This window comes from Zea mays, chromosome 1 (assembly GCF_902167145.1).
Source record: "Zea mays cultivar B73 chromosome 1, Zm-B73-REFERENCE-NAM-5.0, whole genome shotgun sequence".
In the NCBI taxonomy this organism is placed as follows: Eukaryota; Viridiplantae; Streptophyta; class Magnoliopsida; order Poales; family Poaceae; genus Zea; species Zea mays.
Window position 1 is genome coordinate 20758752 of NC_050096.1, and position 72089 is coordinate 20830840.

Sequence of the window (72089 nt, forward strand, 5' to 3'; positions counted from 1 at the left end):
ATGCCTAACTAAAAAAATCCCTCAATTTATGCCTAATTAAAAAATCCCTTATCTCGTTAATCTAAGTGGTTCAACCAGGGTACCAAGTGTCGCCTTTCTGGAAGATATTAACCTCATTTGCCTATAGACCAACAAGATCTGCATAGCCGTTTGCTCTTCCACCATCCTTGTTGTCCCTTCAACCTCAATGGCAGTAGGGAGGGATGTTGTAAACCCCTGTTAGCAGTAGAAACAAACAAGGTGGATGTTATAGTAATGAGAGGAGGTAGATGTAGTCGAGTAGTTGGATATGTTATATTTTGATACTGAAGACATGTAAATGCTGCCCACGTTTTCATGCAAAATTAACCAAAATCATATTATGTGGTTCTGTTTCTATGACAATCATCATGATAAGTACTAAAAGAATAGCTTCATTGAATATAGGAAGGACAAGGAAAACGACACCATTCTCATTCAAATATGAAAATTTGATATTGTCCTCTATCACAATTTACAACAAAATATATGTTACGAAAAATGAAGTTTTCTGGACTTGTACCTGAGCTTAGCTTTGCAGATAATCTGGCAAACTAAGGCGTGACACATACTTTTGCTTTGCTTGTACATAAATGTTAATATATTTTGTGGTTGACATATCGTAATCTTTGCTTCAGCAATCATAATCGTAGCGAAAGATACTTGCCAGTAAAACCTCATTAACATACATGTCTGTTAAATGCAATTAGAGATCACCTGTCGAGGGCAACACCTTCAACCGACGATGACGCTGCAGCAGGTCCGTGACACCATGTGGCGGGCAGTGCCGGCTGAGGCTGCAGCGGTTTTGTCGGCCCCCAGCTCACCAAGCACAAGCCAGGTCATGACTCTGCATTATGGCAGATGCTAGTATACAAAATAAAACAATAATGAGCTCACAACGACTTGAAAATCATTGCACTTGAAATAAAAAATATTGACAGGTGGTCTTACAGCACACGCAAGCACATCACATTCTGCACAGGATGCAAACTTGTCAGCATCATACGATATTTCTTAAAACTGAGTACATCTACTTAAATTCCAACTGGAGATTACCGTGGTCAAAAAGCTCGCCTAGAGGACTTGATGAGTTGGTACGCCTTGCTTGTTTTCCATCCACGGCATCGAAAGTCTGCATAAACACCATTAGATGTAAACTAAAAAATGGAAGGATTGACATGATATTTCAATAAAACAATGAAGCTATTAGATCCCAGGAAAATCGAAAACCCCAATGAGAAGTTCAGAAAGATATTCAGGGGTCCTAAGATCCACAAAATTGATTACGAAAACCTAAATACCATGGATGTGAAGATGCCTTGAATTAAAAAGAAGTGGTAGAATTGCACATAAAGACTTTCAAACCTGATAAAGAAAGAGAAGCAGTCCATGAGCAAGGTGAACCCATCTGGGGGGGTGTTGTATCTAGATGGGGTGAATATAACTGCACGTAGAATGGAAGCAATAATAATGCTCAAACTTTCTGAATTATTAGTAGTGTAGTACTATGATCATCAAGAAAGGAAAAAACTTGCACATATATTTATATATATAAGAACAATACAGGACCATTTCATATGTATTGAAAACTTTACTTACAAAGCCAAGGAATGCTGATGTCAGTAGAAACATGAAACCTGTCAGTGTAATCTGGAAAACAAATGCATCAATACTCAGGATTTCAACAAAAGAAGCACAGTTCATTGTAACAGCATGTGAATTGAACTCTTACCATGTTCGGTCTGCAGATCATCCCAGCATCAGTCAACCAAACAATGAATAAAAAGATAATGTTAGCACTCAGCGTGGATAGCTAGGAAAATGAAGCGACAGCTTGATGTGTGCAAGCATTAGGTTGAAGGAAGAACGCGAGCATAGTTTACTTAATCTAATCCAGAAGAAGTAGAACATATGCAAACCAAGCTTTTTCGGCCTTGCAAGACGGGGGCACCTAGCAAAAGCCGTTGCTTTTGTGGCTATTTGCAGCCCCTGTCCCTGTAGATTGCTCACCAAAGCTAAAGATGGTTCCTCATGCTAAGCTAAAGGTCGGGGCCCCGGGTTACAGAACATTAGCGCCATGAAAGCTCGAATTTGCCTAGATCAGGACAGTGTGACCAATAGGAACGGAATGGCAGCAAGATGGTGGAGGCAGAAGTGCTCCTTGCGCTGGAGTACCTGCACGTGATTAGGGTGGTCTACAGAGACTTGAAGACAGAGAACGTCCTCGTGAGAGAGGATGGCCACATCATGTCTCCGACTTTGATCTTTCAGGTAGGCTACGCGGTCTTGTCGATGCTGATGAGATCTTCCATGAGCTCCGACCCCAAGTACCTGCGCCCAGCCCGCCTGCATCCAACCCACATGCTTCATGCCCAAGCTCTTCGGCCAAAGGAGCCCAAAGAGCAGCAGCACCGACAAGAAACCCAAGGGCGGCGAGCCCAGGCAGCGGCCTCGTGTCCGACCTCGATCTCACGGCGTAGGCTGGGTGCCGAACTCGACGAGATCCCGGCAATAGGCCTCTGGCATCTGCCTAAGGACTCCAGCCCTACTACTCCAGGATGCCATACAATTTCTTAGCCCTAGACTCTAGTATCCTAAAATCGCCCCCAATGATCCCTAAGAACGACAAGATTCGATTTCCGAAATGCAAAATCACAAGCAAACAGGAATCAATCAAGAACGTAGGGCGTGCAGGAAGGGGGAAGGGGGCTTGCAGAGCTCGGACCTATGGTTCCCAAGGCGGAGGGAGGGCGTGGATGAAGAAGGAGCTTGCCGCTTGCGGAGCTCGAACCTTTGGTTCCATTTTTGCTTGATTGATGGCGTGGTCAGGACCTCTGGTGTCACCTGTCTTCGCTGGGGTCGTTGGAGATGGAGTCGGCGACTGCTCACCGATGGGGGCGAAGTTCCCTACGATCTGCACGACCGGGTCCGCTGACGGAGACTTGAGGCAGGGCCGCTCGAGTTTGTTGCGGATGGAGCTCGGCGGCGGTTGAATGATGCCAAGGCACCCAGGCGGTTTTGATCCACGCTGTCGACCCCATTACCGGTGAATGAGCGGAGTAAAAGGCGAGCACGAGATGGTGAGCGAAGCTCCCAACAACCGCGGACGTGAGGCGCTCGCCCGAATCATCCCGGATATTGCTCCCGTCTCTCTGCCTTGCATGAACTTGTGTATCTGGATCAGGGCGGTTGAGGGAGAGAGAAGGGGGAGATAGAGGTGTGAGCACGAGGGCGCTCGTCGGCGTTCCCGTCTCTCCACCATGCGCGCTCGGGTAACCAGATCGGGGCGGTTGAGGGAGAGGGGTGAGAGAGATGGAGGCGTGGGGAGGAGGGAGGAGAGCGCTAGGGTTTCGGGTTGAGAGAGGGTGAGAGGGAGGAAGGGTTCAGACGATGGATCGACGGGGGAGAGCCGTCGCTGGAGTATGGGCCGCCCCAAACCTAGCTGGAGTATGGGCCGCACCAAAAATTCAGCCCAGAACGCCTGTTTTATTGTCTTGCAAAAAACTTAGTACCATACTGTCTAGTAAAGGAGACATAGAGCAGCTTATAAGCGTTGGCTCGGACTCAACAATAAGAACTCTAATGTTGAACTATACTGTGTTTGATGGCTGAACTGGTCAGGTTTAACTCGTGCGGCCGTGAAATTTTTTGCTGGACAAGGACCCACATGCAGGAGGCGTGTAGATGGCAGAACCAGAGCGGGGCAGAACACATCCTTGGCAGAACATGTCAGAGGCAGACTACTATTGCTTACTTAATAAGTAGTAGAGATTTTGGTTAGCTTCATGCTTTTGATCTACTTTAATCAACGAACATGATGCGGATATTTATGATACGATGTTGTTATTATGATTATGATGATGTTCTTATGACATTCAGGGGACTCATGCTATTTTCCTGAGTACCTCTCTGTAAGGACCTGTTCGTTGAGTGACCACCCGGGATAACAGTGCAACCATGAGGGTGGAATGGGACGTCCTTAGCTGAATAATTAGATGAACCTGGGGGTGTAGTTGGCTTTACCGGAGGGCCGTCAATGGGGTCAGGGCATAGTGCTCGCTCTGCTAAGGGTGGGTGCCGAGGTTTATTCGATTTGGTTTTGTTAGTCACCCACCTTAGGGAGGAGTATTGTGTTTGTACGACTGGCGAAACCTAACGAGCAGCTATGCACCAGGGGAATCTTTGTAAAGGCTATGTAGTGAAACCTTGCCGACCCACCTTGGTAGTGTTTGAGGGTTTGATAGACCCAAGGCAAAAAGGGATCATGGCTTGTGGGTAAAGTGTGCAACCTCTGCAGAGTGTTAGAAACTGGTATATCAGTCGTGCTCACGGTTAAGAGCAACATTGGGATCCTCTTTGATTAGAAGAACTCTGGATACTTTATGATGATGATTAACGGTGATCTCTGGTATTTCTTCTTGGAGGGAGTGCATTTGGGTAATACCTTGATTTATTACTAAAACTTGGCTTACTACTAGTAATAAATACTTGACCAACTAAAAGTAACTGCTTTAACCTTAACTGCACATACAATAGTCCACTTTAGCCAAACAGGACATTTGCTGAGTACATTGATGTGTACTCACCCTTGCTTTAAAAACCACCCCACCCAGGTTGTCCCCATTGCAATCAGTGCTCGGGAGGAGATGCAGCCAACATGGAGGACTTTGAGTAGTTCTAGAATTACGATGAGTTCTAGTTGCGTTAGTGGCAAACTCCCAATCAGCTGCCTGTGAAGGCCTTATCTACTACATTTCATATTCCGCACTTTGATAACATTAATGACTATGTTATGTTAATGACTCTGTGGATGTCTTGGACATCTTGATATAATAAAGTACTTTTTCCGCTATTATTTTGAGCAATGCGTGATGATGTTCAGTTATGTAATCGTTGTGTAGTGAGTTTCTGATCTTGGCACGTACATGGTTCGTATTCGGTTTGCCTTCCAAAACCGGGTGTGACATAAGTGGTATCAAAGCCTTACTGACTGTAGGAGTGCTAACCTAGACTAGAATGGTGGCTCTGATGACTATAGACCCTTATCCTCACCTTGACCTTTGGTGTCACTTCAAAAGTTGGTCATATTGACCAATTATATGTTATACTTTTATCTATATACTCACCTTACAAAAAATTTATCTCGCTTTGCTTTTGGTTTATTTGCTGGTCATATAGTTCTATTCTCACTCTTGTGCTTACGATGTCTTTTTAGATGGTCCGTCTTAGATGCACTGCACGTAAGTCGGTGATCCCCCTTTTGTCCTCTCGCCTTGCGGAGCGCCCATTGCGTCGTACGGTGACAGGTCAGTCTAGACACTTGGAGAGACTGCATGACCGCCTACACGAGGAGCAGGAGCGCCGACGCTAGGAGCAGGAGCAGCAGGACTCTCCCCCCTCGCCTTAACAGGAGGTGGAGTCTAGGAGGCATCCCTCCCCTACGCCTTAGCCAGAGATGCCCCCTACACCACCACAGGCCATCCCGGCTGCTGGATGAGACCCTGACGGAGACGGAGACGACGACAACGGTGGCTGTTTGAGCCACAACACGGAGCTTTCGGAGGAGCAAGAGCCGGAAGGATGGATCGCCTGACCCATCGTGATGTCGCTCACAGTTGTCATTTTCATGACGCTCTCGACACCTTGCTGCATCGGGCCTTCAACCGACACACTTGGTCCATCGAGTACCGTTGTGTGGTCTACCAGCATCGTCGCAGGTTATACTCGGACCAGTGGGAGGCTACTTGCTTGGTGCGTCGTCTGGACGATGATCTCTGGGGTGTAGCGGCCTTCTCAGAGCATTATTCTATCTCTGAGAGGGACACTGTCGAGGTAGTCATGCAAGATGCTGCACGACGTGTGCTTTCGCAGTACTATTCGTTGTTCAACGAGGTAGCTAACGGCCTCGACCTGAAGTACTACCCTCACCGGAGGTGTGATTGTCTCGCCCGTTGGTGAGGGCAATCTCAGGCTGAACAACATGGTTAACGTGATCGCCGTGCTCAACACCGAGCTGGACCACACCCTTGACAAGTTGGGCAAGGCTCGACCGGAGATTGCAGAACTGCGTGCTGAGCGCGCGGCATGCCACCATCAGGAGGGTGGTTCCCCCGCTCCTGTCGGGATTCAGCACCCCTACCGCTTGTCGCCACGTGGTCGTTATGCTTATGGCACCCCTGACTGTAGGACCTAGATAGATTTGGAGCCTAGGGGTGGGCATTTTAAAACTGAAACCCGAACCCGAATAGACCGAATTATCGGTCTATTCGAGTTTTCGGGTTCGAGTTCGGTTCCTATATGTGCTATATTTCGGGGTACGGGTTCGGTTCCTAACCTTTAAAACCCAAATAGACCGAATAACCCGAAATATAAAAAAAGCTCTTAATATATGATGATATTATTATATGATTTATGAAGTTATTAGCTAAAAATTGTGATATCATCGTAAAGATAGTATATATATATATATCTCAGTATGCTATTTTTATAGTCACTTGTTGTAATAATAGTACCTCCATTTAATTATTAATTGTATATATTTTAACAAAAGATAATAATCTCTTTACTATTCGAGTCTATTTGGTGGACCGAATAGACCGAACCGAAATTGTGGGTCTATTCGAGTTCGGTTCCTAAAATTATTTTGAAAATTTTGGTTCTCATTTTTCATAACCCGAAATTTCAAAAAACCAAATAGATAGAACCGAATTACCCTAATAGTCCGAATGTCAGCCCTATTGGAGCCATAGATCGACAGAGTCGGAATCTGTAATAATGCTTAATTCATTGTCTTAGTCTTAGTCAGTCTTAGTTGGTTTTAGTTTGCTTATCATATGTATTGATGCTTGTCGTGACGAACTCGTGATGAAGTTGGATCTTTGTAATGATTGTTACCAAGGTGTGGGCATCCCCTGCAACTTGGTGTAGTTAATAATAAAGTTAGTCATTTAGTTGGTCAACGTTTTATTTCCACTTTTCTCTTTATTTGAGAAGTTGTGTTGGCTGTGTTGAGAGTCAGTGAAGATGCTCATTTATTCAGTGTTATGAAGACTTCTATATACCTTTTTCTTATGCTGAAAAACTGTAGGATCAGATCTGATGTGTGCATGCTTTCTACAGATGTCTGACAACAGGCACAGGGGTGGGAAGGCGTGCTCAGCAGGAGTAGCAGGCGCCCCAGGATGAGGCACCCCAGCAACAGTTGCCACCGCCACCCCCGATGACCATCGAGCAGAGGTTTCTGATGCAAACCCAGACAATCCAAGCAATTGGTCAGACTCTAGCATCTATGCAACTGGTGTAGCAGCAGCAACCACCACCTCAACCTCATATGCAAGTGCAAATGCCACAAATGCCCGGGGACAAGCGGGCGGAGTTCATGAGGGGTCATCCCCTATCTTTGCCCATTCTGCTGATCCCATGGACGTCGAAGACTGGTTGCGTATTGTGGAGCGTGAGTTGCACACCGCTCAGTGCAACGATCATAAGAAGGTTATGTACGGTCCCCGTATGCTAAGGGGAGCCATCATGAGAAGGTTATGTATAGTCCTGGTAGGAGTCCTACCTCGCCACCCATGCAGACCCCGAAGCCATTACCTAGGAAGAATTCAGGGATAATTTCCATCGATATCATGTTCCAGCAGGTCCGATGATAGTGAAAAAATAGGAGTTTCTGGCACTAAAGTAAGGGCCCATGTCAGTGAGTGAGTACAGAGACAGGTTCCTGCAACTCTCTCGCTATGCTCGTGAAGATGTCAACACAGATGCTAAGAGGCAGCATCGTTTCTTGAGAGGCTTAGTAGATCCCCTGCACTATAAGCTGATGAATCATACCTTCCCCACCCTCTAGCATTTGATCAAAAGAGCAATCATGACCGAGAAGAAGCGTCGAGAAATGGAGGACCCGAAGCGCAAGATCAGTGGGTCGCATGCTATGAGCAGCAGCAACCCCCATTTCTTAGGCAACCCACCCCAACAATTCGAGCAAGGTCACCCTCAAGGACACCAACATCAGCATCAACTTCAGCACTCGCAGCAGTATCAAAGGCAGTTCCCTCATCAACAGTAGCAGTACCGCCAGAACAACTAGGCACCTTGCCTTCCTACCCTAGCAACTAATCAGGGCAACCAAGCAGCTCCGGTGCAAGGAGGAGGTCGCGAATGTTTCCACTGTGGGGAACAAGGTCACTAGATGAACCATTGCTCAATTAAAGCAGCTCAACAACAGTCAGCTCCTAATACCCCTCCTAGACAGAGTGCACCTCAGCAAGGAGCCGACAATCATGGACATATCTGTGCTCAGTACGGAAAGGTGAACCACCTGGAGGCCGACACAGTCTAGGAGACCCCAGGAGTGACACTAGGTACGTTCTCAGTCGAATCCCATTCTGCAAATGTGTTATTTGATACTAGAGCAACACATTTTTTGTGATTGCATCATGGGTATAAACACACAACATATCAGTAACACCTATGTATCCACCTATGAGGGTTAGTTCAATTGGTGGTAGAACCCAAACAAATAGATTTTGTCCCAATGCAAGAGTTCAAATAACGAGGATAGAGTTCCCCGCTGATTTGATAGTAATGGGTACCCGTGATGTAACAATAGATGTCATCCTAGGGATGAATTGGCTAACTAGATATCAGCAAACCTTAGCTGTGGCAAGATGACTGTGAAGTTAGTGTCCTTATCAGGAGAGGAAGTGTTAGTGGAGTTGGTCTTGTCTGAACCAAGGAAAGGAAGCTATCACCAGATCACTGTCCATATTGAGGAAATCAATCCACAGAAGCTATCAAAGTAGTGTCAGAATTCTCGGATGTGTTTCCTAAGGATTTACCAGACATGCCACCTGAGAGAAAGGTTGAATTTGCTATAGAGCTTATCTTTGGCACCGCCCTATTTCCAAGAGAACTTATAGAGTGTCTAGACCAGAATCGGTGGAACTCAAGAAGCAGATAGATGAGTTGTTGGAGAAGGGTTACATCAGACCCAACACCTCGCCTTGGGCCACCCCAGTGTTGTTTATGGAGAAGAAAGAGATACAAAGAGGATGTGCATAGATTACCGAGCTCTGAATGAAGTCACTATCAAGAACAAGTACCTCCTGCCCAGAATTGAAGATCTATTCGATCAGTTGAGAGTAGCCAGTGTGTTCTCGAAGATAGATCTGAGGTCAGGTTACCATCAGCTCAGGATCCGGCCTTCAGACATACCAAAGACCTCATTTATCACCAAGTATGGACTTTATGAGTTCACGGTCATGTGCATTCCACTAAGTCTCAACTCTCAACTACCTACTCAAGTTCTTGGTGTCACTAAAGTTCTTGGTGTCACTAAACATGGCCGCATAACCTTCTTGGTGATTGCGTTGTTTTTGAATTTTCGATCCATCATTTTTTGCTCTTTTCTACCAAATGTAATGGCCCTTTGTTAGTTTGTATGCTTTAATAATGTGAGTTTTCCACTTATTTGAAATTCATGTTGTATCTCGGATACTTGAACCAACACCTAACTTTGACAATGGTGAGCCATTAGTCACTCCTTGCAGTGTTTCTAGATATGACCTATTGTAGCACACTCTAATGGCATATACTCTTCATGTGCAAACTCTGTGCTTGACATGATCTTAAGAATGATAAGTTAAAACCAAGGTGTAAGTAGAACTGTCACACACATAACACAATCTGATGGTTATATGTGTCGTGTTAGTTGTTTGTTAGGAATAACACTACACACAATGACACAAAACTGACTGTGTCAGCATGCCGTCATTATTGGGTTGGATGATGACATGAAATGCAGTCTAGGTATGAATCTCTCAACTAATTCTCTCTCTTGCTTTGATCATTTAAAGGATGTATTTATCCTGTTCAATCATATTAATTTGTGCTGCCTTATAGATCATGGCGAGGGGCTCCAAGTGTTGCATTATAAAGTCGGGCAGAAGTATGAGCTCACTTCGTTCAGGCATGTATCTTCAAAGAGGAAGAGACAAGGTTATTTGAGAAATTGAAAACAGAATCAAACTATACCTTCATACCCATCGCTGTGTGATATTTTACATAAGTTTATCATGGCTACATTACTCGGTGGTATATCCGTGTTTCTATAGCATATTTTCTCACCTGCTATGTTTTTCTAGGTTGTGCCATTAGATCAGGCACACAAAATATACAACGCCTTGAAAGAGAAAGTTTTGCCTATTGCTTTGGTTGAATATGAAGGAGAGCAACATGGGTTTCGCGAAGTAATTACCATACTTATGTTTTAAATTTTCAACACCCTCCACACTGTTAACCTGCATGGATTTGTGACTTCTTTCTCGATTTTGAACAGGCCGAGAACATCAAGTTCACATTGGAGCAACAGATGGTGTTCTTTGCAAGATTATTTGGGAAATTTGAGGTGTAACCCGATTGTATGTTCAATATATTAGCCGTTGCAGTGTCTTTTTGAAATATGACTTCATTTTATTTTTGGAGGATTGATCGAAAACTCATTTTGCTTTGTAACGATGTGCCATTTTGAAAACATCATGCAATAGTCCAGATTTTACATATCATAGTGATGTTTGTCGTTCTATATTTATGTTTTATACTATTTTTAACTCTCGTTGCAACGTACGAGCATATATATATATATCTACTACTTATTAAGAAGGTAAAAGTAGTCTGCCACCCGTGGTTCTGCCTCTCCCTGTTCTACCACCCCGTGGTTCTGCCATCCGCCGTACAGACTCTGACGGGTAGGACCTCCTTGTTAGTGTCTTATGTATCACGTCTTGTTCTGGCCGTCAACCATGTCCAATGGACCCATTGCATTTAACAAAAATAATAGTGCGTGTAGAACACAAAACGCTGCCTCAAGCCTCTGCCCATCAAACCCGTGCCACAGATGACTCCACAGTTTTACGGCTGGCAGAATGCTTATAAGCCACTCTCTGCATGTTTCATTGGTCGGTATGGAACTAAACTAGAGTCATAAATACTACACAGCAGCACCGTCGTCCTAGGCTCGATGTTTGTTGTGGCCCATATTTCAGCGCCGTCGTCCTGGGCTCAACGTTTGTTGTGGCCCATATATCGCACAACAGTGGTGATCCTCTTCTTCAGCAACCTCCGCCTCCACAAGACCACGACGGCTATGGTGGGGCAACAGGTGAGTGGCAGGCACATCTGCGGACCGTGTGATCGTGGTCATGGTCGTGGCCTCCACCGAGGGCCAGTTGATCGCCGACTCGTCGAAGCCCTCTGTGATGGCGACAGCGACAACCACCCCAAGCCCTCCACTGCCACCGCCACAAAGACAAAAACCCTAGCGGTTCCTAGGCCCAAGTAGACGCCGAGGCCTTAGGGGGCAAGCCGCCTTAGCTTCGCCAACGACGAGGACGAGGACGACGATGAGGAGGGCATGTTCACATAGCACCACTGTCGTACCCTGACGTCCTCAGTGCATCCGTCCCACACGGCGTCCCTAGGTGCGGGAGCGCTCCATCACATCATGCCTGACAGGGAGCGGATTAGGTGCTCTCCTACGCCCAGGGGGCAAGCCGCCCAACTTCCAGTCCCATGCTAGGAAGTACACACCAGAGCGCCGCCAGAAGTTCATCCGAGGGCAACGAAGCAACCACGAGAAGATCCACACGGCCACAATGAAGGTAGACGCAGTTTCCCGCCCTTCCTCCTCCATCCCAACGCCCTGCACGCCAGGTGTTTGTGCGAATGTCTAATCCACATTTGTGTCCGCGGATCCTGATGTACCAGCTTTGCAACAGCGTGGTCTTCGTCCACGACCCCAAGGTGCTGCACAGGGAGCTCAAGTTGCACATACTTCTCAAGGACCACAAGACCATGGTGCTCAAGTTCGCCGACCTCAGCCTTAGCCACGCCATCAGGTTCATGGAGATCTAGGCCCAAGTGCAGCGATAGTTAACTCTACTAGGGCAGCTGCATGGACTGACCAGACAAACAATGTGGCTCTTGTACGGGGCTTGGGCACCAGGAGTCTAACCTTCGCTATGCTCTCCAGGAGTTCCGTTTCTTTAGCAGGTAAGTAATAACTACCTTACCATGATTAAGCTAACTAGATAGTTCTTTTTTATTTTAGATAGATTAGCTCAATTTTCACGCCGTTGAAAGTCAGAATGTGGAGACTAGAAAATGATGCTAGAAGGAAGATGGGCCATGCTAATGTCTTGAACCGGCTAATGTGCTGCTGGTTTGTGACTACAGAAGAAAAAAGTCATAATTACTTATTTTTGTCCCATTGTAGAATATTTGTGAAATTGTTTTGTTTACTAGGGTCAGATGTGGTCTGCACGAGAAATGTCAATGCACATATTGATGTGGGATATGAAATGTAGCTGCTTCTTGTTTTAGGCGTTACATAAGGTTGTGCATAGCTTGGCGTCCAAGAAGGTCCTGATCGGATTGTATATATATGTGCCTTGGGGTATACTTCACATTATGCAATAGTTGGGAATTAGCTGATCGAGTTTAACCTTAGAAGCTATGTGATCTGTTGTGCTGACCGATCTATTTTAATTTGCTTCGTTCACTTCAGGGTTACAAAAATGATTTAGTAGCCTAAGAAATTATCCGATTTAGACATGTATTCACATGATTTCCCCATGAATGTTGAATAGGTCCTCCATGCTACCGTCAACACAGACGACAGCGAGGTCGGGCAGCAGGATCTGCACCAGCATGTGCATCACCTCGGAGTCGCAGTACGCACACTAGATCAGCGATACGTGAAGGTATGCCAATTTGTTAAGAAAATTCAACCACTTATCCTTTTGACGAGCTAACCTTTGGACCATAGATGGAATGTGTTGTTGGTGCTTCTGAGATTCTTGATTTATGTCATGCGATCTGACCCAAAATCTGTTTGGTCCAGCCTCCGCTACTTCGGTCTACAGGTCCTCAAAGGGAATTTGTCTGTAAGATTCAAGTGTGGTCGTTTTTCTCATTTCTTTGATGTTGATCTGTGTAGGCTGCGTCGAGGCCATTAGCGCGATGATCTGCTCTGCAACTGGATGCTCGCCGACCCGTTGTTCCTCTTCAAAGTTGGCACCGAGGTTGGTCTGGTTGGTCAGTTATTTTTTCAAGTGTTCATACAATAGTAGTTCTGCTATTAGTAATAACTATGTTCTAGAGTAGGCAGATGCAGTGATGCATTACCCTGAAACCAAACTTGCATTCTTATTCGGTTGTTTTAGATGAGTGCCACAACCATCTCATTAATCTTGAGAAACTTAGTTGAGCTCTTTGAATTTATGTTGTTTGTTCTTTTTTGTTAGATAAACATTAAACATTTGTAGACAATGCGAAAGTGTTAATTCTTCACTGAGTGCCCTGAGACATATACGTTGTTCTTCATTAAGTGCCCTGAAACATATATGCTATCTTCTAATGTTTACTTGGTGAGTGTGTATATATAGAAATTAAAACATGCATTGTTACTTAGGAAATTGTATATATTCATGAAAATTATTGACTGTCAAGCCCTATTAATTAAATGGTCATGGTAAACTGAACTCACCTTGTAAGTGAGTTTATTTATAAAGTCAATGCAGTTGACAAACCTCTGGATTCTAAAACCTATGTACCCATTCAGCTTTTGTGTCATGTCCTGTTTTCCCAATCGATTCACATGAGTCAAAATGTGGTAAATTTTTTTAAGAAAGTCTATGGTTCATTGGTTCCAAGAGCCAATTACATCCGATTGTGATGTTATAGATGTTATGTTATCATATTGCTTGAAAGTGACACCTCCACAAATGATTAACCTAGATAACATAATAAAACTTGATCATGACACTTCAAGTCAACTTGATAGGTTTGATCCTGTATTAAAAGCTAGGAATGACTATGCCAAGTACATAATACATTGGATCAATGCCTATCAACTTTATCTAACCATTTTGGATATGTTGGAGCCTAATAGTTTTGGCTTCGCTAAATATATTCTATCTTATCTTAGTACTTGTTGTATGGAAAAATTCCATTTTTGTGTGATGTTCTCATGGCATAACTTTGCAGATTGCATTTGCATAGGTAGTGGATAAACTTCAAAAAATTATAGTACAATCAATGTTGACCAAACCATTCTAAAAAAGTGATTTTGAATATGCTAAGTTATTCCATGTTTTTAGTATATTGTACTATTCATGAAGGTGCTAGACTGACAAGGATTGATCTTACTTTCAGGTTCCATCAAAAGTTATTGGTGTTGTTTTAGCAAGTCAACTAGGAAAAGAATAGGTAAATTAAATTACTTCCTTCCCTTCTATTGTGTGAGTGATTTCATCAATTGGATGCCTTGCCATTTAACCTTTTGCCCAAACTGTGGATTTATATAACATACAATGCTATTTTCAGTTTTAGATTGATAGAATTGACTTTCAAGAAACACCTATTTAACACATTTTACTTCCTGAAAATACCTACTGTGGATTTTAGATAAATTTCTTGATTGTTTTTGTTCTGACACATACAAATGGTAGGTTAGTATGGTATTTAGAACTATAGGCTTAAGTTTATCTGTAGGATTAAGTTGCAGTAAATAGGTGACAGATGGATATTTTTATGTTTATCTGACCTTCTGATGCTCTTTGGTATATATTCATTCATCCATTACATGTTAAGTGTGCGTCAAATATTTGGTTAGTTGGTCTCGAGAAGCATCACAACAATAGAGTTGTGGGGTATTTCCGTGCGTTGCTACGGAATCAATATGATAAAATATAGTGACATGTAAAAACACTAATTTCCATTGCCCACCTCGCTACTTCCCTCTTCTCTCCCTCGCTCCCTCCATATTCCTTGCCACTCCCTCTCCACTGGCGCTGCAGAGCTCTCTCCCACCCAGTCACCCTTTACCTATCCAGATCTCCTGACTGGTTGCCTCGACTGAACCTCCCTCAGAGCAGAGGTCGTTCACTCCCTTCTCTAGATAAAATTTTCCTTCTGTCGTGCGAACTGAGAATGCTTCTAGGATCATATATCTCATCCAACAACAAATGGTTGACAAGGTCTTAGATGTAAACTACAACCTATAGATCACATGTAAACTGCAAGCTGTCAAGTTGGGACCATATTTAACTACAAATTTTAGATATAAACTGCAACCTGTAGATTACTTGTCCAGGAAACTGAAAACTAAAAACATGTCAGGTTTTAGAAGTTTTACTGTAAACTGAAAACTTCACAGAAACTGCTTTATACAATATTGATATCAACGAGTTGCTTGATAGGCAATGTGATGTTCTAGGTAGTTCGTAGTAGTTAGTTGTTGTATGGTTCATAGCTGTATGCACTAGGTGCTAGATGTTGTAAGGTTAAATGTGTTGCCATTATCTATGTATGAACATGATTTGTTTCTATGAACATGGTCAATTTCTATGATAAACATGGCAGCATATTTAACCACGAACCACCAATATTTAAACACATTAGAGGCATGACTGTAATAATCAAGAAAAGTGATATTTCAATAAAATATAAGGAAAGTAACAAGTTCTTTATTAAACCAGAAAAGTGATAGAAACAAATGACTTGTAACTATTGTTTCATAACTTGCATAAATTAATTGTTCTATCTGGGGTTGCTGACCGCCTGACCATCACACCTTGATATTAGGATGCCATTCGTAAATGGTAATGACTGCTACCATGCTTATGAAAAAAATATGAATAACTTTATGATGGTGTACTTTAAAGAATGTGCCCTTGTTATCCCGGATTTTCTCTTGTTTAACATAGATTTGATTCTAAGTTGTAGAAAGTATGTATCACATCTAGATAGTGTTTCCTGTAGAAAATTTCCCCTGCACTGATTTTACTTTTCACTTTTTAGTCTTCTGGTTTATAACATACATTTTTCAGTAACTATCTCTTCTTGCAGCACTGGTTGCACTGTACCTTTACCCTTTCTTGAACACTGTCTACAAAACAAGAGAGTATGAGTTCTTGAGGCTTACCAGCCTGGGTGTGATCGGTGCTCTTGTGAAGGTAAGAAATTTAAGACAACTAAGAAGGGCTATGTATTTCTATTGGAGTGTCGAGAGGTGTGTAGGTTATCAATTTGGAATTTTGGTATCAGATCTTTTGCCCCCTCCAGTGTCTTCGAGAGAATACCTCTTTGTACAGTATGGAGGTGAGGGTGTCAGGTGTGATGTAGATCCCTCATCTGTTCATTATGTGTTCAGAAGGATGCAGGGTGTGTGATCTTGTGTGACCTGAAAATCAGGTAGAATCCACAGCTTTCCATCTAAATTGACAGGTTTCTCTTTCACATTTCATTACTTAAAAATTCTACTTTTTTTCAGGTTCCTGATACTGTGTATTTGTAATCTTGCTGAGTTTTTTGGTCATGCTAGCACCCTGTGTCGCACATTGAACATAATATCACCTGCTACATAGAATGGTAAACTTTTTCATACGTGTTCTCGCACTGAAAATCATCAAGGTTGGTCACATGTCTGAAGAATGATTATGACAAGTCTTTACCACTTTGATCATAATTATATTAAGGTAGAAGTAGTGTGCTTTCTTCATTCTGCATATCCACTGTTAACCTTATAGACTAGGTATATGCCCGTGCGTTGCAACAGGTGACATTTGTACACATAGGTTATTGTTTAGTGATGTTATCAGCTGATGGGTCACACTTGTGTATGTATAGGTCATTGTTTACTGATGTTATCAACCGAACTCTACGTATCGGGTCGACACGCGAGGGAGGTGGCATCGGGAGGCAGGCTCGGGGGCGGGGCATCGGGTGTGTGCGACCATGAATCGCGTTGAGAGGCAGGCTCGAGGGGCGGCATGTGGCTGGAGGCCGTGGCATGCGGAGCGCCGCGCGATTGGAGCAAGAGACGGGGAAGAGCCAGAGGAGGCCAGGCGTGGATGGTTTTGCCAAAAGTGTCGAGTCCATTTGTCGGAGATATGAAAGGCAGAACCAGAGAGGGTCAGCCTACCCCTTACCTTCTTCATAGTAGTAAGTTAGGTACCTATACGTTGTTATGAACATACATATGCCTTGTTTAAATAAGAGTTATTTAAACATGTTCCAACAGAATTTGCGAGTAAAGTTTGTTTGGTGTTTATACCTTTCCCTCGTGATCTTCTAGACTGCCTTCTTCATCGAGATAAGTAGAGATTGACATATCCTATTTGAATGTGAACCAATCCTATAATTCATTTACCAACTGTATTTTTATATGTGCCCAAAACGTTGTGGGTTCCTCAACATTGTACAAGCTTGGCTATATTGGGCACCAACTATATATAAAGCTAGTTTATCCTATTTAGAGTGTTCTTCCTCTTGGACATCTTCAGAATCGTCAACAGAGATTAGACGAAATAGGAGATGTTTTTGACACCGTGAGCTTGCCTATGATAAGATAGACCAGCAATCAAATTTGCTTTCATTGGTTAAGCAAGATCACCCCATTAGAGTTGGCAAACAACGTCCAAAATAAGTTAGCAAAGTACCTAACAAATTATACTTAAAAATGAGAGAATTACCTTTGCGCAAATTTTCGTGCATTGCCACGAAAGTTAAAAATTAGTGTAAAATATAGATAAAGGATGACAAACATCACTATGATAAATATGTAACTTAAAAACAGTAAAAGTTGGTGCTTTATTCTGAACAAATTTTGAAGAAACAAATTAAAAAAATTAAAATATAGATCCATTATTCCAAATTTTAAATGGTGGCAGTAGCACTGGAACACCTCATTGCACAAGCTCCACTATACTTCAAATGTGTCCTATTAGTATGCAGGGCATACTGCAATTCTAATAGATTGAAATAGAAAACTTTTCATTCCACGTGACATCCACTCCAACACTTTTCTTTATCGCTAATCACAAATGATTCTGTAAAGGATGGTCATAATCTACAAACTCTATCCATCCGTTTAAATCTGATTCATATAATATTTTTTTTCCAAAAAATATGAAACTTCTTATGGGCAAACAACAAATTAAATAGAACCTACTTAAACATATTAACTGAAAACTAAGGTTGCTAATAAAGAGGAGGGAAGAAACAAAATCTATGTGAAACTATACACAGGTCGTTTCCGTCCTTTACAAAGAAAACCTGAAATGTTTCAGCTCCAAAAACAACGCCACAACCCCTTTTGGAATCAGCGACCATGCACACAACCTACTCCTCCAGCTTCAACCCCTTTTGGCGAGGTCCTTGATGCTGTCGTCCATGAACAGCCACATGTGCTCCTTCTCCAGCTTCACCTTCTCTTGCGGGTTTAGTCCGATCGGGTACTTTTACTTGAGAGCCTAGTTCCCTCTCTCCTGTGCCTCGACCCTCGGCTTTAGCCGCTCCACTGGGACCTCCTGTCTCGCTAGCAGGGACGATGGTATAAAGGACCTCGTCCTATAAGAAATATTAGTGATATTTATATTTTTAAATAAATTTATTGAAAATAGATCCAAAGATATATTGAATAATACCAAATTATAATAGGTTGCCAAATTTTGAAGTGCATACCTCACAAGGCCGATAGCAACTGAAACCAACCATAGTCTCCAACCAAGCCTCACTATTTTGAAGAACTTCCCCAGGAACTGAATTATCAGTATCTGCCAAAGACGAGAGCAACTTTATAACCATGGACAGAGGTGATACCAATGGAGAGAATCTATATCGTCTGTTACCTGAAATACTGTCGTTATACCGATTATTCCCATGAACAGGTGATTCTTCGTGACCCCTTTGAAGACATTCTTTTCCTCGGGTTTTCGTGCATTGAACTCATTGAAGATCTGGCATAAAAAACACACCCAAGTTAACTCAAACCTTCGTTCCAGATCTACATGGAGTTAACACGAGCCATAAATCATCAAAATAATGTATATTTTTATAGCAAATTCACTCTGGTATGGTTCAACTTCGTACAAGCAAGACAACAGGTTAATATATGGTCAGTCAAGGGCCTAGATTCTAGGAGGTTAAAGCTGGCCACATTAAATTATTGGAACAAACCAAAATGCAAAGAAAAATAGTGAGTCACTGAAAATTGACCAAAAACAGACCAAGTGAAGCGCATATAACCAGCTTCCACATAACTTATGCCATACCTGAAATTCGACTATTGTAAAGCAATGAATAGCTTATAACGAGTCCTTACGTGAAGAAAAATATCCGTGTAGTATCAATGCTAGGGTACACATTAGTCCCTTTTGGGGGAAAACTACTATCAATTTATAGTCAACTTAATATTGATTCTTTTCTTTTGGGAACAATCCAATGTCAGTATGTATTTGTCTAAAAGGTGAAGCAAGATTCGTCCACTAATGTTCTGTTATGATTCTTAAATTATTGAAGAACAAATACTCCACTGGCAAAATACAAATGTGTTGAAGATGAAAGTATTTGTTACCTTCTCAGCATCAGATCGGCTTTCATTCTGCAGACGCAGAATCCTTACTCCATCAAAATCGAAAATCAGAAGAATTGCTACTTGGTAAAGGGCCTGTGTAAAATTCCAAACATATCAGAACAACAAAGAGTTTTTAACAGAATCCAATTGTATAATGAAGGAATACTAACCTGAACAAACAAGTTTCTCCACATGATATTTGTAACAAGAGGTTCCCTGCAGTAGAAAAGTATGGGTAAAAATGTTTCCAAATTCAAAAAGCATAGTATATAGGTATTGGACACAATGTTGTCAACAAGAAATTTTGGATCATTTGACATGCCTTCGACCAACAGGATTTCTCTTCATAAGGTTGTCTGTTGGAGGCTCGGTTGCTAATGCAAGAGCTCCAAGTGTGTCCATTATGAGGTTCACCCACAGAAGCTGAAAAGTGAAAGAAGTATATGATACTGATGAGAAACAGCCTGGAAATACATGTGTCTCAGGTAAAATGTTGTGTCCAGCTATTAAATGCACTCGGCTACTCCACTGTACTACTGGAGTAGTACGCTGGTAGGACAGGAGCAGGAGCGGGACCTCACACCGCACCTGGAGCTGGAGGCTGGAGGAGGAAGAAGGGGCACGCTCACTCATCACAAGTCACAGCCACACCACACATGAGCTGTGGCATTAATGGATCATCATCATCAGAGGAGGGGAAGTAAGCGGTCCGGATCCCAGCCCTCCTCTGGAACGAACCAAACAGCCTAGACCAGGGAGGAGGAAGATGGAGATTCATGGAAAAGGGAGAAAAGGTAGCAAAGGATCGGCTCCTCTCCTCTGACCCTGTCCAGCTGTCCCGGTCCCTGTTCATGCTACAGTGCTGGTATAAGCTCTGGCTGCGTCTGCTAGTATAGGAGAGCAAAATACAATCCAATCCAATTCTATGCAGTAAGCGCTACCTACAAGCCACTCCTACAAACGAGCTTCTGTTTCTTCGGGGGGAAAACCCCCCAGATTAATACTAATATGCAGAGAGAGAGAGGCGAAAGAAAGAAAGAAAGCAAGCAAGCTGCCGTCTTGTACTCACATCGCATTGGGCCTGGACGTCGGGCGTGTTGAACATGCAGAAGATGCCGGCGCAGCCCCGCACGGCGTCGGCGATGGCATGGTGCCAAGCGGTTAAAAGACCGCGCAGCCTCCCTCCACCTCCCACGGCTCCACCACCACCTCTTGCTGTTCTTCCTCCCCACTTTCCCCACAAAAACCATCGCCAAACCAAAACCCACACGCATCCAGAGGCAAAGCTGGACAAGAAAAGCGCTAGGCCGACAGAGAGTCCGTTCCTGTTCTGCCTGGCGCCATGATCATCAAGACCCTGAAGGCGCCCATCCTGCGCGCGCTGAAGCCGTCGTCACTCCCGGCAGCGGGCGACGGCGCGCGCTCCCCGACCAAGCCGGCGCACCAGTGCCACGACGGCGACGTGCTGTCCAACGACGCGTCCTTCTTCGACGCGCGGGAGCCGCTGGACGCGTGGGAGCTGGTGGACGACGGGGCGCGCCGTCGGCCGGCGACCCGCTACTGGGGTTCCCCGCCGTCGGGGGGAGGGCGTGGTGCTGTACACGACGACGCTGCGTTCCAGGAGCCGTGCTGGCGTGGACTGCAACGGCGTGCGCGCGTTGCTGGAGAGCCTGGGCGCGTCGTTCCAGGAGCGCGACGTGTCCATGGACCGCGGCCTGCTGCCGTTCCAGGAGCGCGACGTGTCCATGGACCGCGGCCTGCGCGACCAGCTGTGTGCCGCGGCCGAGGAGAAGGTTGTGCCGCCGCGCCTGTTCAAGCAGTAACAACACAAATACACTCTTTGCTTAATATGTAGCAAAGAGCCAGCTCCATCGGTGTGAGGCATCCTGTTTCCGTGAGAACCCTCTTTGCATTTGTGATGGAACATGGAACACTGTTTTCTTGATACAAACGTACTAAATAAGGAGAGGTTACCTTGATGCTGGAAGGAGAGAGGCGGATGGTCTGACCGACGCCGCTAAGAGCACACTGCACAAACCCGGAGCCAAGTATGGTTCGTGAGCACGAGCCCACTTTCCTCATGCCATCCTCTGAGGAGAACGTGGGACCCAGCCCGAGAAGGATCACGCGCTGGGCGACCGGAACCACCTCTCACCGGGGGGGACACATTGGGATGGGTGGGGGCCTTACCACGTGCGGCGGACGGAGGTCGCCGAGGCCTGCCAATGGGCACGACGACGGGGTGACAAGGACCGGCGGCGAGGGTTAGGGTTTGAGAGCAGTCAAGTGCGGAAGGACGGACGGGCGGTGGGGGGAGCTAGGTCTGAACCGAATAGGGCCATGAGACGGCGGAGGATCTCCTCTGCAAACACGCACAGTGCGATGGGCAGGAACTTACCTCGCGCGGCGACGGACGGTGATTTGGGCTTGGGAGTCGCTCATCTCGCCCGACAGCCGCCTCCCCTCTCCTTCCTTTCTCCTTCCTCCCACGCAACCGGTGCTGTGGGGCGGGGCGCGGTGATTTTGGCTTGGGGGGCGGAGGGAGAGCCGGAGAGGGAGGGAGCACCGGCCAGGCCAGAGGGCGAGGGGGGTGAGGCGATGCGAGGAGGACGACATCGTGGGTGGCCAAGGAGGACTGAGGCGGTGTCGGTTGCAGCTGCGAGGGAGGCGGGGAGGGGAGGGCGGTCGAGCAAACGAACGGTGCAGCGGGCGCGAGGGTGATGCTCGACGAACGGACGGCTTAGATTGGCTGAAGGCAGAACGCAAGGGGGCAGCCTACCCCTTGCAGCCTTAATAGGTAGTATAGATATCTGTACATTGCCATTGTACCATATGTTTTGGTGAATCTCGTCTAACCTCGAGTACCCTTGAAATCTTTCCAGCAAACATCGGGACTCATGATGACAATGAAGGATGTGATGGGTTTGTGTCTGTTAGCCATATAAGGTTGCACGTTAAGCATGCCCCTGACTTGCCGGACGAGCAGCAAGACTTCGGGATCTTGATTGGCTAAGGCACTAAGAATAGAATAGCTTTTCCAGAAAAGAGAGACAACAACGGACACTGTACTATGTAGTGGTGAAATAGCTAGATTAAGATAATAAAATTTATATATGACTAGGATCATAAATGGATTACGAAACATTTTTATCATAACAATATAACACACGTTTATACATAAATTATTATAGTATTATATATTCCCGTTGCAACGCACGGACACTCACCTAGTATATATATAAATGTAGCAATTAGCAATGTACGCAGCACGAGCACTATAAAGCCACCAATTCTTCGGCTTTAACGGTGAAGCTATTTTTATAGAAATCCAACTAAATTGGGCCTTATTCAGGGTCCTGACGTCCGGAGGTAGCAAATTAGTACTTGGACCTAGGCGGCGTAACTTGGTCCAACGCCCACAGCCCATGGGCTAGCTAACCCTTCGCGTGCGACGTCGGCTTGCCAGCCGCAGGCCCTCGGGCTCTCTTTACCCATCTCCAGTCCTCCAACCCCAATCCTCTCCTTTCCATCCACGCCGCTGCGCTTCCGATGCAACCCTAACCACCTCATCGCCGGCACGATCTTCCCCGCCCCCACTCCCCGGCTATTGCCTCTGATTGGCGGCTCTCCGGTGCGTGCCCCCTTGCTCTCCCTATCACCTTTACACGCCCCCTTCCACTCTTGCGCGTTAATTTCACCTACCGCTTTTTGTCTGTTCGCCTTAGGGATTCACGTTGGTCCGGGGTACGGCTCCTGCGATTTTCACGCAATGGAGCAAGATCAGAGCGTGGTTGTCGGCAGCGCGGACTCTGGTGCTGCGGCTTTTGGTTTTGCGACTGGCAACCCCCCTAGCTTGGCTGTGACCGGCGGAAGCGCCGTGGCCCCCGACGGTGGAGCTCAGGCAGCTGATGCCTCTGCGTACCAGGCCGAGCACACGGCGTTGAATGGGACTGTCGGCGATATGGGTAATTACCCATCTACAGGAGCTGCAGAGAACGGCGAAGCCGTCCCCAACGAGACGGGCGAGCCGGTTCCTGAGCTATCGTACGAAGAAGGTAATATTGGGCTTGCAGGCTCGCCTAATCTGGTACCCTACCTTCTGTTTGCTCTTAACGTCCCGCTTTCTTATGCAGCCGTGCTTTCAGCAGAAGAGGCTAGGTTATGGAGTGTTGTTACCGCGAATTCCTTAGATTTTAATGCCTGGACCGCACTTATTGAGGAAACAGAGAAAAATGCTGAGGTAATGTTTGGTTAGCTACTTGCCGATATAAACATTCTCGTAACGTTCTTTGTGCAGCTAGCTATCTGTAAATGAGCTGATTTCGATAGCAGCTTGTAATTATAAGCTATTTGTCAATCTGCAATTGTTTGCCCATGGCTTTGATTTGGGGCATATTGTAATGGTGCATTTATTTTTGTTATATGATCAGTTACTTCCTTGTTCTTCTGTCTCTATCCTGCTAGTGGACTATGGTTCCTCTTGTTGCCTACAGTCAACTTGAAGTGTTTATGCATCTAATGCTTTAATTTTCCCTTCTGTATCCTTTAGTGTCCTTCACTATTTTGTGTTTCTAATAAAGTATACTTAATTTGAATCCGATCTGATTACCAGTCATAAGAATCAGAACTCTTGATACGATGATAATATTTATCCTAAATGCTAATGCATACTTCTGTATATTCTTGTCCAGAACAATATTTTGAAGATACGGAAAGTGTATGATTCGTTTCTTGCGGAATTCCCTCTTTGCTTTGGGTATTGGAAGAAATATGCTGACCATGAAGCGAGACTTGATGGTGTGAGTAAAGTTATAGAGGTGTATGAACGAGCAGTTCTCGCAGTTACTTATTCAGTGGACATTTGGTATAACTATTGTCAGTTTGCAATTTCAACATATGATGATTCAGATATCATACGAAGGTAGCAAATTAGCAATCCATACGCAATATGCTTGTTCCAATGAAACTTCTGTACCTAGGGTCTGTCTTCTGATTATTTGAAATGACTGGGCATTTGAAATCTATATTATTATACATAAATTCTTGATTAAGCTCTTATCATAGCTCAATGCCCACTTCTGCACTTTGTGTGGCAGCATAGTCTATCTGAGATTGGATATGTAAAAATGTATCTATGTTATTGGAGTGGTTGTATGCCTCTGAGTTGCAACAGGCCAATGGTTAATCCTATACTTACCTTTAGGGGCTAAACATAATGTATTTTTTTGGCCTTTTGTGAACTCAGTCTTGATGTAGTCACTTCTTTTGAGCCTATGTCAGTTCATACTCCATACAAAAGCTTTTATATGAGTGACATTAACATGCTTATTTGATCAAAGATGCTTTAATCTCTAGTACTCTACATATATGGTCATATAAGTATTATTGAAATATGCATTTAATGAATAATGTTGTCATCCCTAGATGTAAATAGCTACTACCTTTGCATCTGCCAGGCCCAGGCATCCATTGCATGTCCCATTGATGTACTTCTGTTTTTGTCTCTTGTTTTGTTGTGAATCAATAAACTTTGCTGAACCTTTGGAGTAACTTTCTCTGCCTTCTGGTTTTTTACAGACTGTTTGAACGTGGCTTGGCATATGTTGGAACAGATTATCATTCCAATATTTTGTGGGATGAGTATATTAAGTATGAAGAGTCACTGGAGGCTTGGAGTCATCTAGCTGATATATATACAAGAGTATTGGAGCATCCCATCCAGCAGCTTGATCGGTATTTTAATTGGTAAGTTCTTTCACATATTTCTATGTGTTCTTATTCAAATCTTTGAACTTTAGCTTTCCCTTTTGCGTTAATATGAATATTATCTATCTTTTGTTTATTTGTGCTAGTTGATAGCTTTGTTGTCTGATGAGTTGTTCAATAAGCATATCACGAACAACAGTTGTGTCTGCCATGTGTGAACTAAAGTAATGTATGTGCATCACTAGACCATTTTGTCTTTTGTGTTACTAATCATTATTTTTACGCAGCCTCAAGGAATTGGCTTCGAAGCACAGTTTATCAGAAATACTTACTGCAGAAGAAGCCTCGTTGTATGTTGTCACATCTGAGACCACTGCTCAAGCGCCTGATGGTGAGGCACATCCTGATGATGTTGATAAGCTTGGTCAACCAGAAATTTCGTCTTCAACAGACGCAGAAAGCCTTGCAAAGTATGTCTCCATGAGGGAAGAGATGTACAGGAAGGCTAAAGAGTATGAATCTAAGATCATTGGTTTTGAGCTAGCTATTAGAAGGCCATATTTTCATGTCAAGCCTCTTGACAATCCAGAGCTTGAAAATTGGCATAACTACCTTGACTACATCGAGAAGGAAGAAGACATTAATAAGGTATGCTTTTACACTTCTAGAAACCCCTTGTCCTTATTTACTAGTTTTTATTATCGAACGCTTGGAATCCTATAACTTACAATCCAGTCTTATTGGTTCCACTATATCCTTTAACGGCTAGTATTTGGACGAAGCTTCCTTTGTAATGGGATATTGAACTGAGGATAGAGCGTGGACATAATGTTTGGTTTCGATGAGGCTAAGTACTCCAAACTTTCATTTGGCAGTGGTCGTTCTGGGTTCATGTATATGATACCAAATACCAGTTTTGAATTTTTAATCTCATATATGCAGGTATTTGCTTAATGCTCACCTTCTTAACCATCTATCTATCGAGCAGGATGGTCCCTCCTTTCTTATGGAGGGGCCTCCGTAATCAGCTAATGGAGTAATCTGTGTGAACTTCTCTTTTTTTGTCAATACCATATCCTTACTATCATTATTTACCCTCTTTATTTTGTCTCGTACACAAGATTTCTGATGTTATGTTAAACTGTTTTCAGGTTATAAAATTGTATGAAAGGTGTGTGATTGCATGTGCTAGTTATTCAGAATTCTGGATCCGCTATGTGCAATGTATGGAGGATAAAAGGAGTCTAGACCTAGCAAACAATGCCCTGGCTCGTGCTACTCATGTGTTTGTCAAGGTATTATTTCATAACTAGTATGACAATTTGCTTCTCTCACTAAAAGTATAGGGTGTGTTAGGATTCAGAAAAGTCAAACTGTAAACTTTGGTGATCAATTAGTAAAAATATATGTATGTTTAATGCACAAAAGATGCATCAATATGTTTAGTTCACATGTCTTTTAGTAATAAAGTATATTTTAGTAATTGATAATGCAAGAGGAATTAATGATAAAATAATACCTTAAAGGACTTCCATAAATCCTGTTACACCTAGGGAAAATAAATTTAGGGAATACATGATGACACTATGTTTTTACCTTGTAGCGATCCACTTCCCTAATCATGCATGTTCCATACTCTTGTATGCATATGTACTATCAGCTAGGTTTCACTGTGGATCCAACCAAAATACTCTCATATTTTTTGCTGTGGCATGTCATCTTAGATGAGTGTTTCTTCTATTCCAGATTCCATATTGCCACTAAGAAATGACAGCAAAAAGAACAAAATGGAAATGCAATACATAAAATTTACTTAGTTTTTAGGAATTTCTAATACACGCACGCGTGCGTATATATTCATCACCCTAAGTGATGATCACCCACCCTGAAATGACTTAAAAAGTGACTTGCAAAGATCACAAATAACTTAAATTTGTTAAGTCATTCTAGGGTGGTGTTCACCCCCCTAGTTGGGGGGGGGGATGTGACCCAACCTAGGTCACATTTAATCCCCCCCTGCTTACGCAGCTTTTTATAAACTCCTTGACAAACTACTGTTGCATCTACGGTTGGATCATGATCTGAAGGCCTAGAAAGCTCGCTTGCACCTAAGTTCTGCTTGCGGACGGTGTTCTGATTTGGGATTTGATTTCCAGAACTTTAGTCTGGGCACTGATACTTTGACAAACATTAAAACTTGAAAATATGCTTTCATGTTCAATTTTGGTTTATAAGATCTGAAATAAAGTTCCCTGAGATACGGTGACCTAAACGAGAATATATTGCTAATAGCTACATACCGGTTCTTTTTTCTGTCTTACAGAAGCAGCCGGAGATCCATCTGTTTAGTGCGCGCTTTAAGGAGCTTAATGGCGATATTTTTGGAGCACGTGCAGAATATCAGCATCTGTATTCAGATTTATGCCCTGGCTTTCTAGAGGCCATTGTGAAGCATTCTAATATGGAACACCGACTGGTATGACTTTGTACTAATGACTATCATATTCCTTTTTCCTTTTAAATGTGCAGGATTTTGTTGAAGCTGTCTATGTTTGCAGGGAGATAAAGAATTGTCCTGTTCAGTTTATGAAAAGGTCATCGCTGCTGAGAAGGGAAAGGAACAGAGCCAGCTCTTACCAACATTGCTTATTCAGTACTCCCGTTTCTTATTTTTGGTAATTTTTTATCACATCATACAGTATTAATATTATTAAATTGTGAAAACCCATCATTCACATGCATGTCTAAATTATTATACAAAAAATACACCTTTCTGTAAGTTTTTCTGACAGTTAAAACTTATGGGAAGATTTCATCTACTGTACATCTTACGATTTGTTTTCTGAAGCACTCCAGTTTTGTTTGATCTAGCCATCTTGGACATGCTCTTTGTTTTCCTTTTTTTCCCTGTTTGACCGCTAGTTGATTGAGTTAAACGACATCCACATTAGTGAACTTATTGTGTCCCTTGAAATGTATAGGCCATCAGAGACTTGGAGAAGGCAAGGGAGATATTAACTGTGCTGCATGAGCAGTTAAATTTAACAAAACCAGTGCTTGAGGTTAAAATTTTTACGACTTGTACAAGATTATTCAATTTATTTTCTTCTTTGCTCTTAATTCAAATAATGTGACATTTATTTTACAGGCTGTCATCCATCTAGAGTCGATTTTTCCATGCGAAAAGCGTATTGAATTTTTAGACTCACTTGTGGAGAAGTTTGTTACACCTGAATCATCTCAGGGAGAGTTGGCAAGTCTAGTTGACAAAGAAGAAATATCTTCCATATTTTTAGAGGTAAAATACCTAAAAGCTTCACTGAATATTATAGTTTCTTCTTGGTTTGGTTTTGGGAACATAAAGTAGATTGTAGTACCATTTGATCTCTATTAAGGATAAATGTTAATTGTAATCATTTTGGAACTTGAAGTATTAACTATTAAGTACTCCCTCTGTCCCAAAATAGGCGATACTTTAGCTATGAGTTTGGACAAACATTTGTCCAAATTCATAGCTAAAGTGTCAACTATTTTGGTATGGAGGGAGTATGATCATTTGGGAACATGAAATATGCACGTGCTTTTAATCTTGGACCATCATATATAACTGTTAAGTATGATTGCTTGTATTTGGGAACTTGAATTAGATTTAAATACTGTTTGAAAATTTTGATTTTGAACCTAGCTCTGCATTTTTTATTTTGTTTAGGTAACACAATAGAAGTTGTATATAGATGTGGAACTCTCCTTAAAGTCAAAGTTACAATTAATCCTGATGATCTATGTATGCACAACTATCAAATATGGTAATCTTCTTATGTTAGTTCTATGTAAGATAAATTTCTGTTTGGGGTTTCTGACCTAAGGTCAAAGTTTTTGCTATTTTTTTGTTGGCCTCATCCAGCTTGATAGATTATTGATTCATTTCTGATTTATCTGCAGTTTTTGGATCTCTTTGGTGATGCAAAGTCAATCAGGAAGGCTTCAACTCGGCATACAACTCTTTTTTCATGTAAGAGAAGCATTCTGCCATCAAAGAAACGGAAGGCTGATGATGCTGTTGTGTCAGACAGGGACAAGTTTGCTAAAACTGGGTCTGTTCAGTCAGCCACAGGAACTGATCCAAATGCTTCCAATCCTCCTGTTTGGCCTGCGACTTCTGAAACATCTGGACATCAATGGGGAGCTTCTTATGCTCAGCAGGTCAAACATTCATTTAAATCTGCATGTTTTAGTTACATGATTTCTTTTGCTGCACTGATCAAAGATAAGATACATTTTCGAAAAGCAAAGCGAGTAAGCGACATTACTGATTGAATCTCTAATTCCTCCCAAACAGTGGACAGAAGTTTGGTAGTATTCTCTCAATACCTCGTTATTCTAGAATTTGTAGCTGCCATGCACGTTCACTAACCTATTGCAATGTTAAAGCATGTTAATTCTGGGACCTTTTTTGCTAGTTGTTTTATTCTTATGATTCTTTCACAAGTTACGATTGAATTATTACATCCATAGAGCTTCTAATTTTTTTTATAAAAATAGTCACTCTTATTATTTGTTTAGCTATAAATTTGTGTTATAGTGTTTTGACTGTATAGTTTTATGTATCAACTTCAACTTTTTTTGCATTGTAGGCTGCATATCCTGCATATGGAACTTATGACTACAGCCATCAAATGCCACAGCCTGCTCCTCAAACAGCTGCCTATGGCGCTTATCCTCCAACATACTCTGTTCAGGTATTGTGTTTGATTTCTGCCTAAATTTAGAGAATGCTTCTCAATTATAACACATTGAGGCATCTTCCTAAAGTTTATTGCAAATGAGGACTGACAACTGTTTGGTCTTTAGTCCTTTCTTTCAAGAATTTCCTTGACTTCATAGTTTGCTCTATTCTACTGTGCATGAGTTCTGAAGCAGTTTTTTTTACCCAAACATGACATTGTTCCATAGTTGCATGTAATCTGTTTAGCTACGCAGGTGACAACATTAACTCTTCTGGCAACAACTGTTTTTTTCTAGCACAACTCCAATTGTTCAGGTGACAGAAAACGAGATTCCACTCAGTTGACTGTGTGAACATGTGGTTGGTGAGATATATATGGTTTAGAGGGGCAGTGGGGTTGCCAAGGTTCTTTGACCTCTGGTGATCAGGTTTCTGCACACGGAGTAGTTCCGGCAGGTATGGGCCTATGGGGTGGTGCTGGTGCACCAGGACGACACCAAAACTGGGATAGATGATGGATTTCCAGGGTGGGGGAGAAGAAAGTGGAACCGCTGGAGGGCGTCAGGAGAGCAACTGAAAACAATGTGCAAGGAAAACACCCTCACAGATGGCTGGGCCCACTGGTTTAGTGGTTTGGCATCAGATGTTTGATATATATCTGACTGGAAACTGCATAGTTTTTGGTCAGCTTGATATTAGCGTTGCCTATTTAGCCACATATACGAGTATACAGTTGGTGTAACAATTGGCATATATGAACGAGATGTAGCTTGTGTAGTGTTACGTATGTTACATTTGCATTGGTCTTGAGAGGAAGTATCATGCTTGCATTTAGCATTTAGCAATCAGTTCCAACTGGAGCTACTTGAATACCTAATTGTCCAGTAGTCTTCTTTTTTTTCTATCTTATTCACTATAGTAGCTTTGAAATTGTTGAAGGATTCTGTCTGATGCAAACTGTTGTGCATACTGTAGGCCTATACACAACAAAGCTACACACAACCTGCAGCAATTCCGGCAGCACCAGTGCCAGCAGTGGTACCAGCACCTACACCGGCGTCAGCTTACCCTCAGCAACCTGCGGCAGCTCCTCAACCTTATTATGGAACAACCTACTACTGACAAGTAGAGTAATCTTCGATGGCGATCTGACGAGCCTGTTAATCAGCAGGTTTGTCGATACGAGGTCAAAGGCATCACAAAACCCTCTGTACTGCCATTGTTTAGCCCCCCTTCAGACAGATGCCGTCGACGAGATGATCACTTGAGAACAAATTTGAGATTGGTATAGTCTGCATTTTTGTCGTTAGCATGTGTCGCTAGGGATTGCTATTGTTTTTCTTGTAATAGCATAATCTTTACTGTAGAAGAGGCAGCGGGTGCTAACCAATCCTATGAACATATAATTAACATTATTCACTGTTTCATGCCACCTTTCGGAGTGCTTTTTTTTTCAACCACTGATGATAGCGGGATTCCTGTCAAGCACGCTCACTGGTGAAGTCCTCGGAACAAAATTGTCAAGATCTGCGACTACACAGTTCACTGATTTCTACTGTCACTGTAGGTCAAACTATCTTGATTTGACTAATTTGGAAGGGAGATTCGGTAACTTAGTAACAATATATGGCCAAATGACTATTTTCTGAAAATGCATTTTGTTTAGAATTTATCAAATTTAAAATAATTTGACCTAGAATGACTCTAGACTCCTTCACAGCAAAAGTTTTCGTGCATGAATGAAGTACGTAGAGTGGATCACCGCCGTCTCGCCTAACAACCAAATGGATGGTAACTCAGTAAGAAAACACTCCTTAATAGTACCACCTCGTCAGCTTCAATCGAGCTATAAAAAAACATGTCTCACTTTTAACTCATACATTTTCGATATTTTGGCCAACAGACCATTTAGATACTTTCATTTTGAGGAATTAAATTTTAGTTAATAAAGTAGCTTATTTGGTTTAGAATTTTAACATTCCACAAAGTTATAAAGTTTAGATATAAGTCCATACCAAATTTATAGGATCAGAGGGTGAAAATTAATTTTATATCACTAGTCTATGTTTATACTCTATAACTTTTCGGCTCACTTTTCTACGGTAGAAATTTAGCATATAATTATCACTTCGTGTAGTACACCGAAAATTTGAATCTAGGAAATTTCTCAAACTCTCTCTAAATTCAAAATGAATTTTTAAATTTTATTTCAAAATGTTTATTTGCAAGTTGATCTCAACAAAGAAAACATAATAGTATATATTCTCTCCAAAATTCTCCTTCAAATGACCTACAAATATTTTATAAGTGATCCCTTCAAATTCTTTCTAGAAATACTACCTAAATATTCCATCGATATTTCTCCTGATAAATACATGAAAGTGCATTAATCCCTTTTGTGTGTTTTTGTGATTTGGATAACAACACATTTAAAGGTCTAACAAGTTTACTAAGTGTTGAACAGGAAATTCAGTATGATGAACATACTTGAATAGTGTATAATGATCAGTGAACAAAGGTTCAACACAAGGTTAAATAACCAGTGAGACAATGCAAATGGTTATAATATGGTCTCTATTTTGGTTTGAATATATGGACAAGACCTGAGAAATCACTATGCATAAATATGATCAGAATAGAGGTTGAAGTGATTAAAAGGATTGGTCAAGCCAAAGTGAATAAGATATGAGGAATCGTGAATTGGCTTGGCCATATTACTATTAGTCCATATATGCTTCTATGAGAATCAAACTTGAGCTTGATTGATCTTAGCATTTATATCTAGATGACATTCAAGCAAGGTTCACAATATCGAAGAAATGATTTTCTCAATGGATGCTCAATATGATGTGACTCAAGAATGGCTTGATAGGGTGAAGATAGCAAGAAAAGGGCTTCGAGGAACTAAGCGAAGGTGACGGCCAAGCGACGACTTGTGGACCGAGGTACCATGGCTAAGGTGAAGAAGAGAGTACTTGAACTAAGTCGATGAACTAATCAGCTATGAAGAGTTATAAAATGTTGATGCATCAGTAAGGTGACTTGAAGCCATGTTTTGAACTCATATATGGTGAAATGGTACAAGTCACATGCTCAATTTGTGTTTGGTTTCAAAAGGTGAGACAAAAATGTTTGTGATCCTTATGAAGCAACGCCATGGAGAAATCACTCATGAGACACTAATGACTCAAGGAGTTTACTTAATTATATTTTACTTAACTTGAGTATAGGAATCGTCGTACTATCAAGGGGGATCCAAAAAGAAGGTTGATGTTGGTACTAAAGCTCAAAATCCTTGATCCAAAACTTCTATTTTACCCTTGTTAATCTTAGTGAAAGTATGTAGTACAACCTTTTAAAGTCTATCTTGGCCAAAATTGCTCTCTGAAAAATACTGGTTCAGCTGGTTTTTAGGCTGGTTCAACTGGTTTTCAAATACTGGCTCAGCCGGTCACTCAACCGGTTTTCAGTCTGGTGGAAACCGGTTGTCGGGGACCATAATTAGGGGTACCCTCAAGACTCCTAATCTCAGCTGGTAACCCCCATCAGCACAAAGCTGCAAAGGCCTAATGGGTGCGATTAAGTCAAGGATCGGTCCGCTCAAGGGACACGATCTCGCCTCGCCCGAGCCCAGCCTCGGGCAAGGGCAGCCGACCCCGGAGGATTTACGGCTCGCCCGAGGACCCCCTCTAGCAACGGACACACCTTTGGCTCGCCCGAGGCCCAGTCTTCACCAAGAAGCAACCTTGGCCAAGTCGCCACGCCGACCGACCGTATCGGAGGAGCATTTAATGCAAAGGTGGCCTGACACCTTATCCTGACGCGCGCCCTTCAGTCGACAGAGCCGAAGTGACCGTAGTCACTTCGTCGCTCCACTGACCGGCCTGACAAGAGGACAGCGCCGCCTGCGCCGCTCCGACTGCTGTGCCACTCGATAGAGTGAGGCTGACAGCAGCCAAGTCCGGCCTCAGGCGCCATAGGAAACTCCGCTTCGCCTGACCCCAGGGCTCGGACTCGGGCTCAGCCCCGGAAGACGACAAACTCCGCTTCGCCCGACCCCAGGGCTCGGACTCGGGCTCAGCCCCGGAAGACGACAAACTCCGCTTCGCCCGACCCCAGGGCTCGGACTCGGGCTCAGCCCCAGAAGACGACAAACTCCGCATCGCCCGACCCCAGGGCTCGGACTCGGACTCGGGCTCAGCCCCGGAAGACGACGAACTCCGCTTCGCCCGACCCCAGGGCTCGGACTCGGGCTCAACCCCGGAAGACGACGAACCCCGCTTCGCCCGACCCCAGGGCTCGGACTCAGCCCTGGCCTCAGCCGACGGTCTCCGCCTCGCCCGACCCAGGGGCTCGGACCCGACCTCGGCCTTGGAAGACAGACTCGACCTCGACCTCGGAGGAGCCTCCACCTCGCCCAACCCAGGGCTCGGACCGACCACGTCACAGGAGGCGCCATCATTACCCTACCCCAAGCTAACTCAGGCTACGAGGGACAAGACCAGCGTCCCATCTAGCTCGCCCCGGTAAACAAGTAATGATGGCGCCCCGCATGCTCTATGACAACGGCGGCTCTCAGCCCCCTTACGGAAGCAAGGGGACGTCAGCAAGGACTCGACAGCCCTGACAGCTGTCCTTTCGCCAGGCTCCAGCGCTCCTCCGACGGCCACGACACCACACGAACCGGGTGCCAAAACCTCTCCGGCTGCCATGATGGCATGTACTTAGGGCACTAGCTCTCCTCCGCTAGACACGTTAGCACACTGCTACACCCCCCATTGTACACCTGGATCCTTTCCTTACGCCTATAAAAGGAAGGTCCAGGGCCCTCTTACAGAGGGTTGGCCGCGCGGGAAGGACGGGACGGCGCTCGCGTAAGGCCGCTCGCTCCCTCCCGCGTGGACGCTTGTAACCCCCTACTGCAAGCGCACCCGACCTGGGCGCGGGACAAACACAAAGGCCGCGGGTTTCCCCTTTTACGCCTGTCTCCCTCCGGCTTCTTCCCCCCCTTCGCGCTCCGTCTCGCGCCGACCCATCTGGGCTGGGGCACGCGACGACAATTTACTCGTCGGTCCAGGGACCCCCCGGGTTCGAAACGCCGACAGTTGGCGCGCTAGGTAGGGGCCTGCTGCGTGTTGACGAACAGCTTCCCGTCAAGCTCCAGATGGGCAGTCTCTAGCAACCTTTCCAGCCCGATACGGTGCTCCGTTTCGGGAGTCTTGAGTTCATGTCCCTCGACGGCAGCTACGACATGATACTCCTTCCCCCGCCACGCGACAGCGACAATAGCGGCCGACAACCTGCCCGCCGGTGGCAGAATCAACGACGTCTTCCCCACGTGGTGGAAGAACAACATTCGGGCTTGTCCCGTCCCCTCCCCCGCCGACAGAGGAGGAGGCGGGGCAACCAAGGCCAAGCAGGAGGCGGCACCTCGTCGGCTCTCGAGCGAGTCGACGGCGCCGACGCCCCAACGGGGGGCACGTCGGGCATCGACCTCGCGTCTAAGACGAATACGAGCGCCGTCTCCCCGCAACACGCCAACCCCAAGCAAACGGACGACGCCAACACGCTCGCAAAGGACTTGCTGGGCGTCACCCTCGTACCTGAGACGACGGTGCAGTCTGCCCCTGATGTGACTTCGTCACCGCCCATCGACCAAGAGGTACCGACCGATTCCCATCTCGTGCCTTTTGGATTCAGCCTCGACCCACCAAGCGACTTCGCTTTGGTGGACGCTCTCATAGAGGTGAGTCCAAACCCTCTGGGGGATCGTATGCGGTCACCCTGGGACCGGCTGACGGCCGTCTCGACCTACGGGCCCTCGAGTTCCGAGGAAGATGACGAGTTCGACTTCTGTTGGGATTTCTCCGGACTTGGTAACCCCAGTGCCATGCGGGACTTCATGACCGCATGCGACTACTGCCTTTCCGACTGTTCCGACGGTAGCCGCAGCCTCGGCGACGAGGACTGCGGCCCAAGTCGTGAATGTTTCCATGTCGATCTAGGGGGTCCCGACGAAGGCAATCATCTTGGTATACCGGAGAACGGTGATCCCCCTAGGCCTGTGCCTCACGTTGACATTATTCGGGAGCTAGCTGTGGTCCCCATCCCGGCGGGGGGTCATGACCCAGAGCTCGAGCAAATCCGCGAGATGCAGGCCAGGCTCGACGAGGGAGCAGGAACACTTGAGCCGATCCGCCGGGACATCGGGCAGGAATGGGCGGGCCAACCTCCGGCCGGAGAAGTGCGTCACCTACCCCAAGGCATCCGGCACCGCATCGCCGACGATGTCAGGGTAAGGCCGCCACCGGTTTCCAGTGGGGTTAGCCAAAACCTGGCTGCAACGGCAATACTTCTCCGCGCGATGCCGAAGCCATCTACCACCGAGGGGCGGCGTATCCAGGGAGAGCTCAAGAATCTCCTGGAGGATGCCGCGGTCCGACGGGCCGAAAGCTCTACCTCCCGAAGGCAGGGGTACCCCTCGGAACATCGCGCCGCGACTTCCCGATTCATGCGGGAAGCCTCGGTCCACACCGGGCGCACGCGCAACACAGCGTCTACGGCCCCGGGTCGCCTCGGCAACGAACACCCTCACCGCAACCGTCGAACCCACCTCGACGAGAGGGTGCGCCGAGGCTACCACCCCAGGCGGGGGGGGGGACGCTACGACAGCGGGGAGGATCGGAGTCCCTCGCCCGAACCACCCGGTCCGCAGGCTTTCAGCCGCGCCATACGACGGGCGTCGTTCCCGACCCGGTTCCGAACCCCGACTACTATCACAAAGTACTCGGGGGAGACGAGACCGGAACTGTGGCTCGCGGACTACCGGCTGGCCTGCCACCTGGGTGGAACGGACGATGACAACCTCATCATCCGCAACCTCCCCCTATTCCTCTCCGACACCGCTCGAGCCTGGCTGGAGCACCTGCCTCCGGGGCAGATCTCCAACTGGGACAACCTGGTCCAAGCCTTCGCCGACAATTTCCAGGGCACATACGTGCGCCCAGGGAACTCCTGGGATCTCCTAAGCTGCCGCCAGTAGCCAGGGGAGTCTCTCCGGGACTACATCCGGCGATTCTCGAAGCAGCGCACCGAGCTGCCCAACGTCACCGATTCGGATGTCATCGGCGTGTTCCTCGCCGGCACCACCTGCCGCGACCTGGTTAGCAAGCTGGGCGCAAGACCCCCACCAGGGCGAGCGAGCTGATGGATATCGCCACCAAGTTCGCCTCTGGCCAGGAGGCGGTTGAGGCCATCTTCCGGAAGGACAAGCAGCCCCAGGGACGCCTACCGGAAGATGTCCCCGAGGCGTCAACTCAGCGCGGCACCAAGAAGAAAGGCAAGAAGAAGTCGCAAGCGAAACGCGACGCCGCCGACGCGGACCTTGTCGCCGTCGACGAGTTCAAGAACCCTCGGAAACCTCCCGGGGGCGTCAATCTCTTCGACAAGATGCTCAAGGAGCCGTGCCCCTATCATTAGGGGCCCGTTAAGCACACCCTTGAGGAGTGCGCCATGCTTCGGCGCCACTTTCACAAGGCCGGGCCACCTGTGGAGGGTGGCAGGGCCCGCGACGACGATAAGAAGGAGGATCACAAGGCAGGAGAGTTCCCCGAGGTCCACGACTGCTTCATGATCTACGGTGGGCAAGTGGCAAACGCCTCGGCTCGGCACCGCAAGCAAGAGCGTCGGGAGGTCTGCTTGGTAAAGGTGGCGGCGCCAGTCTACCTAGACTGGTCCGACAAGCCCATCACCTTCGACCAGGGCGACCATCCCGACCGCGTGCCGAGCCCAGGGAAATACCCGCTCGTTGTCGACCCCGTCATCGGCAACGTCAGGCTCACCAAGGTCCTCATGGACGGAGGCAGCAGCCTCAACATCATCTACGCCGAGACCCTCGGGCTCCTGCGGATCGATCTGTCCTCGGTCCGGGCAGGCGCTGCGCCTTTTCACGGGATCATCCCCGGGAAGCGCGTCCAACCCCTCGGACAACTCGATCTACCCGTCTGCTTTGGGACACCCTCCAACTTTCGAAGGGAGACCCTCACATTCGAAGTGGTCGGGTTTCGAGGAACCTACCACGCAGTGCTGGGGAGGCCATGCTATGCCAAGTTCATGGCCGTCCCCAACTACACCTACCTCAAGCTTAAGATGCTGGGCCCCAACGGGGTCATCACCGTCGGCCCCACGTACCGACACACGTACGAATGCGACGTGGAGTGCGTGAAGTACGCCGAGGCCCTCGCCGAATCCGAGGCCCTCATCGCCGACCTGGAGAGCCTCTCTAAGGAGGCGCCAGACGTGAAGCGCCACGCCGGCAACTTCGAGCCAGCGAAGACGGTTAAATCCGTCCCTCTCGACCCCAGCAACGACGCCTCCAAGCAGATCCGGATCGGCTCTGAGCTCGATCCCAAATAGGAAGCAGTGCTCGTCGACTTTCTCCGCGCAAACGCCGATGGCTTCGCGTGGAGTCCCTCGGACATGCCCGGCATACCGAGGGATGTCGCCGAGCACTCGCTGGATATCCGAGCTGGAGCCCGACCCGTGAAGCAGCCTCTGCGCCGATTCGACGAAGAAAAGCGCAGAGCCATAAGCGAGGAGATCCACAAGCTAATGGCGGCAGGGTTCATCAAAGAGGTATTCCATCCCGAATGGCTTGCCAACCCTGTGCTTGTGAGAAAGAAAGGAGGGAAATGGCGGATGTGTGTAGACTACACTGGTCTAAACAAAGCATGTCTGAAAGTTCCCTACCCTCTGCCTCGCATCGATCAAATCATGGATTCCACTGCTGGGTGCGAAACCCTGTCTTTCCTCGATGCCTACTCAGGGTATCACCAAATCAGGATGAAAGAGTCCGACCAGCTCGCGACTTCTTTCATCACACCTTTCGGCATGTACTGCTATGTTACCATGCCGTTCGGTTTGAGGAATGCGGGTGCGACATACCAAAGGTGCATGAACCACGTGTTCGGCGAACACATTGGCCGAACGGTCGAGGCCTACGTCGATGACATCGTAGTCAAGACGAGGAAAGCCTCCGACCTCCTTTCCGACCTTGGAGCGACATTCCGATGTCTCAAGGCGAAAGGCGTAAAACTCAATCCTGAGAAGTGTGTCTTCGGGGTCCCCCAAGGCATGCTCTTGGGGTTCATCGTCTCCGAGCGGGGCATCGAGGCCAACCCGGAGAAGATCGCGGCCATCACCAGCATGGGGCCCATCAAGGACTTGAAAGGCGTACAGAGGGTCACGGGGTGCCTTGCGGCTCTGAGCCGTTTCATCTCGCGCCTCGGCGAAAGAGGCCTGCCTCTGTACCGCCTCTTAAGGAAGGCCGAGTGCTTCACTTGGACCCCTGAGGCCGAGGAAGCCCTCGGGAACCTGAAGGCGCTCCTCACGAATGCGCCCATCTTGGTGCCCCCCGCTGCCGGAGAAGCCCTCTTGATTTACGTCGCCGCTACCACTCAGGTGGTTAGCGCCGCGATTGTGGTTGAGAGACGAGAAGAGGGGCATGCATTGCCCGTCCAGCGGCCAGTCTACTTCATCAGTGAGGTACTGTCCGAGACCAAGATCCGCTACCCACAAATTCAGAAGCTGTTGTACGCGGTGATCCTGACGCGACGGAAGTTGCGACACTACTTCGAGTCTCATCTGGTAACTGTGGTGTCATCCTTCCCCCTGGGAGAGATCATCCAGTGCCGAGAGGCCTCGGGTAGAATTGCAAAGTGGGCGGTGGAAATCATGGGCGAAACGATCTCGTTCACCCCTCGGAAGGCCATCAAGTCCCAGGTCTTGGCGGACTTTGTGGCTGAATGGGTCGACACCTAGCTCCCAACAGCTCCGATCCAACCGGAACTCTGGACCATGTTTTTCGACAGGTCGCTGATGAAGACAGGAGCAGGCGCAGGCCTGCTCTTCATCTCGCCCCTCGGGAAGCACCTACGCTACGTGCTACGCCTCCATTTCTCGGCGTTCAACAATGTGGCCGAGTACGAGGCTCTCGTCAACGGGTTGCGCATCGCCATCGAGCTAGGGGTCCGACGCCTCGACGCTCGCAGTGACTCGCAGCTCGTCATCGACCAAGTCATGAAGAACTCCCACTACCGCGACCCGAAGATGGAAGCCTACTGCGATGAGGTTCGGCGCCTGGAAGACAAGTTCTACGGGCTCGAGCTCAACCACATCGCCCGACGCTACAACGAGACTGCGGACGAGCTGGCTAAAATAGCCTCGGGGCGAACAACGGTTCCCCTGGACGTCTTCTCCCGAGACCTGCATCAACCCTCCGTCAAGACCGACGACACACCCGAGCCCGAGAAGGCCTCGGCCCAGCCCGAGGCACCCTCGGCCCCCGAGGGTGAGGCACTGCGCGTCGAGGAGGAGCAGAGTGGGGCCACGCCTAATCGAAACTGGCAGACCCCATACCTGCAATATCTCCACCAAGGAGAGCTACCCCTCGACCGAGCCGAAGCTCGGCGGTTGGCGCGGCGCGCCAAGTCGTTCGTCTTGCTGGGAGACGGGAAGGAGCTCTACCACCGCAGCCCCTCAGGCATCCTCCAGCGATGCATTTCCATCGCCGAAGGCTAGGAGCTCTTACAAGATATACACTCGGGGGCTTGCGGCCATCACGCAGCACCTCGAGCCCTTGTTGGAAACGCCTTCCGACAAGGCTTCTACTGGCCGACCGCGGTGGCCGACACCACTAGAATTGTCCGCACCTGCCAAGGGTGTCAATTCTATGCAAGGCAGACCCACCTGCCCGCTCAGGCTCTGTAGACCATACCCATCACCTGGCCGTTTGCTGTGTGGGGTCTGGACCTCGTTGGCCCCTTGCAGAAGGCACCCGGGGGCTACACACACCTGTTGGTCGCCATCGACAAATTCTCCAAGTGGATCGAGGTTCGACCCCTAAACAGCATCAGGTCCGAACAGGCGGTGGCGTTCTTCACCAACATCATCCATCGCTTTGGGGTCCCAAACTCCATCATCACCGACAACGGCACCCAGTTCACCGGCATAAAGTTCCTGGACTTCTGCGAGGATCACCACATCCGGGTGGACTGGGCCGCCGTGGCTCACCCCATGACGAATGGGCAAGTAGAGCGTGCCAACGGCATGATCCTGCAAGGGCTCAAGCCGCGGATCTACGACGACCTCAACAAGTTCGGCAAGCGATGGATGAAGGAGCTCCCCTTGGTGGTCTGGAGTCTAAGGACAACGCCGAGCCGAGCCACGGGCTTCACACCGTTCTTTCTAGTCTATGGGGCCGAGGCCATCTTGCCCACAGACTTAGAATACGGTTCCCCGAGGACGAGGGCCTACGCCGACCAAAGCAATCGATCTAATCGAGAAGACTCACTGGACCAGCTGGAAGAGGCTCGGGACATGGCCTTACTACACTCGGCGCGGTACCAGCAGTCCCTGCGACGCTACCACGCCCGAGGGGTTCGGTCCCGAGACCTCCAGGTGGGCGACCTGGTGCTTCGGCTATGACAAGACGCCCGAGGGCGGCACAAGCTCACGCCTCCCTGGGAAGGGCCGTTCGTCGTCGCCAAGGTTCTGAAGCCCGGAACGTACAAGCTGGCCAACAGTCAAGGCGAGGTCTACAACAACGCTTGGAACATCCGATAGCTACGTCGCTTCTACCCTTAAGATGCTTTCAAGTCGTTCATACACCTCAGTCACATACAAAGTCTAGTCATCAAGGAAGGGTCAGCCTTGCCTCGGCAAAGCCCGACCCTCCCTCGGGGGCTAAAAGGGGGGAACCCCCTCTGCGTCAAAAATTTCCTCGGAAAAAGATCTTTTCAGCCAGAATGTCTTTCATGCTTTTCGTCTACTTCAAAAGTGGATCCTGAAAACGACGGAGTACACGTAAGCAGCCAAGGCTGACCGAGCCGAGGGACTCCTACGCCTCCGGGATACGGATACCTCACTCATCACCTTCTACGATAAGTAACTCACGCTCAGATAAGTGACTCCACGGACCAAACAAGTCTTCACGCTCGAAAACTCCTCTGTCGAAACGATTTTTCGGGCCTTCTCGACTACGTCGGTGATAGAACCCTATGGACGAGTAAGAGTGCACGTAAGCGGCAAGGCCGACCGAGCCGAGGGATTCCTATGCCTCCGGGATACGGATACCTCACTCATCACCTTCCGTGAAAAGTAACTCTCGCTCGGACAAGCAATTCTGTTACCGACAAATAAGTCTAGATACTCGAAACAACAGGAAAAGGAACGCAGCTTTACAACACGACGACAATATGTTTGGGCCTCGGTGGCCGTAGAAAACATACGCACACTACAAGATAACCCGATCCTGTAGGCTTAGATCTTGACAGTTGAAGGGAGCAGCAGCACCCTCGGCGTCAACTACACCTTCGGCGAGGTCCGGCTTAGCCTCGGACGGCGACGCGGTCGGGGGATCTCCACTCCAAAGACGACATCAGCACCACGCCCGGGACATCGCCGCCAGGGTCTTCTCCAGGAATCCGGCTCGAGCAGACGGCTCGGCCGGCCACCCCGAAGCCTCAGCCAGCTGTCCCCCGAGGACATTAGCCCGGCCCGTGGCCTCGACAACTCAACTCCGGCGTCGGTCCCGCCAGTGGACGACCCGGCCAGGCTCCGGCCGACCAAGTCTTCTTTTCGAGCCAACTCTGCCTCTGTCCGTGCTGACACCGCTACCTCCGGCTTCGGCTCATCGAAGAGCGGCCGAGGGTTCCTTTAACTAAGCAAGAGAAGCCTCGGACAGCAAGGCCGACCGAGCCGAGGGACTCCTACGCCTCCGGGATACGGATACCTCACTCGTCACCTTCGCACGAGGCGACTCACGCTTGGTGAGGCGGTTCAGATAGCCGACAGGCGAGTCTTAGTGCTCGAAATGAGGAAAAAACACGGCTCCGTGCCGAAAATACATACATGTTCAGGCCCCGACAGCCACAATGAACAAGACACCGGCACTCAAGGTGTCATTACAAACAGAATTCCGGTTCCACCTCTGTAGGTACGAACAACCCCACACGATTGGGGGGCCTGCGGAGCAACAGAAGGCCGACGGGTGGCTCGCCGCCGCCCGCTCCAACAACGACGACGACGACTTCTGCTCCAAGGGGCCGAACAGCAGCAGCGATGACCTCAGGGCGGATGCTGCTGCCATAGGGCCCTCGTCCACTTCCTCACTCGAGAGGCAAGGACGAGCAGAAGGCCGTAGAGTTGGAGGTTAGTCCGTGGGCGGCACCGGCTACCTCGTCGGCGGAGAAACCTCTTCCGGCTGCCGTGGCGGAAGGTGGTGCCGGAAGCGGCTCCGAAGCCGCTCGGGTCAGAGAGCCGGGCACGCGGCAGCTGCCAGCGCCACGAACGACGAACGCCCTTCCCCCCGATCACTGAGGGAAGGAGCGGGCCGTTGCCCGCGCAGAGACCGACCCCAACTCGGCGCACTCCCCTCCCCAGCACTGATGATGAACATCCTTGAAGCTGAGGGAGGGGCAGAGGCCGCAGCCCGGCTTGCTTCTCCCCACCCAGGGGCTGGTGGTCACCGTCTTGGGTGACCACCGGCGAGGGGATACGGCCGGGCTGCCTGATGAAAATCCTTGAAGCCGAACGATGGCTGAAAGGTACCAACTTCCACGAAGTTGCGTTCCTCCAACGACAAGGCGGAAGGATTGCGAGTGTTCCCCATCCAGGGGCTCGGAAGGTGGAAAGACGCGATGCATAAGGGAGCGCAAAGACATGGTCGCCTTTCAAGGGGGTCACCCTCCTTTTAAAAGGCAACTCTCCCCACCTGCGTCCTCAGCCATCGCGGGCTGAGTCTTCTCCAACACGCTCCAAGGTCCTCCCCCTACGACACGGGGGCTGGGTCCCACGCGTCATGCAAGCTGGCCTAAGGCAGAAGAAGCCAAACCGCCACGCGTGGTGCATGCAACTGCCCAGCGGTTACAAGCATTCCTCCACTTTCGCCCAGACCAGCGGGTGAAAGGGCGGACAGCCATGCAGTTGGCATGCAACCGCGCCAAGTGGGCGCACCCTTTCGGCTCCAACGCGCCCAGCATGGAGGCCCAGGCCCACACGTCATGCAACCGGCGCGCCGGTTGCTACCTGCGAGCAACTGCACCGCCCCTCGTGCCACTACCGCGCCTCCTCGACTGCGAAACCATAACCGCGACTCGAGGCAACCCTGCGTATGACCCAACAGTGCCAGCTAGGCGCATCGGTCACGGGCCAGTCAGCCGCGGGAGAAGGCGCGACGATCGATGCGGCCAAAAATGGGCCAGCAGTAATGGCGGTGGCAGGCGGGCGGAAGCAGCAGTCACGTCGTCAGCCAAGCTCACGTCCCATCCATGGACAGCAAGGGAACCCTCTCTCGCGGCGTAAAGATGGCGCGCCCGTGTTCCGTTCCTCGAACGGCTCGCGCACGCGCAACGGCTGCCCCGCGAACCACTCGCCCCGTCGCATTAACTCCGCGGCAGGACAGGCGACACCTTTGGCAGGAGAAGCGGGCGACGCTTCGCCTTCGCCATAACGACCGCGTAAAAAAAGGTGCGCCACGTCATTCGATTCCGTATCCTTTTCCTCTTCCTCTTTCTCTCTCTTACAACAGGGACCGGGAAAGGGGATACCCCGAAAGGGATCCTTCTCCGCGAAGGAAACGGGCCCCGAGCCCCCCTACTGATCAGAGGTTCGAAGGCTGGCCCCTCGGAGGGGTTCAACAGCCGCCTCAGAGCGCTCGGGCTCCGCGCCCACTACTGGTCAGAGGTTCGAGGGCCAACCCCTCGGAAGGGTTCAACGGCCGCCTCAGGCCACTCGGGCTCCGCGCCCACTACTGCTCAGGGGTTTGTAGGCTGGCCCTCGAAGGGTTCACAGCCACCTCAGACGCAGAGCGAGGGATGACCCTGGGTACGTTCGATACATAACCAAGGCTCGGGCTACGCTCCCGAGGTACCCAAGGACATTTCCGAGACCGGCGGGAACGATCTTGTAACAAAATCCCATCAGAGGGAGGCATCGAACCCTCGGACCCCGTCAAAAGGGGACCGGGTCCGGCAGATCACCCGCAGGTACTTTTGGAGCGCGCCTCCGGGCCTCTAGCCGACCCCTAACAAATGGGGCACGGGCGTCCACTCGGATTACCCGTCAGCAGCTCATTGGAGACACCATGTTCGGCGCCCTCCAAGGGCAACATGGCGCTTTCCCCCCTCCTCCTTGCTGAAAGGCGACGCAGGGGTGTATGTAAAAAAGTCGAGTCTGTCCCTGACCGTCCTCTCGCTCTGTGCGGAGGCTCGGGGGCTGCTCTCGCAAACCCGGCTCCGGCCAAACCGTTGACAGCGTCAACATACCAGCCCGAGAACCTGGGACCCGACCGTGCACCCGGGCTACGACCAGCTCGCATGAGGGAACAACCAGACCGGCCGAAGCATTGCGAAACACATTAAGCCCTCGAAGGAGTCAAACCACTCCTCCGAGGCCTCGGGGGCTACACCCGGCGGGTGCGCTCGCGCGCACCCACCGGAACAAAACGCAACCGAGAAAGGCTGGTCCCCTTGCAAAAAAGTGCGACAAAAGCCTCCAAGCGAGTATTAACACTCCCTTCGAGGCTCGGAGGCTACTGTCGGGGACCATAATTAGGGGTACCCTCAAGACTCCTAATCTCAGCTGGTAACCCCCATCAGCACAAAGGTGCAAAGGCCTGATGGGTGCGATTAAGTCAAGGATCGGTCCGCTCAAGGGACACGATCTCGCCTCACCCGAGCCCAGCCTCGGGCAAGGGCAGCCGACCCCGGAGGATTTACGTCTCGCCCGAGGACCCCCTTCAGCAACGGACACACCTTCGGCTCGCCCGAGGCCCAGTCTTCACCAAGAAGCAACCTTGGCCAAGTCGCCACGCCGACCGACCATATCGGAGGAGCATTTAATGCAAAGGTGGCCTGACACCTTATCCTGACGCGCGCCCTTCAGTCGACAGAGCCGAAGTGACCGTAGTCACTTCGCCGCTCCACTGACCGGCCTGACAAGAGGACAGCGCCGCCTGCGCCGCTCCGACTGCTGTGCCACTCGACAGAGTGAGGCTGACAGCAGCCAAGTCCGGCCTCAGGCGCCATAGGAAACTCCGCTTCGCCCGACCCCAGGGCTCAGACTCGGGCTCAGCCCCGAAAGACGATGAACTCCGCTTCGCCCGACCCCAGGGCTCGGACTCGGGCTCAGCCCCGGAAGACGACGAACTCCGCTTCGCCCGACCCCAGGGCTCGGACTCGGGCTCAGCCCCGGAAGACGACGAACTCCGCTTCGCCCGACCCCAGGGCTCGGACTCGGGCTCAGCCCCGGAAGACGACGAACTCCGCATCACCCGACCCCAGGGCTCGGACTCGGGCTCAGCCCCGGAAGACGACGAACTCCGCTTCGCCCGACCCCAGGGCTCGGACTCGGGCTCAGCCCCGGAAGACGACGAACCCCGCTTCGCCCGACCCCAGGGCTCAGACTCAGCCCTGGCCTCAGCCGACGGTCTCCGCCTCGCCCGACCCAGGGGCTCGGACTCGACCTCGGCCTTGGAAGACAGACTCGACCTCGACCTCGGAGGAGCCTCCACCTCGCCCAACCCAGGGCTCGGACCGACCACGTCACAGGAGGCGCCATCATTACCCTACCCCAAGCTAACTTAGGCTACGAGGGACAAGACCGGCGTCCCATCTAGCTCGCCCCGGTAAACAAGTAATGATGGCGCCCCGCATGCTCTATGACGACGACGGCTGTCAGCCCCCTTACGGAAGCAAGGGGACGTCAACAAGGACTCGACATCCCCGACAGCTGTCCTTCCGCCAGGCTCCAGCGCTCCTCCGACGGCCACGACACCACACGAACCGGGTGCCAAAACCTCTCCGGCTGCCACGATGGCATGTCCTTAGGGCACTAGCTCTCCTCCGCTAGACACGTTAGCACACTGCTACACCCCCCATTGTACACCTGGATCCTTTCCTTACGCCTATAAAAGGAAGGTCCAGGGCCCTCTTACAGAGGGTTGGCCGCATGGGGAAGGATGGGACGACGCTCGCGTAAGGCCGCTCGCTCCCTCCCGCGTGGACGCTTGTAACCCCCTACTGCAAGCGCACCCGACCTGGGCGCGGGACAAACACGAAGGCCGCGGGTTTCCCCTTTTACGCCTGTCTCCCTCCGGCTTCTTCCCCCCTTCGCGCTCCATCTCGCGCCGACCCATCTGGGCTGGGGCACGCGACGACAATTTACTCGTCGGTCCAGGGACCCCCCGGGTTCGAAACGCCGACACCGGTTCAGCCAGTTTTAAAATCGGTTCAGTCGGTTTTTGTACTGTTCACTTTTTCTGCCAGTCTGCTGTGTCAGCCACAACTTTTTGAAAACCGGCTCAACCGGTTTTGTGCAGAAAAGTAAAAAACGGCTAGTTTTGGGCCCCACCTATATATACTCACTCCTACATCTCTCCCTCACACATGAGCACGCACCAAACTCCATTTCTAACCTGAGAAACATCTCCCACTCTCTCTCACACACCTCTTGCCTCATTTCAAATCTTTGGAGAGAAATCTTTGAGTGAGATTGAAGAGCTGCGATTTTTGTGCTTCATCTCCAAATCCTTCTTGTTCTTCTTGATTCAAACTTTGGTACTACATCGAGTTCTTTGTGGATTCATTACTCTTGGAGCTTCTAGCTCCTAGACGACTAGGTGTCTCTTGTGAGTCTCCAAATCTTGTGGAAGACCACAAGAAAGTTTGTATTACCTGCTCATTTGAGCAAAGATTAGTGTGTGGGCTTGACCTTTGTGGTCGGCAAAGGGAGGATTAGGGTTGAAAAAGACCCGGCTCTTTGTGGGCGCCTCAACGAGGAAGTAGGGCACCTTGGTGGTGTGACCGAACCTCGGGATAAATCTTGTGTCTCTTGTGTTCTTGCTCATTGTGTTTGTTCGTGTTCTTCGTTCTCTCACCATTCCGCGGAAGAATAGTTTATATCTTTTTAGTGTGTGGATTTTGACAAGTGCCCTTCTCAGATCTACTACTTTGAACCCTGTGGATCAACTAGAACATCTCATTTCCAAAGTTAACTGGTGAATTTCGAGATTAATTCAATTTATATCTCATTCTTTAGTTGAGCTTGTGCAAACCGGTTGAACCGGTTTTGACACTGGTTGAACTGGTTTTACCCAGTTCGTTTCTAGTTTTTGTTGAAAAAGTTTCCGCTTGCCTATTCACCCCCTCTAGGCAACTTTCGATTGGTATCAGAGCCTAATCCTCGTTCTAACGCTTAACCGCGTGAGGAAAAGATCATGTCGAGGGGACTAAGAAACGAAAGTGTTTCTAAGCTTGAAAAAGTTGAGGTTGTCTCGACTTCATCTTTTGGTGCAGATGTTGATCCTAGGGCAACAGATCTTGCCATGAGAATCGCTGAAAGGATGTTTCTCAAAATGAAGGAAGATGAGGCGAAGAACAAGATTGAAGAAGAAGAAGAAAATGATCGATGGAGACCAAACAACGAATCCACCTCTTCACAATGTTCGTCTTTCAAATCCACTTCTCATATGTGCTTTGTCGCTAATGGGAGTGATAGTGAAAGCGAAAGTGAGGATGAGGAGGAGCATGAAAATGATAGTGAAGATGAGGATGATCTTCAACAATTCTTCGCTGAACTAAGCAAGAAAAATCGGATGAGCTTGCTCAAACTCATGAAAAGAGCAGAAGAACAAAAAGAAATGCTTCATAAGTAAGAAGACTTCCTCATCGGAAAAATTGAAGACTTAGAGAAGTTGACCAAAGAGCATGAGAAGCTAAAGTGCTCTCATGATGATTTGGTCCAAAGGTATGAAGTCATTTCAATTGAGCAAATTAAAGCTGTTAATCATTCATCATATATTGCTCAATTAGAAAATAAAAATGCTATTCTCAAGAACACTATAGAAAAGCTAAATATTGAAAATCTAGCTTTGCAAGAAAAACATGATATGCTTGTGTGCTCTCACAATAAATTTATAGATTCACATATCATGCTAGAAATGGCTCATGAGGTTGTGTTAACTAATTTCAAATCTTACCAACCTCACATATGCACATGTATTCAAATAGAAACATATCATCATGTGCTAACAAATGTTGCTCTCAAGAAAGTCAATCTTTCATTGAGCTAGAAATGTCAGGAATTAGTGATATTTCTATCACACAAGAAAATAAAGAGCTCAAGGAAGAAGTTGGAAGGCTAAGAAGGAGCTTAACTCTTTTGAAGGGAAAGTGTCATGCTCAACCTTTTCAAGACAACCATGATAATATAGTTAAAAAGGTTGAGAAGGGGACAACAGTAGCATGCACAAAACCCCTTCAAAAGAATACCAAGCTTTCTAAGAAGGACATGAGCAAGACTCAAGGTGAGAAAATTAATGCTCATATTATTTGCTCTAATAATGTACCTATGTGCTTCAACAAAGAAAGATCAAAGAGAAGCGATAGGAGGTGCTATGGATGCAAGGAGAAGGGTCATGAAATTGGTTCATACCCCCGCATGAAGAACCAAGATCTTGCACGATCAAGAAAGATGACCATCAAGAAAGATGAAAGCAAAAGGCAAATGCATTGCAAGGACAAGCACCGCATTTGCTACAATTGCCGTGAAAGAGGTCATTTATTCAAGGTTTGTCCAAAGGGTAAAACTCCTAAGCCTAACTTGTCAATACATTCAAATATGCTTAGGAGACCCAAGATTGACTCTTGTGCTATAAAGGTGATGAGTTCACCACATTCTAGGACCAAGGCTATTTGGGTGCCTAAGTCCTTATTTGCTAACCTTGATGGACCCATCATGAGATGGGTACCAAAATGTGTTTGAAACTATTTGCAGGTACCCAGAGATGATATGAAGCTTTGGGGTGCTTGAGCGGTTTAACTCAATTCTCATCTCAAGCTATCAATCTTACATTGTCTATCCTTTAAGATTGACCCAAAGATGAATTGAGTTGTTATATCACTAACTTCATATTCATCTCTAGCAAGAACTTGTGTTGTAGGGAATAAGGATTAACCTTTGTGGGAATCAAGCAAAAGGCCTACAACTAAGGGATATCCAAAGGATGGTAAAAATTAAATCTTAGGTGCACATTGCTTTTAATTATTATATTCCTTTGTGTCTTTTGTAGCCACATAGGAAAAATGAAGCACATGAGAATGAACTTAAAATATTTTACCTTGCTTTGGAAAGGATCCAATTATATGGTAGATTGCATATTCATTTTCATATTATGGAAATCTACATGCTTTAATTGGTAATGATAAATTCGTGGCATATTTCAAATGTATTATCGTATTATTGCCATGACCTAGACATAAAGAGAATTATCCCAAGTTCTTAAATGAATAGGGTGCTTAATAAGAAATTCAAATTCTTAAAGCACTAATCAAAAGGAGAATTCTCTATATGACTAGAGTTGTGAGACTAATGTTTTTATCTAAGTGATTTATGTAGTTTCACAACATGAGAATGTGTTCCCCAAATGGAATGTGCCATTCAACATTAAAATAAGATCAATCCAATACTATGTGAAGTATTCCCTCTTGTTTAAATTGGTTTTGAGTCTTCTACATTAATCACTCACCATGTTATGAATTAAACTTGCCCTATAAACTTAATTAAATAATCATGCTACTTTTATCTCGTTTCAATTGATGTTATGCATGATGCCTGTAAGGGTAATTTAGTTCATATCATGAGGTTTCCTTAATTTAGTAACCTTCTTGTCATTCATATAATAGAGGTCGCTAAATAGGAAACTATTGCTTGTGTTTCAAATGCAATCTCTTTTAAGATATTTCATGGAAATTCATAAGTAGAGATTGTGCTCTTTCAATTGGTAAAATCAAAAGCATTAAAGGTTAATCTTCACCTAAAAGAAAGATTAGAATTGCTAAAGGCAAAGGAATGGAACTAATTGCTTTAATTGGTAGTTGATCAATAATAGTTCCTTTCAAGTGGCATTCTTTCAATTGGTAATAATATATTCTATGTAAAGAAATGTCAATGTGAAGGTTAAATTTCTTTAGGCTTCAATTTGTAAATTAGTGCATATTGTTAATTCACTCCTCCATGTGTATTAACTTAAAAGGAATTTAATTTACACCTTTATGCCTCATAAATGATGATTTGTTTGCCATTCATATATAAATATCATCATTCATTAAATACTTCCTTGTACCACTAATATCTATTTTCAAAGTGCTTTTTCGACTAGTTTTAAAAGGAAAAGAGATAACAAGCTAAAGAAGGAAGTCTCCACAAATAAAGAAAAGAAGAATACTTAGATGACACCATCTCATATGATGAAAAGAAGAATACTTAGTTTGTTCGTGTTCTTCGTTCTCTCACCATTCCGCGGAAGAATTGTTTATATCTTTTTGGTGTGTGGATTTTGAGAAGTGCCCTTCTCAGATCTACTACTTTGAACCCTGTGGATCAACTAGAACATCTCATTTCCAAAGTTAACTGGGTGAATTTCGAGACCAATTCAATTTATATCTCATTCTTTAGTTGAGCTCGTGCAAACCGGCTGAACCAGTTTTGACACTAGTTGAACCGGTTTTACCGAGTTCGTTTCTAGTTTTTGTTGAAAAAGTTTACGCTTGCCTATTCACCCCCCTCTAGGCAACTTTCAATACCTTCAGAATCATTTTTAAAGTCCCTACAAATATTTTCTTAATAATTTTCCATATACTCATACGTATATATACGCCTTCGGTGTCATACAATGAGCTCTTTGATTTAATTTCACTTATTGATAGTCGCCAAGAGGGGGTGAATAGGAGAAACCTGCAATTTTACAAACTTAAACTTGCACTAAGGCCGGGTTAGAGTTAAAATTAAATCGGAGTGCAGAAGATTGTTCCTCTTGCTATGAGTTGCTCAAATTGATGCGGATAGCTTTGGGAGCAAACTTAAATCAATATTAGCAAGGAAACTTTAGAGAGAGGAAAGAGGGAAAACAAATCAAGTGAAGATCAACAAGTGAACACAGTGAATTGTTTACCAAGGTTCGGTTGCAAAGAACCTAGTCCCCGTTGAGGAAGCCACAAATGCCGGGTCTATTCCAACCCTTTCCCTCTCTCAATCAGTCACACAGACTGGACGAGGCTTCTCCTTAATCATTTGGGTCACTAAGACCCCGCAAGGAACACGACACACTCATGTGTCTCTTGCTAGCTTTACAAAACACTTAGAAGAGTAAGAATGAGAAGGAGAAATCAATCCAAGCAACAAGAGCAACAAAAGAACACAAAACATCCTCTCTCATGTCACTAAGCAATTGAGTTGATTTGGAGGCTTGGAGAGGATTTGATCTATTGATTGTGTCTTGTAGTGTAGTCTTTTGCTCTTGTATTGAATGTGAAGTTTAGAAAACTTGGATCGCTTGAATGGAGGTGGTTGGGGGGTATTTATAGCCCCATGTCACACCCGGTTCCAGGGGGTAGAACCGAGCGCATACCATATGTGTGCCAAGATCCATTTTCACACATATGTTGACGTCACAAGTGTAATATATCAAAAGACAATGCAATAAAGGCGTAAAGAGAGTATAATACTTTATTACATTATCTGAACAGTGTATCTTGAACAAGTATCACATCAAAGTAAAGCGGAAATAAATAACAGGGGCAATCTCCCACAGGAAGATGACCGGCGCATTGTTAGACTTAGAATTCCTCGTCGTCAAAATCTCCATCAAAGTTTCCAGCATCACCCTCTGATCAAAATATTAGCAAAGGTGAGCTCACTTATGGCCAGGGCTCAGCAAGTGGGGGAAAAACTAATGCAGGTATAACAAGGTGAGGTTAAGGTTGAGCAGTAAGCATTTTAGTTGGTCAATATTTTATTAACAACACCTGTCTTACTAATAAGTGTGAATCCCAAATATCCCATTTAAACAAAGGAATATGAGTATAACAAAAACACTTAAGTGAAATCACTTAAGCAAATTATTGGCAGATCATCGGATCTCAATTTAATTCCATCTTCAAGTTCAATTATCATGTGAGGAGTCCAGGTCGTTCATAACCGGGAGCACGACTGATATATCAGTTTTACACTCTGCAGAGGTGGTACAACTTTACCCACAAGCCATGTATCCCATCTAGCCCGGGTTGATCGGACCCTTAAACACTGCCGAGGTGAATGACTAGGGATCCATTATGAGGCTTTCACAAAATACATTCAATACGAAGCAACCCGCTAAGGTTTCTAAAGACGATGGTGGTGGCCCCTGGGTGAAGTACCTTAGCCAAGAATACGACCCCATGTTAATGTGGGCTGCCAGCACCTACCGCTCCCCCTCTTGCCCATATTTCAGGTAAGGTTGCTAGGCACTAAGCATATAAAGTTAATTACCAAAGCCAGAGCCATGATAGCACTCGTGATTGCACTGTTATCCTGGGTGGTCACTCCATGTTCCAATTAATTCGGAATAATGTTATCTTAACCATCGGGTTAATGTCATAATTGCCAATTAAATTTTCGGAACATTAAAACCAATTAATGAGTGACATTAAAAATCATTAAGTTGGGCGATAGCATAAATTTTGCACAACTTAATAATTTTCCCAGGTTAAACAAGGAATACAGGTAGTAAATCTAGGAAATCCTTAATTAGGTAAACCCATCAAATTATGCAATATATCAAAAAGTAAACATTATTATATGCAATGAGTAGGTACAAACAGAATATGCAGAGGGAGAATCCACTTGCCTTGCTCAAGCGAGTCCTGTGGTTCGTCTTCGAACGTATTCGAATCCTCTACCACACGGTCGGCTTCTAATAGAGTCGCATAGCGCACATACAAAAATAAAACATACACAAATAAATAAACATGCACCATTACATAAACATACACCAATACACAAATAAACACACATCGTACTTATCACGCCTTAAATACGTCCTAAACGCGTAAATACTTATTAATTCAATTATATCTATTATTGTGAGTCCTAAATGGTGAATTTATGAGTGGGTGCAATAAACACAGTTTTAACTAGTATTAATATATTTTAACATCATCAATGAAATTAATAATAATTATCATCTTTTAATACTAATAAATAAATTAATATCTTTTATTATTTCTAACTCAAATTATTTAGTATAGCCAAAAAATGAATATAACATTCTAAAAATCCTTATAGACTACTAATTGAACATTTTCTAACACAAGCGAGATTATTTGACATAAACTAGTACTCTAAAAATTTAAGTGCTAAATTTGCGAAGATGATTATTTAACTAGCAAAAATCTATTTTCCACACTACTGGTGATATTTTCTCCTTTCTTTATAACAAGAAAATGTTAATAAAATAATTAGCTAAATCATCTAGAAATCCTATATTATTCATATGACATGCGTTTTATACCATTTTTTCTAAATCCATTTAAAATGCACCTATAATTCTCCAAATAGTTTCTAAGTTTATTGCGACCAAATTTACCTACAAAAATTCCTATCTATTGTTTTTATCACCAACGTGTGACTACTAAATTTTGTCATATTTCTCTAATCCAAAAATCAACGCGTCGATTAACATGAAATAACACGGTGTACTAACGATCGCATATTTCTACTAAAATTTCACAATGCACATACACATAAATTGTGAATCACATGTGTTCATATTACAACAAATAAAATATACAACTCATGAATCAAATCAAAAAGTACTTTTATAAAATACACAAAATAATTTGGGTCGTCATCAACCTTGGGTTCGTGCATGTGACGGGGAGGGCTCGACGGGGTTTCGGCCGGGTGAAGAGCAGGGCTCGACTACGAACGGCGAGTGCGTGGCTCCGGTGACGAACTGCGGCTCCGGTGAACTCCAGCGACGAATCAGCAACGAACGACGACGTCGAGCAGTGCACTGGTGAGCTAGAGAGATGGGGCGCTTGGGTAGGCAGGAGAGGAGGGAGAGCTCTGTTGTTCCCTTTTCTAGAGAGAGAGAGAGGGGAGAAGGGAAGGGACGGCCAGGGAGAACTTCAATGGAGCGTCGGCTGTCTTCAAACTCCATCACTGGCTACGTTACCAAAGAGAATATTGAGGGAGGGAGTAATGGAGGAGTGGAACGGATGAAATCACGCTTCATAACACGATATTCAAAACGGTCGTGCTGTGTTAGTGTTCGACTTTGGTTTCGGGTGCGCGCGGGGTGGGGTCGTAACGGCTGCAGACGCGTCGGGGTCGAGGTCGCACGGCGCGGGGCCTGGACAGCTCGCGGTGCAGGGCACTGGGCACGCTGGCGTCGCAGCATGATGCGCAGGGGCGCGCGGGTCCTCGCGGCTGGGCAGAGCGCGACAGTCGGGCTCGGTGTCCTGGCGCTAGGTGCAGGGGCACACGCGAGGCGGCTCGGCGAGCAGCGGCTCGGCTCCCTGCACGCGGTGGGGCCGGCCTCGGTGCGGCGTGCAGGGCAGCACGCAGGGCGCGCGGCGCATTCGCGCGGCGGGGCGGGCGCTCGGCCGCGGCAAGGCCTGCTGCCTGGCTTGCTTGTGCGTGAGAGAGAAAAGCAAGGGATAGAGAAAGGAGAGAGATGAGGGAGAGAGAGAACAGGGAGGGAGAAGACACAGCGGCGGCGGCTAGAGAAAGCCAGGGCGCGCGCTACAGTGGAATTAGATGGGCCCCTAGTGGGCCGACTAGGGTTAGGGGTTTTATTTTTCTCTTTTTTTATTCCGAAATACATTTTTAGATAGTTCAAAAATTCATAAAAGTTCACCAAAATTATTTATAAATAAAATAATTGTTTTTAGACTAATAATTACTATATTGTTTAATTATTATATTATTCACTAGGTTTTTCTTTAAAAAGAATTGATAATAAACATCCGATAATCAATCAAGCGCATACAAAGAAAAATGATCAAAATGCAAATAAATAATTAAACACTTAGAAAAAAATTATTACCCTAATTAGTATAATAACTAAATTCATTATTTTTAATTGATGGTTTTTATGGTGTTACAACCTACCCCTCTTAAAAAGAATCTCGTCCTCGAGATTAAGAAACTTCCGAGAATAACTGGGGAAATTCTGCTCTGAGTTCATCTTCTCTTTCCCAAGTGGCCTCATCTTCCGAATGATGACTCCACTGAACTTTGCACATGTTAATGACTTTACTCCGTGTAATTCTGTGAGATGTTTCCATAATTCTAGCTGGGTACTCCGAATAGGTCAAATCGTCATTAACATTCAGTTCTTCCATGGGTAACTGTTCTTCTGGTACTCTTAAGCACTTCTTGAGTTGTGATACATGAAATACGTCATGCACATCCGATAAACTATCGGGTAGCTCTAACTGGTAGGCTACTTCACCTTTTCTTTCCAAAATCTTGAATGGGCCAATATAGCAAGGTGATAATTTTCCCTTAACCTTAAACCTTTTCATTCCTCTCATCGGTGAAACTTTAAGGTAGACAAAGTCTCCTACTTCAAACATCAACTCTCTTCTTCTATTATTAGCATAGCTTTTCTGTCTTGACTATGCTGTCTTCAAAGTTTCTCTGATAATCTGCACTTGCTTTTCCGCTTCTTGGAGAATTTCTGGACCAAATACTTGACTTTCTCCAGTCTGATTCCAATAAAGCGGTGTTCTACACTTTCGTCCATAAAGTGCTTCAAATGGTGCTATTTTTAGACTTGCCTGATAACTATTGTTATACGAAAATTCTGCATAAGGCAAACTTTTATCCCAGCTTCTACCATGCTTTAAAGCACAAGCTCTTAGCATATCTTCCAACACTTGGTTTGTCCTTTCCGTTTGCCCATCCGTCTGTGGATGATAAGCTGAACTAAAATTTAGCTTGGTATCCATGGACTCATGTAGTCATTTCCAAAAGCGCGAGGTAAACTGGGTTCCTCGATCTGATACGATCTTCTTCGGTACTCCATGCAGACAAACAATCCTCGACATGTATAACTCTGCTAACTGGGCTCCCGAGTAAGTTGCCTTCACAGGTATAAAGTGTGCCACTTTAGTTAACCTGTCTACTATGACCCATATTGAATCATATCCATCTCGAGTACGGGGTAGTCCAACTATGAAATCCATACTGATTTCTTCCCATTTCCATTCCGGTATCTTGAGAGGTTGTAGCAATCCTGCTGGTCTTTGATGTTCGGCTTTAACTCGCTGACACACGTCACATAATGCAACATGAGTAGCAACATCTCTTTTCAAACCGTACCACCAATACTTTTCCTTAAGATCCTGGTACATCTTTGTACTTCCAGGGTGAATAGAGTAAGCTGAATCATGAGCTTCTCTCAAAATAAGTTGGCGTAGGTGCTCGATTTTGGGTACACAGATTCTCTTCTTAAGCCATACTGTGCCTTGTTCATCTTCCGTGAAATCTAGGGCTTTACCCAAACTAATCAAAGCTTTAATTTCTTTGATTTTCTCATCGGACTCTTGTCCTTTACGAATCTCTTCTTCCAAAGTAGATTCAACTTCCATAATTGTTGCTTCTGCATTATAAAGCATACCAAGGTTGAGTTATTCCATTTCCTGGCACAATTCCTGTGATATCAAATGAGTAGTGATGTTATTCACTTGACCCTTACGACTCAAAGCATCAGCTACTACATTTGCCTTTCCGGGGTGATATTGTATTTCCAAATCATAGTCCTTAATCAACTCAAGCCATCTTCTCTGTCTGAGGTTGAGTTCTTTCTGAGTGAATATGTATTTCAGGCTTTTGTGATCCGTGAAGATTCTGCACTTGTTTCCAATCATATAGTGCCTCCAAATCTTCAAAGCATGCACTACGACAGCTAGTTCCAAATCATGCGTAGGATAATTCTTCTCATGCTTCCTCAACTGTCTTGAGGCATAAGCTATCACTTTTCCTTCTTGCATTAGCACACATCCAAGTCCAAGGTGTGATGCATCGCAATACACATCAAATCCCTTGTGGATGTCTGACATTACCAATATTGGTGCAGTGGTTAACCTCTTCTTGAGTTCTTCAAAACAATTCTGGCAAGCTTCATCCCACTTGAACTCTTTACCTTTCTCCAGTAGAGAGGTAAGAGGTTTCACTAACTTGGAAAAACCTTCAATAAATCTTCTATAGTATCCTGCCAATCCAAGAAAACTTCTGATCTTGGACGCATCCTTTGGTTGTTTCCAATCTAGTATCTCACTTATCTTTCCTGGGTTCACTTTAATTCCACCATCGGTAACGATATGCCCTAAGAAAGCAACTTCCTTCAACCAAAATCACACTTTGAGAATTTTGCGTACAGTTGGTTGTCACGAAGCTTTTGTAGGACTAGCCTTAGATGATCTTCATGTGTTTCTTCATTCAGAGAATATATCAGTATGTCGTCAATGAATATGACCACAAACTGATCCAGATATTCCATGAATACTTTATTCATCAAGTTCATAAAGTATGCTGGTGCATTAGTCAGTCCAAACGACATGACCAAAAACTCATATATTCCATCTCTTGTCGTGAAGGCTGTCTTGGGTACATCTTCTGCCCGAATCTTTAACTGATGATATCCCGATCTCAGATCTATCTTCGAGAATATCTTAGCTCCCTTCATTTGATCGAATAAATCTTCAATCCGAGGTAATGGGTATTTATTCTTGATGGTTACTTCATTCAAACTTCTATAATCAACACACATTCTCCTCGAACCATCCTTCTTGTTCACAAATAGAACTGGGGCTCCCCAAGGGGATGGACTTGGGCGAATGAAACCTTTTTCTAGTAATTCTTCTATTTGTTTCTTCAGTTCTACTAAATTTTTGACATCTATTCTATATGGTCTTTTCGAGATAGGTGCGATTCCGGGTAATAATTCAATAGAAAACTCTATATCACGGTCAGGTGGCATACCTGGTAATTCTTCCGGAAATACGTCTGGGTATTCGCACACTACTTTGATATTTTCCAAGGGCTTTTCTTCCAAGTGATTGATCACTGTTTTCCCTTTTGCATCTGTTGACTTGTCTATGTTGACTTGGATTCTTTCACCTTGAGGACTTGTCAACATAATTGTTCCATTGGCACACTGTATCACTCCATCACAACTTTTCAACCAGTTGCATCCAAAATTACATCAACACCGTTGGATCCTAGGACCATTGGGTTGACCGAAAAATCTATTCCTTGAATCTTGATATTAACATGGGGGCATGAGTGTGTGGCCTTCATGTCACCTCCCGGTGAACTAATATGTAATATCTTCTTAAGAGGGTACTTAGGTATGTTGTGTTTTTCCAAAAATGACTCAGTTATAAACGAATGCGATGCTCCAGAGTCAAATAAAACTGATGCAGGTATGGAGTTAACAAGAAACATACCATACACTATGTCGGCATCCTCAGACACTGATTCTGCAGTGACATGATTGACCCTTCCTCTACTCTGGTTCTGCGGAGTCTTGTTCTGAGCAGATCCACGAGCGGGGGTGTTCTGGTCATTCTTCTGAGTATTGCTCCTTTGGGGTGTTTGTTGGTTGCGCCTTGGGCAGTTGTTGGCATAGTGGCCTAGCTCACCGCACTTGAAACATCCATTGGGTTGGACAGGTGCGTTGTTGCTTCTGGCCTACGTGTTACTGGCGCCACCTTGACGGTTCTGTGAACTCCCACCAGACCTCTGGTTGGTCTGGGAGTTGCTCCTTTGCTGGTTCTGACTCTGATTATTTCTCTGGCCTTGTTGTCGAGAGCGTTGCACTTGATAATTGTTTCCGCCTTGATTTCCATAGCGGAACTGCGAACCTTGAGCGTTGTTCGGGCGAGTGTTCCTTCTTGACTGACCTTGGAATTTTCTTTTGTGGTCAGATAATTCCTTTCTTTTACTTTCAAGGCCAATTGCCTTGTTCAACAGTGTCTGGAAGTTGGGAAATGTATGGCTCTGAAGTTGATAATTCAGAGGTCCAATTAGTCCTTCCAAGAAACGCTCTTGGCGCTTCTCATCCATGTCCACTTCTTCCGGTGCGTAGCGTGAAAGCTCAGTAAAGCGATCATGATACTCACTGACAGACATATTCCCTTGAGTAAGGGAAAGGAATTCCTTCTTCTCCAGCTTCATAATTCCCGAGGGAATATGGTGAGCGCGAAAGTTCTCTTGGAACTCCTGCCAAGTTATAGTATCCGCGTCGGGGTGTGCCGCTGTGAAGGCATCCCACCAGTCGGACGCAGCTCCCTCGAGTCTTCCCGAGGCATACAAGACCTTTTCCCGGTCGTTGCACTGGGTGATGTCAAGCTTATTTCCAATGACCTTGAGCCAGTCATTGGCATCCAGAGGATCAACCGCATGAGAAAATGTTGGCGGGTGATGACTCATAAAATCCCGGTGCTTATCTTTGGCCGGGGGTGCATTCTGTTGTTGTTGCTGATGCTGTTGATTCTGCTGGTTCTACTGAATTTGTTGAATAGCCGCAGTGATTCCTTGCAGAATCTGCATCTGGGCGGCGATGAACTGTTCCATGTTGGGGTTCGGTGGTGGTGGTGGTACTTGTTGACCACGCTGGTTCCGGTTGTTGTTGGGTCCTTGACGAGCGTTCACCATCTGATTGGCTAGGAGGTGAAGTCCTTAGAAAAGTGAGGAGTAGAAAAGATTCTAGAGGGGAATTTCTTAAGTTTATATTTTTTAATGCTCTTATGGCCATCAGACCATTGCACTCAAACAAAATTCCAACTCAAACATATCAAACATCACCATCACATTGTTGTTATTATTATAGTATAACACTGTTTTATCGTCTACTGCGTCTAGCTTATTTCAATAAACTATCCTATCAACCTAAAGGAGTATGGTGATAGATTCAGGGGTTCCATAACGAAGCCTTCTAAAAAGAATGAGGATAAGGCAGAGAAAGATGTTTCTTCTTCATCATCCAAAGGTGGGGTACAGGGTGCTGGCCGATCTTGAGCAACATAGGTGATACTTTTGTAAGCAGTTCTTCTGATAGCAACCTTCCGATAGACGAGAGAAAATCAGACTAGAAGAGTTGAATATAAAGGAGTTGAGTTTTGAGATAAAATAAGTTTTTTATGGAGGAAAATAACTCAAGTTTTGAAAGACTAACTAGGCTTTCCATTTCTAACTAGTCTAACGACCTAGGGTCAGCATAGCTTTAATACCACTTCTGTCACACCCGGTTCCAGGGGGTAGAACCGAGCGCATACCATATGTGTGCCAAGATCCATTTTCACACATATGTTGACGTCACAAGTGTAATATATCAAAAGACAATGCAATAAAGGCGTAAAGAGAGTATAATACTTTTATTACATCATCTGAACATTGTATCTTGAACAAGTATCACATCAAAGTAAAGCGAAAATAAATAACAGGGGCAATCTCCCACAGGAAGATGACCGGCGCATCGTTAGACTTAGAATTCCTCGTCGTCAAAATCTCCATCAAAGCTTCCAGCATCACCCTCTGATCAAAATATTAGCAAGGGTGAGCTCACTTATGGTCGGGGCTCAGCAAGTGGGGGAAAAACTAATGCAGGTATAACAAGGTGAGGTTAAGGTTGAGCAGTAAGCATTTTAGTTGGTCAATATTTTATTAACAACACATGTCTTACTAATAAGTGTGAATCCCAAATATCCCATTTAAACAAAGGAATATGAGTATAACAAAAACACTTAAGTGAAATCACTTAAGCAAATTATTGGCAGATCATCAGATCTCAATTTAATTCCATCTTCAAGTTCAATTATCATGTGAGGAGTCCAGGTCGCTCATAACCGGGAGCACGGCTGATATATCAGTTTTACACTCTGCAGAGGTGGTACAACTTTACCCACAAGCCATGTATCCCATCTAGCCCGGGTTGATCGGACCCTTAAACACTGCCGAGGTGAATGACTAGGGATCCATTATGAGGCTTTCACAAAATACACTCAATACGAAGCAACCCGCTAAGGTTTCTAAAGACGATGGTGATGGCCCCCTGGGTGAAGTACCTTAGCCAAGAATACGACCCCATGTTAATGTGGGCTGCCAGCACCTACCGCTCCCTCTCTTGCCCATATTCTAATTGAACATTTTCTAACACAAGCGAGATTATTTGACATAAACTAGTACTCTAAAAATTTAAGTGCTAAATTTGCGAACATGATTATTTAACTAGCAAAAATCTATTTTCCACACTACTGGTGATATTTTCTCCTTTCTTTATAACAAGAAAATGTTAATAAAATAATTAGCTAAATCATCTAGAAATCCTATATTATTCATATGACATGCGTTCTATACCATTTTTTCTAAATCCATTTAAAATGCACCTATAATTCTCCAAATAGTTTCTAAGTTTATTGCGACCAAATTTACCTACAAAAATTCCTATCTATTGTTTTTATCACCAACGTGTGACTACTAAATTTTGTCATATTTCTCTAATCCAAAAATCAACGCATCGATTAACATGAAATAACACGGTGTACTAACGATCGCATATTTCTACCAAAATTCCACAATGCACATACACATAAATTGCGAATCACATGTGTTCATATTACAACAAATAAAATATACAACTCATGAATCAAATAAAAAAGTACTTTTATAAAATACACAAAATAATTTGGGTCGTCATCAACCTTGGGTTCGTGCGTGTGACGGGGAGGGCTCGACGGGCTTTCGGCCGGGTGAAGAGCAGGGCTCGACTACGAACGGCGAGTGCGTGGCTCCGGCGACGAACTGCGGCTCCGGTGAACTCCGGCGACGAATCAGCAACGAACGACGGCGTCGAGCAGTGCACTGTTGAGCTAGAGAGATGGGGCGCTTGGGTAGGCAGGAGAGGAGGGAGAGCTCTGTTGTTCCCTTTTATAGAGAGAGGGAGGGGAGAAGGGAAGGGACGACCAGGGAGAACTTCAATGGAGCGCCGACTGTCTTCAAGCTCCATCACTGGCTACGTTACCAGAGAGAATATTGAGGGAGGGAGTAATGGAAGAGTGGAACGGATGAAATCAAGCTTCATAACGCGATATTCAAAACGGTCGTGCTGTGTTAGTGTTCGGCTTCGGTTTCGGGTGCGCGCGGGGTGGGGTCGTAACGGCTGTAGACGCGTCGGGGTCGAGGTCGCATGGCGTGGGGCTTGGACGGCTCGCGGTGCAGGGGCGCGCGGGTCCTCGCGACTGGGCAGAGCGCGGTAGTCGGGCTCGGTGTCCTGGCGCTGGGTGCAGAGGCGCGCGCGAGGCGGCTCGGCGAGCAGCGGCTCGGCTCCCTGCGCGCGGTGGGGCGGCCTCGGTGCGGCGTGCAGGGCAGCACGCAGGACGCGCGGCGCAGTCGCGTGGCGGGGCGGGCGCTCGGCCGCGGATAGGCCTGCTGCCTGGCTGGCTTGTGCGTGAGAGAGAAAAGCAAGGGAGAGAGTGTCGGCGTTTCGAGACTGGGGGGGTCCCTGGACCGACGAGTAAATTGTCGCCGTGTGCCCCAGCCCAGATGGGTCGGCGCGAGACGGAGCGCGAAGGGGGGAGACAGCCGGATGGAGACGGGCGTGAGAGGTGGAAATCCCGCGGCCTTCGTGTTTGTCCCGCGCCGACCCATCTGGGCTGGGGCACGTGGCGACAATTTACTCGTCGGTCCAGGGACCCCCCGGTCTCGAAACGCCGACAGTTGGCGCGCCAGGTAGGGGCCTGCTGCGTGTTGACGAACAGCTTCCCGTCAAGCTCCAGATGGGCAGTCTCCAGCAACCTTTCCAGCCCGGGACAGTGCTCCGTTTCGGGAGTCTTGAGTTCATGTCCCTCGACGGTAGCTACGACATGATACTCCTTCCCCCGCCGTGCGACAGCGACAATGGCGGCCGACAGCCCGCCCGCCGGCGGCGGAATCGACGACGTCTTCCCCGCGTGGTGGAAGAACAACGTTCGAGGTCACCCCGTCCCCTCCCCCACTGACGGAGGAGGAGGCGGGGCAACCAAGGCCAAGCAGGACGCGCACCTCGTCGGCTGTCGAGCGGGTCAACGGCGCCGGCGCCCCAACGGGGGGCACGTTGGGCATCGACCTCGCGTCTGAGACGAAGATGAGCGCCCTCTCCCCGCGACACGCCAATCCCAAGCAAACGGACGACGCCAGCACGCTCGCGAAGGACTTGCTGGGCGTCACCCTCGTACCTGAGATGACGGTGCAGTCAGTCCCTGACGTGACTTCATCACCGCCCGTTGACCAAGAGGTACCAACCGATCCCCATCTCACGCCTTTTGGATTTAGCCTCGACCCGCCAAGCGACTTCGCTTTGGTGGGCGCTCTCGTATGCGGTCACCCTGGGACCGGCTGACGGATGTCTCGACCTACGGGCCCTCGGGGTCCGAGGAAGATGACGCGCCCGACTTCTGTTGGGATTTCCCCGGACTTGGTAACCCCAGTGCCATGCGGGACTTCATGACCGCTTGTGACTACTGCCTTTCCGACTGTTCCGACGGTAGCCGCAGCCTCGACGACGAGGACTGCGGCCCAAGTCGTGAATGTTTCCACGTCGATCTAGGGGGTCCCTCCGAAGGCAACCACCTTGGTATGCCGGAGAACGGTGATCTCCCTAGGCCTGTGCCTCGCGTTGACATCCTACGGGAGCTAGCTGTGGTCCCCGTTCCGGCGGGGGGTCATGACCCACAGCTCGAGCAAATCTGCGGGGTGCAGGCCAGGCTCGACGAGGGAGCAGGAACACTTGAGCCGATCCGCCGGGACGTCGAGCAGGAATATGGGCGGGCCAACCTCCGGCCGGGGAAGTGCGTCATCTACCCCAGGGTTTCCAGCACCGCATCGCCGACGATGTTAGGATGAGGCCGCCACCCGCTTCCAGTGGAGTCGGCCAGAACCTGGCTGCAGCGGCAATGCTCCTCCGCGTGATGCCGGAGCCATCGACCACCGAGGGGCGGCGAATCCAGGGAGAGCTCAAGAATCTCCTGGAGGACGCCGCGGTCCGACGGGCCGAAAGCTCCGCCTTCCGAAGGCAGGGGTACCCCTCGGAACATCGCGCCGCGACTTCCCGATTCATGCGGGAAGCCTCGGTCCACACCGGGCGCACGCACAACACAGCGCCTGTGGCCCCGGGTCGCCTCGGCAACGAGCACCATCACCGCAACCGTCGGGCCCACCTCGACGAGAGGGTGCGCCGAGGCTACCACCCTAGGCGTGGGGGACGCTACGACAGTGGGGAGGATCGGAGTCCCTCGCCCGAACCACCCGGTCCGCAGGCTTTCAGCCGCGCCATACGACGGGCGCCATTCCCGACCCGGTTCCGAACCCCAACTACTATCACGAAGTACTCGGGGGAGACGAAACCGAAATTGTGGCTCACGGACTACCGGCTGGCCTGCCAACTGGGTGGAACGGACGATGACAACCTCATCATCCGCAACCTCCCCCTGTTCCTCTCCGACACCGCTCGCGCCTGGTTGGAGCACCTGCCTCCGGGGCAGATCTCCAACTGGGATGACCTGGTCCAAGCCTTCGCCGGCAATTTCCAGGGCACGTACGTGCGCCCTGGGAACTCCTGGGACCTCCAAAGCTGCCGACAGCAGCCGGGAGAGTCTCTCCGGGACTACATCCGGCGATTCTCGAAGCAGCGCACCGAGCTGCCCAACGTCACCGATTCAGATGTCATCGGCGCGTTCCTCGCCGGCACCACCTGCCGCGACCTGGTGAGCAAGCTGGGTCGCAAGACCCCCACCAGGGCGAGCGAGCTGATGGACATCGCCACCAAATTCGCCTCTGGCCAGGAGGCGGTTGAGGCCATCTTCCGGAAGGACAAGCAGCCCCAGGGCCGCCCACCGGAAGATGCCCCCGAGGCGTCAACTCAGCGCGGCGCCAAGAAGAAAGGCAAGAAGAAGTCGCAAGCGAAACGCGACGCCGCCAACGCGGACCTTGTCGCCGCCGCCGAGTACAAGAACCCTCGGAAACCCCCCGGAGGTGCCAACCTTTTCGACAAGATGCTCAAGGAGTCGTGCCCCTATCATCAGGGCCCCGTTAAGCACACCCTTGAGGAGTGCGCTATGCTTCGGCGCCACTTTCACAGGGCCGGGCCACCCACGGAGGGTGGCAGGGCTCGCGACGACGATAAGAAGGAAGATCACCAGGCAGGAGAGTTCCCCGAGGTCCGTGACTGCTTCATGATCTACGGTGGGCAAGCGGCGAAAGCCTCGGCTCGGCACCGCAAGCAAGAGCGTCGGGAGGTATGTTCGGTAAAGGTGGCGGCGCTAGTCTACCTAGACTGGTCCGACAAGCCCATCACCTTCGACCAAGCCGACCACCCCGACCGCATGCCGAGCCCAGGGAAATACCCGCTCGTTGTCGACCCCGTCATCGGCGACGTCAGGCTCACCAAGGTCCTCATGGACGGAGGCAGCAGCCACAACATCATCTACGCCGAGACCCTCGGGCTCCTGCGTGTTGATCTGTCCTTAGTCTGGGCAGGCGCTGCGCCTTTCCACGGGATCATCCCCGGGAAGCGCGTCCAGCCCCTCGGACAACTCGATCTTCCCATTTGCTTTGGGACGCCCTCCAACTTCCGAAGGGAGACCCTCACGTTCGAGGTGGTCGGGTTCCGAGGAACCTACCACGCAGTGCTGGCGAGGCCATGCTACGCGAAGTTCATGGTCGTACCCAACTACACCTACCTCAAGCTCAAGATGCCGGGCCCCAATGGGGTCATCACAGTCGGCCCTACGTACCGACACGCGTTCGAATGCGGCGTGGAGTGCGTGGAGTACGCCGAGGCCCTCGCCGAATCCGAGGCCCTCATCGCCGACCTGGAGAGCCTCTCTAAGGAGGTGCCAGATGTGAAGCGCCACGCCGGCAACTTCGAGCCAGCGGAGACGGTTAAGTCCGTCCCCCTCGACCCCAGCGGCGACGCCTCCAAGCAGATCCGGATCGGCTCCGAGCTCGATTCCAAATAGGAAGCAGTGCTCGTTGACTTTCTCCGCGCGAACGCCAACGTTTTCGTGTGGAGTCCCTCGGACATGCCCGGCATACCGAGGGATGTCGCCGAGCACTCGCTGGATATCCGAGCTGGAGCCCGACCCGTGAAGCAGCCTCTGCGCCGATTCGATGAAGAAAAGCGCAGAGCCATAGGCGAAGAGATCCACAAGCTAATGGCGGCAGGGTTTATCAAAGAGGTATCCCATCCCGAATGGCTTGCCAACCCTGTGCTTGTGAGAAAGAAAGGAGGGAAATGGCGGATGTGTGTAGACTACACTGGTCTAAACAAAGCATGTCCGAAGGTTCCCTACCCTCTGCCTCGCATCGATCAAATCGTGGATTCCACTGCTGGGTGCGAAACCCTGTCTTTCCTCGATGCCTACTCGGGGTATCACCAAATCAGGATGAAAGAGTCCGACCAGCTCACGACTTCTTTCATCACACCCTTCGACATGTACTGCTATGTTACCATGCCGTTCGGCTTGAGGAATGCAGGTGCAACGTACCAATGGTGCATGAACCATGTGTTCTGTCACACCCGGTTTTGAAGGTAAACCGAATGTGAACCATGTACGTGCCAGGATCAGAAATTCACGTACACAGCGATTACATAAATGACTCATCATAGCACAATGCTTCGAATACAATAAAGAGTAAGTAATAATATAAAAGACTAGAGTCATTTACATAATATAATCAAAGTACACAGAATAGAAACGTAGCCAACGTAAATAAACCCACCACAGGCAGCTGACTGGGGGTGGTCGCTAGCCTAATCCTCGAACTCGTCGAAGTCCTGGAACTCCTGGAGATCCGCCTCGACGCCTTCTTCTTTACCTGAGCATAGATTGCACCAAAGGCAACCTGGTGTTTTGTGAAAGCAAGGGTGAGTACACATCAACGTACTCAGCAAATGTCCCGTTTGGCTGTAGTGGACTAGCTTTGTGTGGGGTTAAGCTCAAGCAGTTGCTTTTAGTTGGTCAGATATTTATTATTAGTGGAAGCCAAGTTTTAGTAATAGCCAACCCGTGAACCATTTCCTCCTCGAGGAACATCATTATCATCATCGAGCCAAAACCATAAATAGAACCATTGTATATTGAACCATCTGTATCTCTAATCAAAGAGGATCCCAAGGCCGCTCTTAACCGTGAGCACGGCTGATATATCAGTTTCACTACCCTCTGCAGAGGTCGGACACTTTACCCATGAGTCGTGATTCCCGTTTTGCCTGGGGATCATGACTCCCCATTGATCACTTCCTAGGTGGTCCGGCAGGGTATCACTACGTAGCTTTTACAAAGATTCCCTAGAGGTCATAGTCGCCCGTTAGGTTTCTCCAGTTTGATAAACACAGTACTCCTCCCCGCAGGAGGGTGACTAACAAAAGCAAAACGAAAGGACCTCGGCACCCCGCCTCGGCAGAGCAAGCACTGTGCCTGGACCCCATTAACGGCACGACGGCGAAGCAACTACACCTCTAGTTCCTCTAATTAATTAGCTAAGGGCATCCCATTTCACCCTCATGGTTGCACTGTTATCCCGGGTGGTCTCTCAACGAACAGGTCCTTACGGAGAGGTACTCGGGAAACAGCCCGAGTCCCCTAAATGCCACAAGTATATCATCATATCCAGAATAAAATCATAGTATCATCATTGTATCTCATCATGTTCATTGATTAAAGTAAAGCGCTAGCATGTAGCTAACCATAGTAACCCAAAAGGTAAATCAAGGACAAGGTAAATAGAAAGCTAGTAAATCCTTAGGTTGTTCATAGTATGCGGGACAGTGTATTATAAAGTAAATGGGACATAATGGGTCAGAGGACACTTGCCTTCACCAAACAGATGCTCAGAGTCTTCAACTTCGTGGAACCCAAAGAGCTAGATCACTTGGTCGCCGAAGCTTGACCGTCGATTCCTCGAAGTTCGGAAACGAATCGCGATCCAATCGCAACGCGAAGCGAAGACAAACAGACACAAGCAAACAAACATATATATGCATAAGAACATTACACCATACAAGATAAAATGTTATAAAAGCGAGCAATATAAAATAGAGAGCGCTTCTACGGTTACGCGAGAAAAAGAACCATGATAGACGAAGCTATGGTCGAGGGGTTAGTACGTTTACGTTAAACAAGTACTAATTAGAACATCTAATTCAACATAATTATATTAATTGATATTAATCAAATATAAATTAATACTACTACTTAGTTTTGACTAACTTACTATTTTAATAGTTGACAGTTAAGCAAGTAACTTAATGAATATGAGCGATTCTAAGCGAGACGAATTAAGGACGCACGACGTGCAAACACGATGTGCGCAACGCGTGGACACAAACGACTTAGCGCGCGGACAACGCGTGATACGCGCGAACGGCACGCGGCAAGGCGCGCGACACACGCGAACGACACACGACAACGCGTGCGAACAACACGCGCAACACTCGCGAACGACACGCGACGACGTGCGCGAAACAGCACCGCGACACGCACGGACCGATATGCGAAACTAATAATTAAACAACGTGATTAAACTAAATAATTATTAATAACTAATATTTCAGTTAAGGTTAATCATATTGGTGACTAATTATAAATGCACAAATCGAATTCCTAAATTAGATTTTTAAATTAAAATGTCGTTCTAGTAGCCACTGATTAAACAAATGTCTAACTAAATTAAATAAAATGTGCAAAAATTAGGATAAATATTTCTAAATTAAGATTATTTTAATACGAATCTAACGCAACTTGAATGGATCGAATCGGATTTAAAACGCAAAAGTTATGAATGTTTTAAACCATACTGTAATTCGCGCGTCCTAATTTACAGAACTGCCATCTTCTTCTTCCTCCCCTCGTCTTCTTCCTCCCATCCATGGAAGAGAGAGGAGGGGAAGGGGGCTGCGCAGGGGAGGACGAGACCGGGCCGGCCGGGGGCGGGCGCGGCCGCACCGGGCGCGCGGGGCGCGGCCACAGCCGCCGGGGAGGGGTGCGCGCGGGCGCGGGAGCACGGGACGCGGGCGCCACCGCCGGCCGCCGCCGCCGCCGCCGGGGAGGGAGAAAGGGGCGCCGTCGAGGAGGGGAAACGGAGGGGGGAGGGGCGCCGCCACCGGGGAAGGTGAGGGGAGAGTGGGAGAGGCTCTGCACGGACGGGAAAACGAAGAAACGAAGAAACCCTAGGTGCAACAATGGAGGTTTCTCACCGGGGAAGAAGACCCTCGCCGGAGCCGAGGAGAAATCCGTCGATTGCCGGAGATTTGGGGATCCAATCGATGAACCGAACGCGCTGCGACGAAGCCTTCGACGAGACGAACGCAGCGGTACCCTCGGATTCCGCAGACGATGCACGGATTGGGAGTAATTGCTCGCCGGAGTTGTCGCCGGAGTTGGAACCGCCCCGAACTTCGGCGAGCAATACCGGGAGCTAGGGATTGGATTTGGGGGAAACGTTTGGTGTTCTGGAACGGGCTCGACGAGATGAAGCCGGACATGTATATATACCTAGGGTTTGGACGAGATAAAAATTCAGTTAAAATTCGGATTTTACTATTTTTAAAATTCGAAAAAGCCTAGAAATCCATATTTTGTGCTCAAAATATTATAGATACTTTCAAAAATTCCAGAAAAATTCCTATAAATGTTTTGGGACCTAATGAACTCAAAAAACATAATTAGAATTTCTAAAAACATTTTTAAGTTCCACAAATAAATAGATTTTGGTTTCCGGAAAATAGAAAAATATTCCGAAAAATATGAAAATTTACCGAGCGCTTCTATAAGATATGTTAACATGTTTCAAATACATTTTGCACTTAGAAACACCATGCAACGGCATGAATGCAACAACCAAAGTGCCTCTAGGGCTCATTCCACTAGGTTTACGCTAATATAAAACAAAATGATTCTCCATTTTTAGGGAAAAGAGAAAGGAAAGCGAAGAACTGAGAGAGTAACACCTGAATTTGGTGGATATTAGAAAAAAAAATTTATACCCTCAAATTCAGGGTATTACATGTTCGGCGAACACATTGGCCGAACGGTCGAGGCCTACGTCGATGACATCGTAGTCAAGACAAGGAAAGCCTCCGACCTCCTTTCCGACCTTGAAGTGATATTCCGATGTCTCAAGGCGAAAGGCGTGAAGCTCAATCGCGAAAAGTGTGTCTTCGGGGTTCCCCGAGGCATGCTCTTGGGGTTCATCGTCTCCGAGCGGGGCATCGAGGCCAACCCGGAGAAGATCGCGGCCATCACTAGCATGGGGCCCATCAAGGACTTAAAAGGCGTACAAAGAGTCATGAGATGCCTTGCGGCTCTGAGCCGCTTCATCTCGCGCCTCGGCGAAAGAGGCCTGCCTCTGTACCGCCTCTTAAGAAAGGCCGAGTGCTTCACTTGGACCCCTGAGGCCGAGGAAGCCCTCGGGAACCTGAAGGCGCTCCTTACAAATGCGCCCATCTTGGTGCCCCCCGCTGCCGGAGAAGCCCTCTTGATCTACGTCGCCGCGACCACTCAGGTGGTTAGCGCCGCGATTGTGGTTGAGAGACGAGAAGAGGGGTATACATTGCCCGTCCAGAGGCCAGTCTACTTCATCAGCGAGGTACTGTCCGAAACTAAGATCCGCTACCCACAAATTCAGAAGCTGCTATATGCGGTGATCCTGACGCGGCGGAAGTTGTGACACTACTTCGAGTCTCATCCGGTAACTGTGGTGTCATCCTTCCCCCTGGGGGAGATCATCCAGTGCCGAGAGGCCTCGGGTAGAATTGCAAAGTGGGCGGTGGAAATCATGGGCGAAGCGATCTCGTTCGCCCCTCGGAAGGCCATCAAGTCCCAGGTCTTGGCGGACTTCGTGGCTGAATGGGTCGACACCCAGCTCCCAACAGTTCCGATCCAACCGGAACTCAGGACCATGTTCTTCGACGGGTCGCTGATGAAGACAGGAGCAGGCGCAGGCCTGCTCTTCATCTCGCCCCTTGGGAAGCACCTACGCTACGTGCTACGCCTCCACTTCCCGGCGTCCAACAATGTGGCTGAGTACGAGGCTCTGGTCAACGGGTTGTGCATCGCCATCGAGCTGGGGGTCCGACGCCTCGACGCTCACGGTGACTCGCAACTCGTCATCGACCAAGTCATGAAGAACTCCCACTGTCGCGACCCGAAGATGGAAGCCTACTGCGATGAGGTTCGGCGCCTGGAAGACAAGTTCTACGGGCTCGAGCTCAACCACATCGCCCGACGCTACAACGAGACTGCGGACGAGCTGGCTAAAATAGCCTCGGGGCGAACAACGGTTCCCCCGGACGTC

The 72089-nt window shown here is 47.4% G+C and overlaps 2 protein-coding genes and 1 long non-coding RNA gene across 3 annotated transcripts; 1 reads left to right on the forward strand and 2 right to left on the reverse strand.

Moving 5' to 3' along the window:
- Positions 1-1386: 1386 nt before the first annotated feature.
- On the reverse strand, positions 1387-1793 carry LOC103631940 (uncharacterized). The gene is made up of 3 exons (XR_002749717.1): positions 1754-1793; positions 1621-1671; positions 1387-1465 (listed from the first exon to the last, which is right to left on the reverse strand). It is a non-coding gene; the product is annotated as an uncharacterized lncRNA (long non-coding RNA).
- A 17561-nt stretch (positions 1794-19354) lies between these two features.
- On the reverse strand, positions 19355-19887 carry LOC103644476 (calcium-transporting ATPase 5, plasma membrane-type). The gene is made up of 3 exons (XM_020547101.2): positions 19761-19887; positions 19609-19654; positions 19355-19531 (listed from the first exon to the last, which is right to left on the reverse strand). Exons 1-3 carry the CDS (start codon positions 19838-19840, stop codon positions 19370-19372), a joined length of 288 nt encoding a protein of 95 aa, XP_020402690.1. The 5' UTR covers positions 19841-19887; the 3' UTR covers positions 19355-19369.
- Positions 19888-22968: 3081 nt separating this feature from the next.
- LOC100383763 (Tetratricopeptide repeat (TPR)-like superfamily protein) lies at positions 22969-31295 on the forward strand. The gene is made up of 14 exons (NM_001362135.1): positions 22969-23069; positions 23164-23493; positions 23572-23678; positions 24130-24359; positions 25016-25183; positions 25432-25792; positions 26296-26439; positions 27468-27620; positions 27703-27819; positions 28126-28206; positions 28293-28442; positions 29087-29347; positions 29779-29883; positions 30846-31295. The coding sequence occupies exons 2-14, from the start codon at positions 23208-23210 to the stop codon at positions 30990-30992; spliced, it is 2310 nt and encodes a 769-aa protein (NP_001349064.1). The 5' UTR covers positions 22969-23069; positions 23164-23207; the 3' UTR covers positions 30993-31295.
- The last annotated feature ends 40794 nt before the right edge of the window (positions 31296-72089 follow it).

Bases quoted from the DNA above. Each gene is read 5' to 3' on its own strand.
- LOC103644476 (XM_020547101.2), bottom strand. From the start codon at position 19,840: ATGGACACACTTGGAGCTCTTGCATTAGCAACCGAGCCTCCAACAGAC. The intron at 19,655-19,760 runs GCATGTCAAATG...TTTCTACTGCAG, and splicing joins AGAAATCCTGTTGGTCGAAG to GGAACCTCTTGTTACAAATA. The intron at 19,532-19,608 runs GTTAGTATTCCT...AATTTTACACAG, and splicing joins GGAGAAACTTGTTTGTTCAG to GCCCTTTACCAAGTAGCAAT.
- LOC100383763 (NM_001362135.1), top strand. From the start codon at position 23,208: ATGGAGCAAGATCAGAGCGTGGTTGTCGGCAGCGCGGACTCTGGTGCT. The intron at 23,679-24,129 runs GTAATGTTTGGT...ATTCTTGTCCAG, and splicing joins AAACAGAGAAAAATGCTGAG to AACAATATTTTGAAGATACG. The intron at 25,184-25,431 runs GTAAGTTCTTTC...ATTTTTACGCAG, and splicing joins CTTGATCGGTATTTTAATTG to CCTCAAGGAATTGGCTTCGA.